The 72,089-nt window shown below is 43.3% G+C and overlaps 1 protein-coding gene across 1 annotated transcript; it reads right to left on the reverse strand.

Moving 5' to 3' along the window:
• Positions 1-4,862: 4,862 nt before the first annotated feature.
• Positions 4,863-32,635, reverse strand: GDAP1 (ganglioside induced differentiation associated protein 1). Its single transcript, XM_089661024.1, has 6 exons — positions 32,448-32,635; positions 19,450-19,642; positions 14,229-14,402; positions 11,595-11,689; positions 6,432-6,546; positions 4,863-5,439 (listed from the first exon to the last, which is right to left on the reverse strand). The coding sequence occupies exons 1-6, from the start codon at positions 32,526-32,528 to the stop codon at positions 5,054-5,056; spliced, it is 1,044 nt and encodes a 347-aa protein (XP_089517150.1). The 5' UTR covers positions 32,529-32,635; the 3' UTR covers positions 4,863-5,053.
• Between the last annotated feature and the right edge of the window lie 39,454 nt (positions 32,636-72,089).

Below are 72,089 nucleotides of genomic sequence, written 5' to 3' on the forward strand. Positions count from 1 at the left end.
GTAAGCAGAGAGTGTCTATTACACTCTCTCTCACTGTCCAGAACCAGCACTGACAGTCCCCCCCACTCCCCCACATCATGAATGGGAGAGGAGAAAGAGGAGTGAAAACAAACAAGAAGCGCCCAAACCTTGCGCATTACCTCAGTAAGCCAAAATTTATTAGATACAGAATAATACTCACAAACAACATAGAATATCAAGCATGTAAGTTCTCACAGGGACTAAGGATTGAAGCAGTCTGCATGAGTCCCATCATAGAAGTAGACACTCGGGGTACGTGTTTTGAAGGGCATCCCATCTTCATTGAAGCTCTAATGAAGAAGGGATGCTTTGGCTTACTGAGGTAATGCGCAAGGTTGGTGCGCTTCTTGTTTGTTTTCACTTTGCAGTATTGGTCGGGCTTCCCCAGCCTTGTTTGGAGCTGCACAACCCCATATGCACTGGTGGTAGAAACTTTCAAGTCCTGGTTCCATCTATCTACCCCTGGTTGGGTGATAGAGTGCAAGAGAGTTTGTTTTCTTCCTAGAAGAGAAAGAGAGCAGGATCTGTTCCTCCTCCTTCTGCCCCTCTTGTCCTGTTTGAGCCCGTGGCCCCACCCACACTCCAATCCCCAGCAGCACTGCGCTCAAAAAGCGGTTGATTTAGCGGGAATGTCCAGCAGCAGGCAACTAGATTGTAGAGGAAGTATGCAGCCTGCCTGAGCCTCCTTCCTGGTGTGAGTGAGCTCACCATCCATGGTGAGTGAAGTGTCCCCCCTCTCTCCCTTTTCTCTCCTGCCTCAGTACACTAATTTAAGGGGGAGCTCAGTGGACTGAAATGAAAAAAACGACTCAGATGTAAGGGGTGCCCTGTGGATGTAAGTGGGGGCTTTGGTGAGCAGAGACCCCCTTACATCAGGGTTTCCAGAACACCCCTTACATCAGAGCTCCCTTTTCCATTACAGTTCACAGCGTTCCCACTTAGGGCTCTTTCATATTGGCAGACTTCGCCAAGCGGATCCATTCAGAGCAGACATGGACACAACCCGCTGTTCTCTATGAGATGGTCGAATGTAAACGGATCACCTGTCCATTTACATCCGTCTGACATCGGATCTGAACCGCTAGATGGATGGAGAATGGGTTCTCTTCCATCTGTTTTCAGCTGGTTGAATCTGATCAAATCGGATACAGGCACATGTCTGGGGAACTCTGTGGATTCAGATGTAAAGGGGAACTCTGCAAGTTCAGATGTAAATGAGAATTCTGCGGATTCAGATGTAAATGGGAAACTACATATTTAGATGTAAAGCAGAACTATGGATTCACATGTAAAGAGGAAACTCTGTGGATTCAGATGTAAATGGGAAACTACATATTTAGAAGTAAAGCAGAACTATGGATTCACATGTAAAGAGGAAACTCTGTGGATTCAGATGTAAGTGGGAAACTACATCTTTAGATGTAAAGCAGAACTATGGATTCAAATGTAAAGAGGAAACTCTGTGAATTCAGATGTAAAGCGGAACTCTGTGGATTCAGATGTAAAGAGGGAACTCTGAGGATTCTGATGTAAGAGGGGACTTTTATCCAATATAATTAGAATTATTTAATCACAAATATACATGAATAGTACAAAAAAAAATTGCTGTGCGCAACTACAGTCTTCGGGTTTGGCTTGAAGTAAAGGTGGCAACCCTACCCAAGATGGCAGGAAGGGGTCCCGCTGCAGGACCATAATAAAGGCCACTGCAATGAGAATAAAGGACTCCTGGATCAGTGGGAAGGGCCCCGAGGCTAGAGGTCAAGGGGACCCTTCATTGTTTCTTGCACCAGGGCCCTGAAGGTTCTAGTTACACCTTTAGTGTATAGCTTATTCCTCCTTCCCTAGACTTGATGAGCATTTAACCCTTTCAGCGCGGAGGGTGGGGATGCACTGCAATGGTATTTATAACAAAAACCCCAGAGCTCAGCTTTAACAGATGTGCAGTGTGTTGCATTCATTTTTGATGTGCTGCCAATGCACCAAAATCAATGCATAGTTTTGAAATGCACTGCACTACAATATACAGACTCTTTTTCCAATCTGCACATTTTGGTGTGCTGCATCATACGTGTTGGGAGTCAGTTGGAAGGTGCATTGAAGTGGCATCCCAACACACCTTCTAGTGTTATAATCATGAAAAGTAAAACGCACAATTTATGATCACAACACAGAGATGTGCAGCCAGCCTCAAGGTCTCAAGTACAAGGGTTCGGCATTTCAAATGTATTTCAGATAATTCCAAAGCCACAGAAGATACATACTTTTATGCTGCAATGCATTTATGAGCCCTACAATACACATTGGTTTTTTAAAAACAAGTGTCTTCAATAACACATTTTTTATAAAATGCTTTTGGTTTTTAAAGGTTGAAACCACAAATATATTGAGAAACTCCTGTATTTTCTCATTGTGTAACATTACCAAGTGTATGACACAATACCAGCTTGTCTGGGTGCTGAAAATATATAATGTTGATGTATGAGTAAATCCCTGGGAATCATGGTAGGACCAATGGACTGGAGCAGGGTTCTCCAAACATTCTAAGCAAAGGTTCAGTTTACATACAGTTTGTATTTCAGCCTTTAGGAGGGCCAGACATTAGTGTCAGTGGGAGAAATAGTATCCCCATTGTTGGTGTCAGTGGGAAGAATAGTGCCCCATCATGGGTGTCAGTGGGAGGAATAGTGCCCTATCATTGTTGTCAGTGGGAGGAATAGTGCCCCATTATTGATATCAGTGGGAGGAAAACTATACCCTCATTGGTAGTGGGAGGAATAGTACTCCATAGCTGGTTTCAGTGGAAGGAATAATGCCCAATCGTTGATGTCAGTGGGAGGAATAGTACCCCATTGTTGGTGTCAATGGGAGGCATAGTGCCACATTGTTGGTGTCAGTGAGGGGAATAGTGTTGTATCAGTAAGGTACAGTGCCCTAAGAGCTGGATAAAGGCAAGCAAAGGGCCACATCCGGCCCCAGAACCGCAGTTTGGAGACCACTGGACTAGAGGGTAGAGTGCAAAGACTCAAGAAGCAGTTCAGGGAAGGGGAACTCCAAACAGAACTCACATAGTGGGCCTATTGTCTCTGTTTGAAGAAGATGCTATATTGGCTCTAAAAACAGTGCTCTCTGATTCCTCCTGCATTGAATTGTATTGTACCTATACTGTCTGCCCTGACATTGTAAAGTGCTGTGCAAACTGTTGGTGCTATATCAATCCTGTATAATAATAATAACTATTATTATTATTATATTGGAGTGTTTATTGTAGTGTTTGCACCAACAACTAATCATATCTAGAGGGATCATGTTGAAAAGAAGTTCTGTTCCATGGCCCAATTCTGTTATAGGTATAATAAAGTTTGAAGAAAGAGCAGTGGTGTGTCTCTTGTGTCCAGTGGCACTTTAAAAAAAAAAAAGCTTATGTGCAAGGGGATGAAGTAAGTGCTGCACAGAGAAATTAAGCTGTGCAATACAATCACCTAACACAGCTGGGCTGGATGACTACCCAGAAGAGGTAAGAGGAAGGACTGACTGTGTTCCACAGAGTACCAAGTTCAGGTGCACTACAGTGACTGATACTTTTCACTCTACCTTATAGCTGAAGTTTAGTAACATTTCTTTTAGGTATAGTGCTCCAGGAACATTACTTCCTCTAATGAAGCGTGCCCTACAACCTGCTTTCTGCATGTAACCACTGCTGCTGGGAAAGCCCCCCGACACTCCGACACGTTCCCTTCCTCCAACCTCCTCAAGTAAGAAAACTCCATGTATTGTTTTCACAGAATGCAACACATTTTCTTAATGTGGGAAAGGTGGATGAATGACAGAATCCCCCCCCCTCCCCACCCCCCACTCATGAAACATATTGCACTTGGTGAAAATACACAGAGTTTTCTTCATTGAGGAGGAGGAAGAATGAGAAAGCAGGTGTCAAGAGAGTTCCACAGCCTCATCGGCTCCTCCTAACTCATGTAGTGCCAGAAGTTCAGAGCTGTGAGGAGGATCTAACATCAGTGAAGGATTTCTATAATAAGAAAAAGCCAGAAGGAGGTTGGCCACCATTCATCAGAGATTAGTTTTGTCCCTGGTGCAGTATAGCAATAAAAAAAAAAAGAAAAGATACTAAACTTCAGCTTTAACGTCCTACCGAATTAAGGTAACCCCCCTGAGGGCCTGTCTAGAGTTTAGTAGAGTCCACCCCACAGATGAAGTAAAGGCTTGTGTCAACAGACTTTTGTTCACTTTGTTAAGATGGGTTTTGCATACTAATACAAGTCTATGAGAATGCAAAGCCTGCTTGAAGAGGGTCAAATGCAAGTAAGAAGCAGGCCAGCTGCATGTCACATGCACCTGTGAGTTATGTATCTCAGAAGCCCAAAGTCCATTGACACAATCCCTAAAAAACACTCAGAAGCAATGAGCATGGTGAGCAGATTGGAAAATGGCCAATGGGAACTGTTATGTTAAGCAAAGAACTACATTTAAATGCAGGGGAAAAACTTTTCTCCATGTAATCAGAGGGTGGACATGAAAGTTGCTAATGGTTTACACCATGAAAACCAGTCGTGATTTGGATTCCAGACTATCTTTTCCATTTTAGGACATCCATCCGTTATAAAGGTCTTCTGTTCCACATCTGTGTTTGTTAGCTGAGATTCGGGTAATTTTTTTGTCCATGGAAACTGCTATACATGTAAACATTTTTTGAGAAAAACATGTATTAGAAGATTTTGTAATTTTCATCAAACCAACTGATAAATATTTTCAGACATCCTTTCAGGTATATTCTGATAAATACAGTAGAACACATTTTTGAAATATTAATTATATACAATAAAAATGTTTTATACATTTATTATGGTGGTATATATTTAAACACAGTTTCATACTTGAGATATGTGAGTAGCTGGGCAATGCTAAACATACACTGACTATTATAGCTTTCCATTTTTGGCCCCATTCTTGTCTGTTTATTAGCAGTGGTGATGACATATTAAACTGATATCCATTTTCACATCATTAAAAAGAACTAAAAAAAGTGTTTTGCCCTAATTGAGGTGAAGACATTAAACAGTCTCTTTCTAATGCACATGAAGAAGATGTACCCCGCTCCGGCAAGTAACCCCATCATTAGAGTGGAACCAAGAATGGAGGGAGCTCGTTTTCTTGCCACACGGAATGCAGTGGGCAATACAGCAGAGATTAAAATATTGTTGACATTTCCCAGAACTTGATTGAAAGTCTTTCTCTGTAGGATCCGTTCATAATATGCCTCTAGATGAGGGCGCTTGCCATTCCCCCAGTTTCTTCTAGCAAATCCTAGGAACTTCAACCGGTGGAGAGTGACAGCTAACGATACATCTGCTAGGCTGAAGAACTGTCCACAGAGCCAGGAATCATTACTTGTGCCTTCCTCTACAGCCAAGAAAAATGAATAGCCAATTTATTAATGAACCTTTTTACCATGTAAATATAACAAACATAATAAAGAATTCATGGTGGTTGCTTTGATTGGAGAGAAGTTGATATTCATTTAAGGCTTATTCAAGTGGGTGAACCAATCCATACCCCTGCGAAAGGGCCATTTTCTGTCGTCCAGGATGCACAGGTGTTTCATGCAGGGGCATGCAGGCAGCCTGTTGAAATCAATGACAGGCAACCAGTTGCATGGATCTCTATGCCCATCCTGGAGTGTATATCCGTGTGGATCCACTGCACAAATCAGAACACAGTTTGTCTGGCATTAGACTCGCATGGATGTGCACACGGGGATGCGCATGGAGGTCAATCCAGGTCCATGCAGCCAGCCACTTGTCATTGATTTCAACAGTGTGCCTGCACACCTCTGCACTGAACACCTCTGCATCTCAGGTGTTTGAAGACATGCACATGTTTGAAAACTCCATGCAGCTTTATGGGCAGGTAGATGTAAACAGACTGGTATCTGTTTATATCTGCCTACCTCAGAGTCTGTCCAAGTCTGGAAAAAAATGGTAAAGGACAGCATCTTCTTCCACATTTCTGGACCTAAACATGACAGATTGGAGGTAGTATGGAAAAAAATGGCATCCTTTTCCCTATTTTCAGACCTAAACGTGACAGATCGCAGGTAGCCTGATGTAAAGGAACGTAAGTCTGTCCACCCATGGAGACATCACAGGTCTACCACAGTCTGCTGTCAAAATAGAAACACAAACTGAATGGCCACAAATGTCACAAAACTGGCATGCTGAACAGGGCAGAGCAGCACTGCATGAAAGGGCCCTTACTGGGCAAAGATAAGCTGTTGTCACAGGGAACAGTTGGATTATTTCTATCGTCAATATATCTATTGGAATCTGAATAGCTATGTACTGCACAGACAGTTCCTACTTTTGTAATAACACATTTGCACACTCTGCACTGACCTGGAGTTTCTTCACTTCGTCTCTGTAACTCCACTTCAACTTGATCCAGGACTTTTTCCAGCTCATCTAATATTTTTGTTAGGTATTTTATATTATCATGTTCCAACAATTTGTTCTACAAACATATATGAATAAGCAAAATAAATATAGTATTAACACATCATATGATAATACATTCTTATGAATATAAATCCTCTACCTGGCAGGAATATATAGAATCTAATTATTCACAGCAGAATTTATGCATGGATATAAATACAAATTAGAATTAATCATGTACTGATCTGACTTCATCATTTTAAATCCTGATTGCTTTCACTTAACGTGAGTCTGTCGTCAGCCTGTGAAGAAGAGATCTTTATTCTGCTGTAAAGATAAGCTTGCTATAAATTCTGACATACATCCATGTGCCAGATGCCTGGATCCCACTGTATGTTCTGGTTCCTTCCACAAGTCCCCTAGATCACTACTGTGTATTGTAGTGACGTAGGGGCTGTTGGAGTGCACAGAGGAAGACCAGGTATCCTTCACTCTCAGAGGTGTCAGATGCTTACATTGCTTTAGCAAACTTAGCTCCAGAACAGAGTGAACATGGTGCACATAGTTAGTCTGGCTGAAAAAAAGACAAAAGTCCATCCAGTTCAACCATAAAAAAAAAAGTTATAATCCTATACCCACAGTTGATCTAGAGGAAGGCAAAAATAAACCAGCAAAGCACAACCCAATTTGCTCCTGCTGGGAAAAAAAATTCCTTCCTGATCCCCCGAGAGGCAATCGGATATTCACTGGATCAACTTTACCTATAAATGTTAGATACACAGAATATAACTGAATACTAAGAAACAATCCAGGCCTTTTTTGAAGCAATCCACTGAGCTGGCCAGAACCAACTCTTGAGGGAGTGCACATGGTGGGAAAAGTACTAACCCTTTTCTATACTGGCTGGGTGTTTTAAAATATTTTATCCAGTGACAGAGTTGGTTTACTTTTTCTTTTTTATAACCTTATACATTGTAACCATAGATATGTCCCATGCAAGAGATGTTCTTGTTTTCTTTAAAAAGTGTAATACTCATAAAAGTCCAGCAAAATACGTAAAGCAAAATTGCTGGTAGGTTTGCAAGATTATCAGACTGGATGTGCTGTTCTCCCCATTATGAATTATGAGTCTGTGCTGCACTGCTTACAGCACTGCATCCAATGTAGCTCAGTGGTACTTATAGTGACCATAATGGATGGCGTTATGCAAAACCACAGTAAAGGAAATAAGGTCACTAGCACTCAGTTGAAGATCGAAAATATATACATGTATTTATTTATGTTACATGACATAGTCCAATACAGTCAACATTTTAGGCCTGCACATGGTCCCTTCCTTAAGACAACACTGTCCTCATGGGAAATCTACAAAGGCTAAAGTCACCCCTTGAAGAACTGATCTTAGGAGGAAGAATTGATCACACAAAATACAGTAGATTTTCCTGAGCTAATAACTATGGTTGTGAAACTGGAGGGGCACTGAAAATGCCTGCTTAGAACATAGACCCAAGCATTGAGATTTATGCCTTGATCAGTCTAAAGAAGGACAGAAATAACTGGGGCAGAGGGTTGGGAGGCCATGAGTGGGTCATCTTTTCAGGTAACCTTGTGAAATGTTTCTAGGGTTAGTCAGTGTGTCAGTGCATTAGGGATGTGAAAAGTGTACTAATCCACATCAACCAATCAGATTTCACCTCTTAACAAGAAATGAAGTTCAGATTTGACCCAAACCTGGTTTTGGAGCAAAGCCTTTTAGGTTGAAATTCATGGTCCCAGAACATTTTTGTCAAAGTTCACCTTGGTAAAAAATGTTTTGAACCCAAACTGCTTTGAAATTCCTTTGAACCATGGCCAGCTGCTTAGTGCGGCCAATATTGAGGGCTTTTTTGAGAAGCCAGCCCACTTACTATAAAGTAGGGCTCAAAGCAGCCATAGCGTCAATATACTGGTGCTTATGTAGTAAGAAGAAAGGGAGAGAAGGCAAACAGCATAGAGGGAGATTAGGGTCAGTTAGCAAACAGCTTTACTTTTGTGGAACATGTAACATGTTTCAGCTCCTGCCTCCTCTCCCTCCCATTCCTTCCCTACCTGTGACTGCAGCCAACAACTTGTAGCTCTCAGTTGACTATAAGGGTGTAGGTGAGCGCTCTCATAATCCATTGATTCTTCCTGCAATTTAGTAACTGCCTGTGGGAACAGGAGGTGCAGGCAGACAGTGTACTGAGGGTCTGCAGGATCCTGGTATTGTACCCATGATCTACTGACCAAATGTGGGTCATTTATCATGCAGTGTTAGGGGCTCATTGTTGTGTAATTTGGGGGGAAAATTGTGCAATGTTTAGGGTTAATTTTTGTGCAATGTTGGTGGGGTTTAATTACTGTGCCATGCTGAGGGTTATGTATTGAACTCTGTTTAAATACTTTGCTGTGCTAGAGGTTAATTTCTGTGTCCTACTGTGGATTCATTATTATGAAGTGCTGGGAGTTAATTATTTTGCTGTGTTAGGGGATATTGCTGAATTTGACACAAGCTGGGGGTTTTCATTTCTGGCCTCAGCTGCGCTTATTTTAATCACAAAGTCTCCTCAGTTCACCCTCAGATCTTATTTGGTATATACAAAGAGGGAAAAGTGTTATACTACAAGCCATAGACCATGAAGAAAAATCCACTTGCTAGTCATGCCCACTTTTTGGCCATGTCCACATGTGTGCGGTAGGTGGTGCATTAGCACCTCCCATTCATACTTTAAGCACCAGCATAGCACCCCAAAAAAATTAGTCTGGAGCTGCCCCTGTACCAGTCACTGATGAGTGTATAATAAATTATGTAAAGTCAATGTATTTTAAAGAATAAATAGTTACATAGTTAGTCTGGCTGAAAAAAGACTAAAGTCCATCCAGTTCAACCATAAAAAAAAAAAGTTATAATCCTACACCCACAGTTGATCCAGAGGAAGGCAAAAAACCCAGTCATTAAAGAGTCCCTAAAAATAAGAAACAATGGCTTTGAAATGACAGAGCTCAATTCTTTAAGGACCCGTGGGTGTATGCCATCCAGTCCAGGTGCTTTATTCACCTTTATTCTGTCTAAATATTTCTAGTCATATGAATTGTGAGCCAATGTGGATCATCTGGAGCTGTGTCAATACCATGCCCATTATGGACAAGAGCTCCCCCATGCTCCTTTGTATACACAGAGCTGAAGAAGGTATTTAATAAATTTGCCTTCTCTTTGTCCCCAGTCACCCACTCTAGATTATTTTGTAAAGGGCCTACATGCTCGGTCCGGACCTTTTTACTATTAATATATTTGAAGAATTTTTGGGGGGTTTATCCTGCTTTTGCAATCTGTCGCTTGTTTTCAATTTTTGCGGCATTTCCTGTTTGCATATTCTGTTACTGTATATTCTTTGTAATGTTTAAACAATAATGTTCCTTCATTTTTATATTTAATAAAAGCTATTCTATTATTATCTATAGCTTTTTTAACTTTGGCCATAAGCCTCATAAGTTTGATTTTTAGCCTTTTATACTTGTTGCCAATGGAAACATATTTTGCAGTGTGTTCACACACAGTCTTTTTGAAGAACTCCCATTTCTGTGTTGTGTTTATCGATACCAATATTCCCTCCCAGTCTAAGTCTTGGAGAGCAGCTCTCAGCCTTGGAAAATTAGCTCTCTTAAAGTTGAGTATTTTTCTTTTTCCTATATGTGCTTGTTGTTTACAGCTAACAATAAATGAAATCGCACCCCCATGTGCAGTTCCACCCATAATGCTTCAGCGTCATCACACTCTCCATCAACTAGGTCCTCTTTCACACTTGCTCTGAGATCACTTCTCACATAGAGACAGACACCACCACTTTTCCTTTTTTACCCTATCTCTCCGAAAGAGAACATAGCCTTGAATATTAATGGCCAGTCTTGTGAAGAATGAAGCCAAGATTCAGCAATACCAATTAAATAATAGTTCTGTTCATGCACCAAAGCTTCCAACTCACCTATTTTGCTTGGCAGACTTCTGGCATTGGTGAACAAACACGTTAATTCATTGACACCTTGTGCACACGTATTTTGCATATTTTTTTCTACTTTCATACAAATGGTACCAATTCCACTGGATTTTTGTAACATGGGAACCTTCTTATCATCTGCCATAGCCATCCGCCCATCTTTCCCCATTCCACCCACCAACAAGGACTGACCCCTGTCTGATCTGTCTACCCCATTATAATCTAATTCTCCCTCCCCCCTTGATCCTAGTTTAAATACTCCTCCAGCCTCTCCATAAACCTCTCCCCCAGCACAGCAGACCCCCTTCAATTTAGGTGCAAACCATCTCTAGCATATAGGTTGCACCCGAATTAAAAGTCAGCCCAGTGCTCTAGAAACCCAAATCCTTCCCTCTTACACCAGGTCTTTAGCCATGCATTTAGTTCTCTAATCTCCCCCTGTCTTTCCAGGTAATATTTCAGAGAATATCACCTTGGAGGTCCTTCTCTTCAACTTGCAGCCTAGTTTTTTTTTAATAGATTCTTAAGGAATCTCCACCTTCTATGTATTCTGTCATTGGTTCCAACATGGACTAAGACAGCTGGGTCATGCCTAGCTCCTCCCAGTAATTTATCAACTGGGTCCACCACATGCTGAACCCTGGCACCAGGGAGACAGCAAACCATTCGGTTGAGGCGATCCTGGCGACAAATTATTGTATCAGTCCTTCTGATTATAGAATCCCCTACTATCACCAACTGTCTAGGCCTTCCTACCCTCACCACCCCTCCCAGATGGTCTGCCCTCCCGACTGTTAGGGATAGCAGTGATATCCAGGGCTGCCACCCCTGAGCTTGCCGCCCCCACATCTTCACCCAACTTGGCAAATCTGTTTGGGTGCACAAACCTGTTGTTGCTATAATTACTATTAACATTTCGGCTTTATTTTAAAAAAGTGGTTACTGTGACTAGCGACGTTGGTTGGATGCATATTGCTTAGCAGGCCCTCAAACAGTGATGTCCCTACTGACGACAGGTACACTGCAAGGATTAAGTTTCCACAGGTAATACCAATTTTATGTAAAATATATACAAGGAATAGCCATTTTAAGTCCTTTCAATGGAGCTTACTTTTAGGCGTTTCTGCTTTGCAATGTAAGCATCTTCAAGATCTGGATTTTCTTGAGCAAGTTTCTTGAGTTCAGACTCAGTGCTGCCAATTTGAGCTAGACAAAAATGGATTTAGGCAGAAATAATATTTAGAAAACTCCATGTTTTGTTATAGCATAACAGCATGAGAAAGGAAACTAAACTGTTGTGTATATATATATATATATATATATATATATATATGTATATATATATATACACGCACACTATATTGCCAAAAGTATTGAAATGCCTACCTTTACATGAGCATGAACCTTTAATGGCATCCCAGTCTTAGTCTGTAGGCTTCATTACTGGGTTGGCCCACCCTTTGCAGCTATAACAGCTTCAACTCTTCTGGGAAGATTGTCCACAAGGTTTAGAAGTGTTTCTATGGGAATGTTTGACCATTCTTCCAGAAGCGCATTTGTGAGGTCAGGTACTGATGTTGGACGAGAAGGTCTGGCTCACATTCTCTGCTCTAATTCATCCCAAAAGGTGTTCTATCAAGTTGAGGTCAGGACTCTGTGCAGGCCAGTAAAGTTCCTCCACCACACACTCGCTCATCCATGTCTTTACAGACCTTGCTTTGTGCACTGCTGCGCAGTCAAGCCCAACCCCTGAAACAACCCCACACCATAATCCCCCCTCCAGCAAACATTACACTTGGCACAATGCAGTCAGGCAAGTATCGCTCTCCTGGCAACCGCAAAAAGCAGACACATCCATTGAATTGCCAGACAGAGAAGTGTGATTCATCACTCCAGAGAACACGTCTCCCCTGCTCTAGAGTCCAACAGCGGCGTGCTTTACACCACTGCATCTGACGCTTTGCACTGCACTTAGTGATGTAAGACTTGGATACAGCTGCTCGGCCCCGGCAACACATTCCATGGAGCTCCCTATGTACTGTTGTTGTGCTAATCTGAAGGCCATAAGAAGTTTGGAGGTCTTTAGCTATTGAATTCTAACTTCTGCGCACTGTGCACTTCAGCATGCACTGACCCCGCTCTGTCATTTTACATGGCCTACCACTTCATGGCTGAGTTGCTGTTGTTCCCAGTTGCATCTACTTTGTTATAATACTACTAACAGTTGACTGTGGAATATTTAGTAGCAAGGAAATTTCACGGATGAACTTATTGCACAGGTGGCAACCTATCACGGTACCATGCTTGAATTCACTGAGCTCCTGAGAGCGACCCATTCTTTCACAAATGTTTGTAGAAGCAGTCTGCATGCCTAGGTGATTGATTTTATACACCTGTGGCCATGGAGGTAATTGGAACACATGAATCCAATGATTCGATGATTTGGAGGGGTGTCCCAATATTTTTGACAATATAATGTATATATAACATATATATAAAATACACAATACAGTGTCTAGGTAAGAAGACCTTTCTGTAATGAATGCATTTTCTATTAAATACTAAATCACCTCTAATGTTGGGTGTCCTACGTGTGTGGATGATGCTGCAATATGTAAAACTATTAGTTTAGTTTTTTACATTTTAGAATGAGATGTCTCCACACTGTGCATAATTTTAAAGGGTGCCTTGACTGAAAAAAAGAGATACACTGGTCCACAGTACATTCACGCAATATACACACCCTGTGGGTTACTGAGAGATTCTTGCCTACTGGCAACACCGAATAATAGTTAGCAGCAAAGAGGTCCTCGATGAGCAGCTGGGACAAATACCTATAGTAAGAGTGAGGCAGATTATGCCATTTGCAACCAATACATACACTATATGCTGATAAGATGCCAACTTGCACATAAGGATGCTGAAAAAAATGTATTTAATCTGCATTAAAGAGTTTGAATTTTATTTTTGTTACCCCATTAAGAAGATTTTCCTTTAATTTGTTTTTCTGTAATACCCCTACAAGAAATTAAATGGGTGGGGGAGTTGGCATTGGTACAAAGGGCACAGACCGCATGTCAGAAGTTCTAACCTTTTTCAAGTCTATTAAATCTGGATGGTATTGGTCTGTAAAGCAGACATCCAGTCAAGAATACCAAGATAAAAAAGATAAAAATTAATAGTCCATTAAAAGATAAATAATAAAAAGATATATTCAACTTTGATCCAAAGATTTCCCTTCCAGTACTTTTATCTGCCAACCAAAGTCCTCAGTCTGGTTGCCAGCATCATTCAACCCACTTCTACTGAGCCCAGTTTGTCCTGGACCTGCCCCACCCTGTGAGTGGACGGTGAAAGGAGAACTCTGCTCTGTCTTTCTATCAACGGGCTTCTTGTCAGCATATAAACTGATCGGTTCCTTCTTCCTCTTACACTATAGCCCAGCTGTACAGGGACTGCAAGATGCTGACAGCAGGTCAAATTTAGGTATGTACATTGCTTGCATTCTTAAATAAATACAGCCTTTTATTTCTAAATGATTACAGAGCTGTATTTAAATCTACCCTGAGTTTAGCTTTATGCCAAAGATGACTGGCTTGAACAACCCATAGGAGATCTAACCACATCTGTCCTTCTGACACATGCCATATTTGTCAGTTTCCAATTTGGGATAAAAATATCTTAATTAAAAAAAAATAGAATTACTCATTAAGGAACAAGTACACTTTAAATATGCTATACATACTACGAATCCTGGATGTGGCATATGCTGGTATCATAGATTCTGCTGTTAGCTCTGGATGTAGGATACAGCCATGAGTATAGGCGTCCATGGGCAAGGAATCCAATAGTTCTCTGTAGTGTTGTACCCTCAGGTAATACACACTTCCTTCTTCTGGAACAAGTCTTGCTGTTTTATCTACAGAAAAAAACAAAAAAATTTAATCAGATGCATACATATATTACAGCTTACCAACTATTAGATGAGGTGGCTGCATTTGTTTTTCTCTTTTCAGGCTAAGAACATTTTCAGCGAGTACAGAAAATATTTGTTGATCTTGACAGAAATGCAGTGTCCTTGTCACTTCCTATGAGCTGAACTGGAAGCAATGAATGATATATGTTTCTTTTGTAAACTACTAATCCTATTAACAACCATGCAATGGAAAAGAACAAAGACAGAAATGTTTAAACTCTACAGATACCATGGAGAAGTCAGTATAGCTATGAAGGAATAGGAAGGGTGTTATTTGTGGGATTACCAGGTGAAAATAAAATGAAAACAATATTACTAGTAAGCTGCAGTATACTAAAGTTTTACTTTGAGAAAAATTTAACCCCCAAACCCTCTCATTCCTCTCTTCCTCTAATCCATCCGGCAGCATTTTCATCTTTCCATACCTTGTGAAGCAAGTTATACTGACCTAAGTCTCCCACCTAGGTTCCTTGCCAGTGCCATTTCTGAGTTTAGTGGACCACTAATCCAGCGTTGCAGATGGTCCCCTACTGTCCACTCGCAACGATATCTCTCCTCTTCTGGATCCTGAGAGAACCCCACCTCTCCGCAGCCATTAGGTAGTATTCATTTCACACAGGCATTCACATGGATACCCACAGAAGCACCCCACTTCATGTAAACAAAGGAATGCAGATTTTGATATGTAAAATGGGCATTTAGAATTTAAGTACACTTCTTTTTTTTTACTGCCAGCAATCAGAGAAGGTTAGGAGGGGGATATTTTTATCCCAAATATAGAGATTAAATTTTGTTTTTAGTTACAGTAACAGGAACAAATATTCTTAATAAACCCCAAAATACTATGCTATCTATGATCCCTGGTCGCATTAAATGTGTAAAATAAATATGTATTCTCTGCCATTGTTTACCGCAAGCATGGATGTCATTTCTCCTTGCTCAGATCTCTAATTTAGCAGAATGGGCCTTTGGATTCCATCATGAAACTAGAACACCTTCTAGCAGCAGAATATGACTATAACAGACTGGATAAATATACCATTACCTGGACATCTTGCACTGTATTTTGCAGTTCCAAAATATGATTTCTTCTTAAAAACAAATTCATATCATTTTGGTCATGGTGAGGATAGGAGGGGTATCTTCCCAACCCCCTCCCCCTTTCCTGAACACTTCATCAGTTCTTTCTTCCTCCCCTGGCATCCCATCCCAATCCTCTATACTGTATGTTCTATACATCTACGTACCTATATTTGTTCTTCATGACAGTAATCCTGATAACCCTTAACTAAGGTAAAATAGATAACTAAGGTAGAATAGATACAATGCTAATGATTCTGATACAAGTATGAGGTGGGGAGAACCTATGCCATATTCACATTAAATGAGTGAGATGACTTTTCTAGCTAATGAGTATGAATCTCCATTTGTCACAATTATATTCATATATGAGAGCCTATCGGACATCACTCCATAGTGTTTATTACTTTGTGCCTATATAGAATGTTTTAATTGCTCTTTTCTATTCTCACTGTAAAAAAAGAATAAACTGAGACTGGACTAACGTATCTGAATGTCAAATAACAAATCAATATGTAGGAAAACATACAACTCACAACTGATATGATCCAGAAATATTTAGACAGAATAAAGGTGAATAAAGCACCTGGACCGGATGGCATACACCCACGGGTCCTTAAAGAATTGAGCTCTGTCATTTTTAGGGGCTCTTTAATGACTGGCATAGTACCACTGGATTGGCGTAAGGCCAATGTGGTACCTATATTTAAAGAGGAATCAAAATCTTTACCAAGTATTTATAGACCTGTTAGTTTAACATCTATATTTGGGAAGATACTGGAGAGTTTAATAAAAGACCACATAGATGAGTTCTTGCTGGAAAAAAATATTTTAAGCAACAGACAGCATGGATTCATGAAAGACAGAAGTTATCAAACAAATCTGATTTCTTTTTATGAGGAGGTCAGCAAAATCTTGCACAGAGGGGTGGCAGTGGACGTGGTATACTTGGATTTTGCAAAAGCGTTTGACACAGTTCCCCACACACGGCTAATGTGTAAGGTAAAGTCTACAGGCTTGGAAAAATCAATATGTAAACGGATAGAAAACTGGCTAAAAGATCGTATTCAAAGAGTGTTGGTTAATGATTCATACTCTGAATGGTCTAGGGTTGTCAGTGGTGTACCCCAAGGTTCAGTGTTGGGACCCTTACTTTTTAATATATTTATAAATAATATAGGGTCTGGGATTAAAAAAAAAAATTTCAGTCTTTGCAGATGACACCAAGAAGTGCAGTGGAATAACGTCCTTACAGGATGTCTTCAACTTACAAGCTGACCTCAATGCACTGTTTAATTGGGCAACTATGTGGCAAATGAGGTTTAATGTTGATAAATTTAAGGTTATGCACTTGGGGGATAAGAATATGCATGCATCATACATACTGGGGGGGTACAACTGGGGGAATCAATGGTGGTGAAGGATCTTGGCAATGCCAAGCTGCGATTTCTAAAGCAAGCAAAATCCCCTCTTGTATTAAAAGAGGTATAGACTCCAGAGAGAGAGATATCATATTACCCCTGTACAAATCATTAGTAATACCTCATCTGGAATATGCAGTTCAATTTTGGGCACCAACTCACAAAAGAACATTGGGGAACTGGAGAAAATGCAGAGAAGAGCAACCAAACTGATAAGAAGCATGGAGGAGCTCAGCTATGAGGAAATATTAGAGGAACTGAATTTATTCTCTCTTGAGAAGAGGAGATTAACCTCCCTGGCGGTATGATTATTTCAGATTTTTGGTGCTGAAAGCGGTACCATTTTTTTGTATGGAAATATGTATTTTTTTTATTGTAGGCTGTAATTTTTAGGAAAAACTCACTGAAATCTGTCCGAACAAGAGTCTAGTAAACATCCCGGGTATGATAAAATTTGAAACACAAAATCATAAATTATAATTTAATAAATAATCATAAAAATAATATAAAAATATTAAAAAAAAATATAAAATTTAATTCAATAATATAATCAAACCAAAAACACTGAAATGTGAAATAGAGCGCCAAGTTCGCACATTGCTGAGCTCAGTCGCAAAATCGTTTTCAGTTTCTGATGACGAATTTCCCCCACGAATCATTATCACTCAATTCTGCAAGTGGTTCTGATTTACTATCGCTGTTCTCTAGCTGATCTAAACCGCTTTTGACCTAAAGGGACACTTTTTGGACGCCATGACATTTCTCAGTTTCCAGGCAGAAAGAACAGACAAAATGCAGGCAGGGCGCAGGACAAAGCACTAGGGACAATATGTATGTGAAATAGGTTGAAACAGCAATGTTTTACTGTGTAAAATGTAAAAAAAAAAAAATGACATTTTTTAAAATTTTTAAATTTCCCGCCGCCGGCGGCGCCCGTACGTCCCGACGTCACAGGGACAGGACACAGAAGCCGGATGCCGGCATCGGCCGGAGGAGATGGCCGGGGACGCTGCAGGGGACACATCGTGGGAACGCAGGGTAAGGTAAGTGAAGAACACATGCCGGAGCAGCGCCGCATGGTATTCCCGAGTGTAGCTCGGGGTTACCGCTTTTGGTACTGAAATGTTACCCCGAGCTACACTCGGGAATACCGCCAGGGAGGTTAAGGGGGGATATGATCAACATGTACAAATACATCAGTGGTTCATATAGTGAACTCGGGGTAGAGCTATTCACCCTGAGGTCATCATACAGGATAAGGGGGCAAGAAGAAAAGAGATTTAATCTCCAAATATGAAAAAGTTTCTTTACAGTGAGAGCTGTGAAAATGTGGAATAGACTCCCTCAAGAGTTGGTTCTGGCCAGCTCACTGGATTTCTTTAAAAAAGGCCTGGATTCTTTCTTGGATACACAGATTTTAACAGGATACTAACATTTATAGGTAAAGTTGATTCAGAGAATATCCGATTGCCTCTCGGGGGATCAAGAAGGATTTTTTTTCTCCTGCAGCAGGAAATTGGATTATGCTTTGCCTTCCTCTGGACCAACTGTGGGTATAGGATTATAACTTTTTTTTTTTTTGGTTGAACTGAGTGAACTTTGGTCTTTTTTCAGCCAGACTATGTAACTATGTAAAACAGCAAAATTGATACTATGAGCATTTGCTACTAACATTTAAGGAACTGCTATATTGTTTTCAGACAAGATACACATAGCTTTCACCCATGATTCACACTTTCTTCTAGTTTGATTTAAATGAAAATGTGTGATTCCAGGGTACAAGTTGTGTGAATTATGTGTGAAAAAACATATAAAAATACCCATATATGTTTTTTGCAAATATTAAACCAACCATAGATGGAGTGATTTTCTTTCCTGCACCCACGGGTTGCAACCACAGGTCCTGCCTAGCCATTGTGTTCTCCCAGCAGGGAAGCAAGGGAAGCCGGACCCACCGGGAGAACACAGTGATTACTGCTAGCAGCTGTAATAGCTGCCAGCAATATTCACATGTAAAATCCGGAAAGCTCTTTGTACCCAAGTTGATCAATCGATTTACGTGACTTTGAAGGAGGCATGGTTGTTGGTGCCAGACAGGATGGTCTGAGTATTTCAAAAACTGCTGATCTACTGGGATTTTCACGCACAACTATCTCTAGGGTTTACAGAGAATGATCCAAAAAAGAGAACATTTCCAGTGAGAAACAGTTGTGTGGAAAAAATGCCTTGTTGATGTCAGAGGAGAATGGGCAGGCTGGCTGCTGCAAAATTCAGATGGTAAGGTCACAATTTGGCGCAAACAATATGAAAGCATGGATCCATCCTGCCTTGTATCTACGGTTCAGGCTGGTGGTGGTGGTGGTGTAATGGTATGGGGAATATTTTCTTGGCACTAGCAAGGTGTACCTAATAAAGTGGCCGGTGTATGTGACCTCCAATTTACAATAAATAAAATTGCCCTACATAGTGAGCATTAGACAAGGACTTACCATCAGTAAATGTCTGTTCCAGGTAGTCAATAATTTGTGTAGCTTCACAGATGATATTTTCTCCATGAATAAGGACTGGAACTTCTCCTGATGGGTTAAGGCGCATAAACCATGGCTCATTGTGCTCACTCAAGGGTAGGCTGACATCATGCTCTTCACATTTCAGACCCTTCTCTGCAATAACCAGCCGCACCTGAAATTAATCAGCAAGAGGAATGTCAGACATGTCACCAGAATAAAACAGTTACAGATCCTAATCAACTAGTGTTAACACCAATTCTACAGCTAAGTTTTGCCCTCCTGCCATTTCTGTACAGGCTAATTCCTCATTATACTGTACTAGCAAAAGTGTTTTGGGAATTTTACAAACGATGCTAAAGCAGTATATAAAGGTGATTCAGTGAGCGCTAAGATGATGAGAACATAAGCTGCTGATACACTACAAGGAAACCATATAACCTCTTGAATATATACAATATGAAAAAGTGCAGCGCTAATAAACAAATTAAATGTGCTATATCAGAGACTGGCCACACGCTCAAATAGACAGTATGAAGTCCATAGGAACAATGTCCGGTAAATGACAAATGGATGAAATGGTGACTTTGTTACTCCCAGTGAGGCACTCGTCAAAACCATGTAGGAAATATAAGAAATGCGCACTCACCAGATGCGCATTAGGTAAGCGCAATATTAATAGCCAGAGGTCCCCTCTTATCCTGTGGAAGGTGCAGTTCAAGGCCAAGGCATCACCCCTTCTGAGGATGCACTTTGTGAGCGAAACATGTTAAGGAGGAGCCATACACGCCTGAGACGTCATGCCACCGGATCAAGGAGGTCCGGTGGCCCCCATAACTATCCAGCTGGTCAGTTTTTCTAAATGGTTTATGAACGGTTTTGCTGCATGCTTTGTCTACATTTCATTGGCGATAGCCTCCATTTGCTTTTATGTATGTTCATCACTTTTAACCATTAATAAAAAAATTTATATTTTGACCTACTACACTATGGCCACTATTCTCTGCTCCACATCGAGCATTTAACCCCCCAGGACCATATGGTGAACACCCTGAGGCCCAGAGGAGAGTGACTCATATAAGCTGACCCCCATCGCAGCTTCCACCAGTAGAGAAGATCTCTCGAGGCGCCAGTATTGTGGGACAGCCTGTCCAGTGTGAACTGCACCTTCCACAGGATAAGAAGGGACCTCTGGCTATTAATATTGCGCTTACCTAATGCGCATCTGGTGAGTGCGCATTTCTTATATTTCCTACACGGTTTTGACGAGTGCCTCACTGGGAGTAACAAAGTCACCATTTCATCCATATGTCATTTACTGGACATTGTTCCTATGGACTTCATATTGTCTATTTGAGGGTGTGGCCAGTCACTGATATAGCACATTTAATTTGTTTATTAGCGCTGCACTTTTTCATATTGCTGCTAAAGCAGTATCTTAGCAGGCATTATGTGGTGTGCTTGACAGGAATGCATAGGGTATGACAATGGGCACCCCTTCCTACCCATCCTAAGTGCAGCCTCTAAGTAACATACTTACCTTCACCCCCAATTCACTGTGCAGCACTGTGCAATAGCTCTGGCCAGCACCTCTTCACACTGCTCACCGTAGTGCTAACTTTTCTTAGGTGATGGTCGTGCCTCCAGCAGTCCTGCAGAGTATGACCATCCAGTTGGGGGGAGATGAAGCTGTCTTCTAAAGCACATACTTTGGTAACTGGCTACATGAGGTACACGAGCTAGGTATTGGGCACTGAGGGTTTTGCACACATGACTGGTGCCTAGGTGTATAGGGGAAAGACATATGCAATGAGGAATGGGCTCTGTGGGGTTAATACATATGAGGTAGGAATCGCACCGCGCATTTCTGTTCAAATCACATGCAATTCTTTGCAGTGCAATTTGAGGCCATTCATTTTGTATGTGCTCAAATCGCACTACATGGCACGAAAAAGGTATCGGTTTTAGGAATTGGAGCTTTTGTACAAGTACTATCGGCACCGGTATCGGTGCAACATTGGTTGTAAACTCCACTGTTTAACTTCTACCTACAAGTAATAAAAAATATAAATATACAATGAAATATAGAGGCGGGGTAACCTAATAATGAGCTTTGTTTTATAGTAAGTATGCCATAATGTGCTGGTATGCAGTGCACACTATGGCTTAAACCACCCGGGCCCACATTTATTTTTTTCTTCAAGATTACAATTGTTTAACACACACACTACAGACTCGTCACTGAGGGGTTAATGCACATAAACTGGGGATAAATTATTATTGTTATTATACAGGATTTATATAGCGCCAACAGTTTGCGCAGTGATTTACAATATAAAGGAGACAGTACAATTACAATAGATTTCAGTACAGAAGGAATATGAGGGCCCTGCTCGTAAATGACTGAGGGGTTAATGTTCATTCTGTGGGGGCAGATAACTGTAGGGTCAATGCACATTCACTGCTCCTCTTCCCTTCCAACATAGATAGTGAATATTTGATTTTGTGGGGCAGGGAGTGCAGAGACTTCTATGTGTCTGTTTGCAGTAAGCAATGTCTGTGGGGTGGGACATGGATGATGTTCAATATGCAATAGGTGTAGCAGGACCAGGGGCGGACTGACCATTTGGAAACTCAGGCACTGCCCGAGGGCCCAGGGTCAGTAGGGGGCCCATGAGATGTCCCTGGTACCTTTTTGATAGGAATTTTTGAGTTTGGGCAAGGACACAGGGGCCCCATGATCCCCTATTGCCCGGGGGGCCCATGAGTTGTCAGTCCGCCCCTGAGCAGGACTGTATTGAGCAGAGAGGAGTATCTAGAGGGGAGACTGGAGACTGTGGGGTTGATTTACTAAAGACAAACAGGCAGTTCACTTTGCAAGCAAACTTACACTTTGCAAGGGAATTTGCCACATAGCTTTGTGAATGTCATGATGTTTCACTTGGCAAAGAATGCCCAATCATAAGCAATTGTTGCAAGACTGGAAAATGGATGTCAGCAAAGCTTGCCTAAGCTTTGGGGCAATTCCTTTGCAAAGTGCTCAGTCTATTTGTCTTTAGTAAATCAAGTCCGTGTGTGCAACTTTTCTGGGGACAATTGAAAATTTGGGGTTACTTTTACTTTCACTTGAAGATAATGGTAAACAGGACAAATAGAGAGGGTGAATCTCCCTAACAGGGGCACAGACAGCAGAAAAAACCTGACAGGGGGACTGATCCCTCTCCACTCTATCCAAAACTAAAAAAAATGTTTAGCCTTTAGTTATACATTAAAGTGGAGCAACACCCAAAAGGGGAAGTTCCGGTTTAAGCCTTTGTCCCCTGCTCCCCATTAGGGATTGGCACCTTTGGGGAGCGGGTACCCGAATTTGACAGGTAACCGCTCCCACTTCCACTGCGATCGCCTAGGCGATCGGAAGCGGAAGTTGTCCTCCTTCTCTCCCTCCCCGTAGTCTTCTGGGATATGTGACAGGTCCCAGAAGACTACAGGACCATTCACAATGTGCAGCGCTTCTTGCGCATGCACAGTGGGCACCCGGCTGTGAGGCCGCAAGTTGTCACAGCCAGGAGCCCACACTGAAGAAGCTGACACCAGGGAGAGAAGACGGCCGGTGAAACCAGCTGTGGTGAGGACACCACTGGACCAAGGGACAGGTAAGTGGCTGTATTTTAAAAGTCAGCAGCTACAGTTTTTGTAGCTGCTGACTTTTTTTTTCACATGGAACTCCGTTTAAGTGTTGATACACTTTGGGAAAATGTGCTTCAAAGCACTCAGGTGTGAACTGGACCTAAGAGGTTTCCATGAAGTAATAGTTGTGGCGTACTGACCTGCAGAGACAAGCAGTGCCATGAGTTGCACTGCCAAAAATGCATACCGTCTGCAAGTTTAGGCAGCACACACCACTGTACATGTATGGTGTCAACAGTCCATAGAAAAGAATTGATTTCTAAGTGCCGTTGTGTTCAAGATGAATTCCAGGCATGGTATATTTTTACATAGTTAAGTTGGTCCAGCTTGGATCAACATAACTATGTACTGTATTTACCATGCCTGGTAATAGGTAGTAGACAGTGATCCAGTGACCTCCACTTGCTTCTGGGTCCTGTGCAGAGTGCTTGACCTGCTGTACTGTGAACACAGTAGGTTGACTGCTTAGTACGGGCACCATTCAGAGAATGCTTTGCATTTTGTGAATGAATGTAAAGTGTTCTCTGATTAGATGAAGTGGGGCAGTGATGTCACTCTTGCTACCTCATCCAATCAGAGAATGATTTGCGTTCATCTAGAAAATGCAAAACATTCACTGAATAGTGCCTGGATTGTGCCTGGTACCATGCCTGGAATTTTTCTTTGAGGCTAGGTTCACATCTATGCGGCTGTGTAAATTTGAATGAGGTGACAGCAGGGGGACAGGGCTTTTTAAATATTTCCTTTAGAATTGCTTTAATGGCACCCCCAAGAGTTTTCTGTGCAGCTGCATGCAGGAGCATAAATGCATGCGACCTCGCATAGATGTGAACCTAGCCTAAGCCTGCAATGATCTATGCTCTATGATCTATGCATTAATATTCCTGGCTATGTTCTCTTTCGGGGAGACAAGGTAAATAGGAAAGGTGGTGGTGTCTGTCTCTATGTGAGAAGTGATCTCACAGTGAGTGTCAAAGAGGACCTAGTTGATGGAGAGTGTGATGAGGCTGAAGCATTATGGGTGGAACTGCACATGGGGGTGTGTACTACAAAATCATTGGAGTTTGTTATAGGCCTCCCAGTGTTAATGAGGAGGTGGAGACTCAGCTCCTTGCACAGATCGAAAGGGCTGCAAGGGCTGGCACAGTGATAATAATGGGGGATTTTAACTACCCGGAAATTGACTGGAGTAATGGCACTGCAAGAACACTAAAAAGGGCAAAAATGTATAAACCTACTACAGGACAATTTTATGGTACAGTTCATAGAGGCCCCAACTAGGAATGATGCTCTGCTGGACCTGGTAATCTCAAAACTATGCAGAGTTTATTATGAATGTCCATATAAAAGAACATCTGGGTAGCAGTGACCATAACATGATTTCATTTATTGTTAGCTGTAAACAGCAAGCACATGCAGGAAAAATACAAACGCTCAATTTTAAGAGAGCTAATTTTCCAAGGCTGAGAGCTGCTCTTCAAGACTTAGACTGGGAGGGAATATTGGCATCAATGAACACAACACAGAAGTGGGAGTTCTTCAAAAAGACTGTATGTAAACACATTGCAAAATATATTCCCATGGGCAACAAGTTTATAGCGCTAAAAATCAAACCTATGTGGTTTACAGCCAAAGTTAAAAAAAGCTATAGATAATAAGAAAAGAGCTTTTATTAAATATATAATATATAATGAAGGAATGCTATCATCGTTTAAACATTTCAAAGAATATAACAGAATATGCAAAAAGGAAATAAAGGCCACAAAAACTGCAAACGAATGACAGATTGCAAAAGATAGCAGGACCAACCCCCAAAAATTCTTCAAATATATTAGTAAAAAGGTCCGGTCCGAGCATGTAGGCCCTTTACAAAATAATCTAGAGTGGGTGACTGGGTACAAAGAGAAGGCAAATTTATTAAATACCTTCTTCAGCTCTGTGTATACAAAGGAGCATGGGGAAGCTCTTGTCCATAATGGGCATGGTATTGACACAGCCCCAGATGATCTACATTGGCTCACAATTGATATGATCCAAAAATATTTAGACAGAAAAAAGATGATTAAGCACCTGGACCGGATGGCATACACCCATGGGTCCTTAAAAAATTGAGCTCTGTCATTTCAAAGCCATTGTTTCTAATTTTTAGGGACTGTTTAATGGCTGGCATAGTACCACTGGATTGGTGTAAGGCCAATGTGGTGCCAATATTTAAAAAGGGGTCAAAATCTTTACCAAGGAATTATAGTTCTGTTAGTTTAACTTCTATAGTTGGGAAGATACTGGAGAGTTTAATAAAAGACCACATAGATGAGTTCTTGCTGGAAAAAAATATTTTAAGCAACAGACAGCATGTTGTCAAACAAATCTGATTTCTTTTTATGAGGGGGTGAGCAAAACCTTGGACAGAGGGGTGGCGGTGGACGTGGTATACTTGGATTTTGCAAAAGCGTTTGACACAGTTCCCCACACAAGGTTAATGTGTAAGGTAAAGTCTACAGGCTTGGAAAAATCTGTATATAAATGGAGAGAAAACTGACTAAAAGATCATATTTGAGAGCAGTGGTTAATGATTCATACTCTGAATGGTCTAGGGTTGTCAGTGGTGTACCCCAAGGTTCAGTGTTGGGACCCTTACTTTTTAATATATTTATAAACAATATAGGGTCTGGGATTAAAAATCCCATTTCAGTCTTTGCAGATGACACCAAGCTGTGCTGTGGAATAACGTCCTTATAGGATGTCTTCAATTTACAAGCCGACCTCAATGCACTGTTTAATTGGGCAACTATGTGGCAAATGAGGTTTAATGTTGATAAATGTAATGTTATGCACTTGGGGGCTAAGAATATGCATGCATCATACATACTAGGGGGAGTACAACTGGGGGGAATCAATGGTGAAGAAGGATCTGGGAGTTCTGGTAGATCACAAGCTTAATAATGGCATGCAATGTCAAGCTACGGTTTCTAAAGTGAGCAAAATGCTCTCTTGTATTTCAGTTTTGGGCACCAATTCATAAAAAGAACATTGGGGAACTGGAGAAAGTACAGAGAAGGGCAACCAAACTGATAAGAGGCATGGAGGAGATCAGCTATAAGGAAAGATTAGAGGAACTGAATGTATTCTCTCTTGAGAAGAGGAGATTAAGGGGGGATATGATCAACATGTATAAATACATCAGTGGTTCATATAGTGAACTCGGGGTAGAGCTGTTCACCCTGAGGTCATCACAGAGGACAAGGGGGCACTCTTTACGTCTGGAGGAAAAGAAATGTAAGCTCCAAACACGGAAAGGTTTCTTCACAGTAAGGACTGTGAAAATGTGGAATAGACTCCCTCAAGAGTTGGTTCTGGCCAGCTCAGTGGATTGCTTTAAAAAAGGCCTGGATTCTTTCTTGGATACACAAAATATAACTGGTTACTATTTATAGGTAAATTTGATCCAGGGAATATCCGATTTCCTCTTGGGGGATCAGGAAGGAATCTTTTTCCCGTGCAGGAGCGAATTGGATCGTGCTTTGCTGGGTTTTTTGCCTTCCTCTGGATCAACTGTGGGTGTAGGATTATAATTTTTTTTGTATGGTTGAACCGGATGGACATTTGTCTTTTTTCAGCCAGACTAACTATGTAACTATGTTCTGGGCCAGCAAAGTAGGGACACAAGCACGATCTAGCCATCACCTGCCTGCAGGTAGAACATGATTGATGGGTTGCGGACCCCTGATTTATGCAGATCAGCACAGATCAATGGATGTAATGTGAATGAAAGGAGGGAGCACAGTAATTGTGATTGTAAAGGCCAGGTGTAATGGCCAGGAAGGAAAATGAAATGACAAGAGAGAGCTAAGAAGAAAAACCCAAATGGCAGGGCTAGGAGAGCATCTACAGATCATCTATATGGAGCTCAGAAAAGCCTCCTCCATCCATGTCCTGCAGCATAATGTCCTGTCACTCACCTCACACAGGAGGATGGCCGGACACAGAGCCCATATAGTGATATGTGAAGGTGGATGGCCGGACACTGAGCCCATACAGTGATAGGCGGAGGAGGACGGCCAGACACAGAGCCCATATAGTGATAGGTGGAGGAGGACAGCCAGACACAGAGCCCATATAGTGATAGGTGGAGGAGGACAGCCAGGCACAGAGAACATACAGCGATAGGTGGAAGAGGAGGGCCAGGAGCGGAGCCCATACTATGATAGGGGAGGAAAATGGCCGCGTACTGAGCCCATACAGTGATAGGTGGAGGAGGACGGCCGGGCACGGAGCCCATACAGTAATAGGTGGAGGAAGACGGCCAGGCACAGAGAACATACAGCGATAGGTGGAAGAGGAGGGCCGGGCACGGAGCCCATACAGTGATAGGTGGAGGAGGACGGCCGGGCACGGAGCCCATACAGTAATAGGTGGAGGAGGATGGCCAGGCACTGAGCCCATACAACAATAGGTGGAGGAAGGCGGTTGAGCACGGAGCCATACAATGATAGGTGTAGGAGGATGGCTGAGCGCGGAGCCCATACAGTGATAGGTGGAGGAGAACGGCCAAGCGCGGAGCTTATACAATGATAGGCGAAGGAGGACGGCCAGGCACGGAGCCCATACAGGGATAGGCGGTGGAGGACGGCCAGGCACGGAGCCCATACAGTGATAGGTGGAGGAGGACGGCCGGGCACTGAGCCCATGCAGCGATAGGTGGAGGAAGATGGCCGGGCACAGAGCACATACAGGGATAGGTGGAAGAGGAGGGCCAGGAGCGGAGCCCATACAGAGATATGTGGAGGGAGAGGGACGGGCGCGGAGCCCATACAGAGATATGTGGAGGGGGAGGGACAGGCGCGGAGCCCATACAGAGATGTGGAGGCAGGGCGCGGAGCCCATACAGAGATATGTGGAGGGGAAGGGATGGGCGCGGAGCCCATACAGAAATATGTGGAGGGGGAGGGACGGGTGCGGAGCCCATAGAGGAATATGTGGAGGGGGAGGGACGGGCGCGGAGCCCATACAGGAATATGTGGAGGCACGGCACGGCGCGGAGCCCATACAGAAATATGTGGAGACAGGGCGCGGAGCCCATACAGGAATATGTGGAGGCAGGGCGCGGAGCCCATACAGGAATATGTGGAGGCAGGGCGCAGAGCCCATACAGAGATATGTGGAGGGGCAAGGACGGTTGCGGAGCCCATAGAGGAATATGTGGAGGGGAAGGGACGGGCGCGGAGCCCATACAGAAATATGTGGAGACAGGGCGCGGAGCCCATACAGGAATATGTGGAGGCAGGGCGCGGAGCCCATACAGAGATATGTGGAGGGGCAAGGACGGGCGCGGAGCCCATACAGAGATATGTGGAGGGGCAGGGACGGGCGCAGAGCCCATACAGGAATATGTGGAGGGGGAGGGATGGGCGCGGAGCCCATACAGAGATATGTGGAGGGACAGGCGCGGAGCCCATACAGGAATATATATGGAGGCAGGGCGCGGAGCCCATACAGGAATATGTGGAGGCAGGGCGCGGAGCCCATACAGAAATATATGGAGGCAGGGCGCGGAGCCCATACAGAAATATATGGAGGCAGGGCGCGGAGCCCATACAGAAATATGTGGAGGCAGGGCGCGGAGCCCATACAGGAATATGTGGAGGCAGGGCGCGGAGCCCATACAGAGATATGTGGAGGGGCAGGGACGGGCGCGGAGCCCATACAGGGGTATGTGGAGGGGCAGGGACGGGCGCAGAGCCCATACAGAGATATGTGGAGGGGCAGGGACGGGCGCAGAGCCCATACAGGAATATGTGGAGGGGGAGGGATGGGCACGGAGCCCATACAGGAATATGTGGAGGCAGGGCGCGGAGCCCATACAGAGATATGTGGAGGGGCAAGGACGGGCGCGGAGCCCATACAGGGGTATGTGGAGGGGGAGGGATGGGCGCGGAGCCCATACAGAGATATGTGGAGGGGCAGGGACGGGCGCAGAGCCCATACAGGAATATGTGGAGGGGGAGGGATGGGCGCGGAGCCCATACAGGAATATGTGGAGGCACGGCACGGCGCGGAGCCCATACAGAAATATGTGGAGACAGGGCGCGGAGCCCATACAGGAATATGTGGAGGCAGGGCGCGGAGCCCATACAGGAATATGTGGAGGCAGGGCGCGGAGCCCATACAGAAATATATGGAGGCAGGGCGCGGAGCCCATACAGAAATATATGGAGGCAGGGCGCGGAGCCCATACAGAAATATGTGGAGGCAGGGCGCGGAGCCCATACAGGAATATGTGGAGGCAGGGCGCGGAGCCCATACAGGAATATGTGGAGGCAGGGCGCGGAGCCCATACAGAGATATGTGGAGGGGCAGGGACGGGCGCGGAGCCCATACAGGGGTATGTGGAGGGGCAGGGACGGGCGCAGAGCCCATACAGAGATATGTGGAGGGGCAGGGACGGGCGCAGAGCCCATACAGGAATATGTGGAGGGGGAGGGATGGGCACGGAGCCCATACAGGAATATGTGGAGGCAGGGCGCGGAGCCCATACAGAGATATGTGGAGGGGCAAGGACGGGCGCGGAGCCCATACAGGGGTATGTGGAGGGGGAGGGATGGGCGCGGAGCCCATACAGAGATATGTGGAGGGGCAGGGACGGGCGCAGAGCCCATACAGGAATATGTGGAGGGGGAGGGATGGGCGCGGAGCCCATACAGGAATATGTGGAGGCACGGCACGGCGCGGAGCCCATACAGAAATATGTGGAGACAGGGCGCGGAGCCCATACAGGAATATGTGGAGGCAGGGCGCGGAGCCCATACAGGAATATGTGGAGGCAGGGCGCGGAGCCCATACAGAGATATGTGGAGGGGCAAGGACGGTTGCGGAGCCCATAGAGGAATATGTGGAGGGGGAGGGACGGGCGCGGAGCCCATACAGAAATATGTGGAGACAGGGCGCGGAGCCCATACAGGAATATGTGGAGGCAGGGCGCGGAGCCCATACAGAGATATGTGGAGGGGCAAGGACGGGCGCGGAGCCCATACAGAGATATGTGGAGGGGCAGGGACGGGCGCAGAGCCCATACAGGAATATGTGGAGGGGGAGGGATGGGCGCGGAGCCCATACAGAGATATGTGGAGGGGCAGGGACAGGCGCGGAGCCCATACAGGAATATATATGGAGGCAGGGCGCGGAGCCCATACAGGAATATGTGGAGGCAGGGCGCGGAGCCCATACAGAAATATATGGAGGCAGGGCGCGGAGCCCATACAGAAATATATGGAGGCAGGGCGCGGAGCCCATACAGAAATATGTGGAGGCAGGGCGCGGAGCCCATACAGGAATATGTGGAGGCAGGGTGCGGAGCCCATACAGGAATATGTGGAGGCAGGGCGCGGAGCCCATACAGAGATATGTGGAGGGGCAAGGACGGGCGCGGAGCCCATACAGAGATATGTGGAGGGGCAGGGACGGGCGCAGAGCCCATACAGGAATATGTGGAGGGGGAGGGATGGGCGCGGAGCCCATACAGAGATATGTGGAGGGGCAGGGACAGGCGCGGAGCCCATACAGGAATATATATGGAGGCAGGGCGCGGAGCCCATACAGGAATATGTGGAGGCAGGGCGCGGAGCCCATACAGAAATATATGGAGGCAGGGCGCGGAGCCCATACAGAAATATATGGAGGCAGGGCGCGGAGCCCATACAGAAATATGTGGAGGCAGGGCGCGGAGCCCATACAGGAATATGTGGAGGCAGGGTGCGGAGCCCATACAGGAATATGTGGAGGCAGGGCGCGGAGCCCATACAGAGATATGTGGAGGGGCAGGGACGGGCGCGGAGCCCATACAGGGGTATGTGGAGGGGCAGGGACGGGCGCAGAGCCCATACAGAGATATGTGGAGGGGCAGGGACGGGCGCAGAGCCCATACAGGAATATGTGGAGGGGAGGGATGGGCGCGGAGCCCATACAGGAATATGTGGAGGCAGGGCGCGGAGCCCATACAGAGATATGTGGAGGGGCAAGGACGGGCGCGGAGCCCATACAGGGGTATGTGGAGGGGCAGGGACGGGCGCAGAGCCCATACAGGAATATGTGGAGGGGGAGGGATGGGCGCGGAGCCCATACAGAGATATGTGGAGGGGCAGGGACGGGCGCAGAGCCCATACAGGAATATGTGGAGGGGGAGGGATGGGCGCGGAGCCCATACAGGAATATGTGGAGGCAGGGCGCGGAGCCCATACAGAGATATGTGGAGGGGCAAGGATGGGCGCGGAGCCCATACAGGGGTATGTGGAGGGGCAGGGACGGGCGCAGAGCCCATACAGGAATATGTGGAGGGGGAGGGACGGGCGCGGAGCCCATACAGAGATATGTGGAGGGGCAGGGACAGGCGCGGAGCCCATACAGGAATATGTGGAGGCAGGGCGCGGAGCCCATACAGAAATATATGGAGGCAGGGCGCGGAGCCCATACAGAAATATATGGAGGCAGGGCGCGGAGCCCATACAGAAATATGTGGAGGCAGGGCGCGGAGCCCATACAGAAATATGTGGAGGCAGGGCGCGGAGCCCATACAGAGATATGTGGAGGGGCAAGGATGGGCGCGGAGCCCATACAGGGGTATGTGGAGGGGCAGGGACGGGCGCAGAGCCCATACAGGAATATGTGGAGGGGGAGGGACGGGCGCGGAGCCCATACAGAGATATGTGGAGGGGCAGGGACAGGCGCGGAGCCCATACAGGAATATGTGGAGGCAGGGCGCGGAGCCCATACAGAAATATATGGAGGCAGGGCGCGGAGCCCATACAGAAATATATGGAGGCAGGGCGCGGAGCCCATACAGAAATATATGGAGGCAGGGCGCGGAGCCCATACAGAAATATGTGGAGGCAGGGCGCGGAGCCCATACAGAGATATGTGGAGGGGCAGGGACGGGCGCGGAGCCCATACAGGGGTATGTGGAGGGGCAGGGACGGGCGCGGAGCCCATACAGAGATATGTGGAGGGGCAGGGACGGGCGCGGAGCCCATACAGAGATATGTGGAGGGGCAGGGACGGGCGCGGAGCCCATACAGAGATATGTGGAGGGGCAGGGACGGGCGCGGAGCCCATACAGGAATATTTGGAGGGGGAGGGACGGGCGCGGAGCCCATACAGGAATATGTGGAGGCAGGGCGCGGAGCCCATACAGAGATATGTGGAGGGGGAGGGACGGGCGCGGAGCCCATACAGGAATATATGGAGGCAGGGCGCGGAGCTGTCCTCCGTCTCAGGTGCTGAACCTGCGGCGCTGCGCTCACCTTCTGGGAGGTGAAGGAATGAGTCCAGTGATAGAGGATCAGCTTCTCCTCCGTCACCCGATCCGCCGCTCTGTCCTCCATATCAGCCGGGGAGATGCGGGCTCTTCTCTGTCACCGGAGCCGTTACCTGCCGCACAGCATTGTGGGAGAGCCGATCAGCATCTTGCTCCTTGTGCTGCTTCCTTCTGTGAAATGCTGGGACGGGATTGGCTGGTTTGGTAGTCATTGCTCCATGACTACAGTGGTTAAAGGGTGACTCCACGTCCATCATCTCAGTGTTGGCTGTGGCTGTGGATGTAATGTCATGCATGTACCTGCACCATGATTATTGTACACAGGGATACATTTCTGTGTCATATTCACACAACCCACCACATATATTACAATCTGACTGTACGATGTCACTTAGATCTACCAATATACTGTGTAGTGCATGAGACCATCTGATCGGGTACAGATTGAATAGCCAGGTCCTCATATTATACAGTCTTGGTTGATTTAAAGTGGATGTAAATGCTGAAGGTTTGTGTACCTGCAGCCATTCTATGCATGAAAATTGAAAAAAAACTTCAGGCATGCAGCCCCCCCCCCCCTTTATACTTACCTGAGTCCAATCTAGATCCAGCAACGTGCATGAGAGCCAAGGCTCTCTCCCTCCTCATTGGCTCAGACTCAGAGGCAGCAGTGGAAGTCATTGGCTCTCGCTGCTCTCGATCACAGCCAGTGAGGAGGGAGCAGGGGACGGGGCCAAGCTGCACTCTGTGTGTCAATGGACACACAGAGCACGGCTCATGATCAAGCCTTCACAAGTACCCCCATAGTAAGCAGCTTGCAATGGGGGGCACTCAACAGGGGGGAGGAGCTGAGAGCATTGGTGAGGGACCACAGAAGATGAGGATCAGGGCTGCTCTGTGCAAAACCAATCTACAGAGAAGGTAAGTATAACATGTTTTTTGTTTTTGTTTTTAAATAAAATAATCCTATACAACTACTTTAAAGTCAGATTGTAACATGTATCATGACCCATAGGGCCAGTTAACATGGGAAGAAAAGGATACCTGATGGCCTATTCATATAAATGGATTGCCAAACATACCAGAACATGGAGAGTAGTGCAAGCATTGCTTATTCAGATTGTGCTGCACAAGACAGCTTGGTGCTGCAGCTTGCGGTGCCATTATCAATTAATTGGCACCCATGCACATCTCACAAGGGCAGCACGTTCATGTACAGCATGGTCTGTGCCTTTCCCAAACCACATGGCCAAAGCTTTTTTGGCCATACTTCTCTACTGTGATACAGGAATGCACTTACTTGTGCTCTCCTGTGAACCAGAATCAGCCAACAGTAGGATAAGACCGCTGTCAGCTGATGTCACAGAGCTGCTCCAGACTCGGGAAGGATAATCCAATAATGTCAGAATCCACCCAGATGCCTGATCAGCAGCTGACTCAGCCACTGCTACTGCCTCCCCCAAAGGGAGCACTGGTGGGGGAGAGCAGAGAGACGGTGATTGTCACCCCTCTCTGCTCACAGCTGACTGAGAACTGATAAAAGGTAATTTGATTACTTAGGATTAGAGACAGTGGGGGGTGGGGGTGCCGCTGCAGCAGGGGACTGATGTTGCAGCATGGAGGTGAGTATGGGTGGTTGTTGTTTAATGAACCTCGAACTTCTCCTTTAAAGTAATGCTAAACTCAGGTTAAAAATAATTGGACAGAGTAAAGCCAGCCATACGTTGATCAAAATTTGGTCCGTTCAGCAGGGACCAGCCAAAGTTTGATACATGAATGAGCAGGCTGGTTGTACAGAAGTTAATTTACATTACCAATTGATTTCTGTACAGCCAGCCTGCTGGATTTTCCCCGTTTGATCAGCACCCCCAGCTAAAGTCGACAACACTGATCAGACTATTCTGATGGCGGGGAAGTCTCTCTGTTGTTAGACTTACAATAGCTCAGTGGGGGGGATTTCCCCATCCACATCAAGTGTGTGAATGGAAGAATTGAGTCGTTTATGTTCAACTGGAAAAAAATGACTAATCTATGAGCTGCCTAAAGTATAACTAAAGACAAAACTTTTTTTTTTAGTTTTGGATGGAGTGGAGAGGGTTTAGAATACCGGTCGGGGTTTTATTGCCTTCTGTGCCCCCATTCTGGTGACTTGGGTCCCACTGGGGTTTCCCTTAATTTGCAGCCAGTCATTCAGTATTTTCCACACAAGCTTGCATTCGGAGACAGAAATCTGTCCTTGAGCGATGATTTTGTTGTTTATTGGGGGGATTAGAATGTGGATAGGGCAAGTGGGGTATAGGATGCCCAAGGGAACTGAAATCTGAGGACAATTTCCTGAAGTATTCACAAGCTTCCCCTTTTACAGTCTCTGTTGGAGTGCTAGCCAGCAGCTCCTAGTTGTACCACCCCAGACCCTAGATGTACGCCTCTTCACCCAGCAGGGTGAAAATGGGTAACAGTTACTAGTAGGGGGCTAATCTGGTTTCCCAGATTAGAGTGCTCTTTCCCCTATCCATCTCGGGGTTGCAGGTGTACTCACTCAGATCCTCCCCTGTATCGCTTGCGGGATGGCTGCTACTACCAGGCTTATCAGCTAGGCTGCTCCTTCCCTGACACACAGGTGGTCTTTTCTCAGGGGAACAGTGAGTCCCGAGCCTTCCTCCTCTCTGACTCCAGGCTCACAGGCAGGCCCCATCCAACTGGGCCTCCTGGCAGCCTTCCTCCTCCAGCACCACATCTTCCTGCTCCACACACCTTCTATAGATAGCAATAGCTGACTAAACATTTTACACAATAAAATGAAACTCTGTGACTGTACAAACATTTTACATTTTATCGAAGTTAAGGACAGTCAGTTTTATCAGCTTCCAGCTATATGCATCATACTACAATATCTATAAAAAGTTTATCTTTTTGCATTTGAAATCTGCAAAATCTTTAATGAGCTCCTCAAACTACTGTATCATTTTTGCTCTCTACACATAGTAGGCACAGAGAACTTCATGGGTCATCGTGGTTCTTTATCAGTGTCAAATTGCTGATTGATCTCTCTCTCCTGAAAAACTAGTGACATGTGTAAATATTTTTAGAGCTACATTAGTTCTTGGAAAGGTATCAGCGAGTCCTTAATTATAGTGTAAAAGTGCCCGTTGAGATGATGAGATGTGACCTGAGCTTAGTAAAGGCTGCAAACTGGACAGTTTTGTCTATGGACACCTTACGTCATTATGAGGTCCTACACACACAATTGTAGGCTACTTTCCGTAAGGATTATGCATGTGTTCTATGCATGTGTAGCACTACCCCCTTGAGAGCTGCTGGTTTTGGGTCCCGTAACTAGTCCATGGGTTAGTTTTTGTTGTTTTATTTGGGGATAAACAATTTGAATAGGGTCTAGGGGTATATGGGATGCCTAACTTGATGTAAAACTAATAACTCAACAAATTTTTCTAAATTCTGCACAAAAATGTTGGATCCTGAACTTTCTATTCCCTCCAGAGTAGCATCAGTCTCTTGACACATCAGTAACACAGTCTCTGTAAGGAGCTTGGTCCTCTCTAAGTGAACCCCTTCAGATTCCAGCTAGAAACTACCAATCCATCTGGCTGTCTTTTGAAGGAGTATCCCGGAGCAAGAGATTCTAGTACAGGCTTGCAGCACTATTCCAGGGAGAACTGGTTGAGTATAGCACCTAGTAGTTCTCTCTCTTGTAGGCCCCAGAGGTGTAGAGGTACTCACACTCTCCTCGTGTCCTGTAGCTTTGAAAAAACTGCTTTCAGGCTTTTGCTGGGCTGGTTTCCTTCCAGGCTACCAGGCTTTCCTTCCTCATTGGACTATAAGGCAGCGGAGTTCCCTCTGTCAGCTCCCTTTCTTTCTTTCTCTTTCTTTCTTTCTTTCTCTTTCTTTCTCTTTCTTTCTTTCTTTCTTTCTTTCTTTCTTTCTTTCTTTCTTTCTTTCTTTCTTTCTTTCTTTCTTTCTTTCTTTCCTTCCTTCCTTCCTTCCTTCCTTCCTTCCTTCCTTCCTTCCTTCCTTCCTCCAGCCTGGAGGCAGAACCCTCTTCTCTGGGGTCCCCTCCCAGGCTACACAGCAGCACACCTCAATACTCCATCTTCCACCCAACTCCCAAGCCTCCTGCCTGAGTTTGCTCAGACCCCCATGAATATGCAGATCAGCTCCTTCTGGCCTCCACCCACTGGCTTCTAGAACCTTCTCCAAACTTTTAAGAACCAGAGGTACCAGAAGCCTGACCTGTAGAGCCCTCAAGCCTGACTAAACTCATTGATTCACACCCAGGCTTCTAACAAGCTTCTAACAACACTTACAAACTATGTACACCAGAGGGCACTACACATGGATCCCTTGAGCTGGCAAAATTTGTTTAAGGCTGCTACATTATATCATAGTACAGTGGTCTCCAAACTGCAGCCCAGGGGCCAGATGCGGCCTTTTGCTTGCTTTTATTCAGCCCCTGGGGCACTAGATCATCCACTGATACTAACAATGGGGCATAATTCCCCCCACTGAAACCAATGAAATGGCAGAATTCATCCCAATTACACTGACAATGGGGCACAATCCTCCCAATGACACCAATGATGGGGCACAATTTCTAACAATGACACCAAGAATGGAGCCCAATGACATCAATGATGAGGCACAATTACTCCCAATGACACCAACAGTTGGGCATTGTTTTTTTCCAACTGACGTCAGGCCATTTTCTACTCCCAATAGCCACAGTCCTGACCCCCTAAATTCTGAAGGACAGTAAACTGGCCCTTTGTTTAGAAAGTTTGGAAGTCCATGCCATAAGAGAACATTTACAGATGATAGCAGGCAAAATATTGCTTCTCTGCGCAATGGCTAGGTGGTTAGCCCAATCTGGTTATAGTAAGTGCCACATCCACATTTGTTTTTTTTAATGTTCTAATTGTTTTACCTGTTTCCTCAGACAAACAGGACTAATCAGTTTATTTAGAACACATCTTCTCTGGTATCTTTTTCTTTAAAGCATCACTTTAAAGATAACCTGTCAGTAGTTTTAAAAGGTGAAGTCCTGACTAAGGCCTGATGCACACTGGAAGTTTTTAATGCTGTCGTTTTTTTTTGTTCTGCCTCTAAACACCCCTGTATGTTAGCCTATGCACACATAGCTGTTTAGAGGAGTTTAGAAGCAGGGTGTTCAGAAGCAGCAGGATTTTGGCAGAAAAAACACTTGATGCATCTAGTCGCATCTAAATGTGCATTAACACTAGGCACATTTAGCACTTGAGAATAAATTCATTTCAATGGTCAGAATAAATTATTATTCTTGCCAATGAAATTAACACCCAAACATTTCACACACCTTAAGGCACCTAAATGATAATGATATGCATTTATAATCGCCCTGCCAAAAGGAAAGGCACCTAGGAGAAATGGCCATAAGTCCAGCGTGCATGAGGCCTAAGAGTACACTAGATACCAGAAGATACCTTATTTTACTTTTTTTTTACTAGGACCTAATTTCTCTTTCAATTTCCATATCAACATCCAATGAGAGTGCCCAAGTGGCAAGCAATGGCACTTCCTTTGGATTAATAGGCCTAGAAGTCAGGTGCAGTAACAAAGTGAAACTAGAATCCAGAAAAAAAATATCCCATAGCAGCAGTTAAACATTTAAAAAACTTCAGCTGCAATGCACACCTGGCATGGTCCAGTTCACCTGCTCAGCAATCCAGGTTTGGTCTTCTTCTGGATTGAATGACAGACAGTGTCAAGCAGCCCACTTCCCGTGAACATGGGTGTCAAGAACCTACCCTCCACACCAGGGGCGGACTGACAACTCATGGGGCCCCCGGGCAATAGGGGATCATGGGGCCCCTGTGTCCATGCCCAAACTCAAAAAAGCCTATGAAAGAGGTACCAGGGGCATCTCATGGGGCCCCCTACTGACCCCGGGCCCTCGGGCAGTGCCCAAGTTTCCAAATGGTCAGTCCGTCCCTGCTCTGAAGCCTATATGCATCTTGTCATGTCAGGGTATGATATGCACCCAAAGGTTCACCAAGCTTTCACTGTCTTTTTGGGCAATACAACCTACAGTGGGAAGCGAGGGGTGACCAGAAGACCATGACATGACATCCCGGTTGCCCTTTTGATACCAGTGCATACCAGCCCCTTTCCTGGTTTTGCAGAAAAGTATTACATTTGAATGAAGTAGTGAACACTATAACACTTTATAGGCATGAGGATTAGTGAAGATAGGACAGGCTAATTTATTAAAAGCTGAAATTGTGTTTTTTTTGTTTAGCTACATTGTCCAGATTGGACCATTGTATATATGTATATCTTATACCTGACTGATGCCTGTGTAAGCAGCCCCTGGTACCTTTTTCATAGGCTTTTTTCAGTTTGAGCAAAGACACAGAGGCCCCATGATCCCTTATTGCCTGGGGGCCCCATGAGTTGTCAGTCCACCCCTGCTTCAGAGTCTACACCTGAGACTGCAATCCAGTTCATTTTAACCACTTGCCCTCCAGAGGATTTACCCCCCTTCCTGACAAGCCATTTTTTGCATTATGGCACTGCGTTACTTTAACAACTGCGTGGTCATACAACGCTTCACCTAAAATACATTTATGTACTTTTTTCCCACAAATAGAGCTTTCTTTCAGTGGTATTTAACCACCTGTGCATTTTTTCTTTTTTTGCATTGTAAACAAAAAAAAAGACTGACAATTTTGAAAAAAATAAACAATATTTTTGTCTTTTTGCTATTAAACATGTCCATTAAACAAATTTTAAAAATCTAATTTTTGTCATAAATTTAGGCTGAATTGTATTCTGCTACATGTCTTTGCTAAAAAAAATCCCAATACATGTAAATTAATTAGTTTACATGAAAGTTATAGTGTGTACAAAAGGGTGTATATACTGGCATTTTTATTTTTTTTTTTTATACGAGTAATGGCAGCAGTCAGAAACTTATAGCGGGACTGTGGCAGGCATTCTGACACTGTGGGAGAACTTACTAACTGCCACTGACATCCCCAGTGACACTAATACAGCGATTAGTGCTAATAAAAAGCACTGACAGTGTACCAATGACACTGGGCAGGAAGGGGTTAACTTTTGGGCGATCAAAGGGTTAACTGTGTGCTGTGTGTGTTTTACTATGTGTGCTGCGTGCTGTTTTACTAGGAAGGCGTGCTGTTTTGTGTTTATCTGCTGTGCAGAGAAATACAAAGCAGCATGTCCTTGATGGCAGGAGAGAGACCTGTGTTGTTTACACACAGGTCTCTCCCCTGTCAGCTCTGCACGGCGATCACCAGGGTGCCAGAATCTCCGGCCAGGACCCAGTGACTGACATGCCTATCTGCCAATGGCAGCGTAGGTAGGGTGACGCGCACACGCTTCCTACCCAGAAATTCAAATCACGTATATATACGTGATTTTGCGCAGCACTGCCACCCTGTAGCAGTATTTCTGCTATAGGGCAGCAGGCAAGCGGTGTTTCTGTGTGAAAACCCATCACACAAAAGAGTACTGGAAACCAGGAAGCATAAAAGTCATAAAAGTGATGAATAATCTTTTAGCCCTTGTGGATATGAGCTCTACATGGCAACTAAAATAAAACATGCCACAAGATGTCTCCCTTTTTACACATATAGAAGTACTTGAAGACATACAAATATCTAGTGTGAACCTATGATGATAGATAGCTAATGTGTAAATTACGGTCTGTTGGTTTAGAACATTCAGTTCGTAATTGAAGAGAAAACTTGTTTAAATAGCACAAAGAGCTGTGATTGGTGATTCTAGGTCCTAATGCACACGGGACATTTTTACAGCTGATGTTTTTGGCTTTTGGCTTTTTTTCTACAGCCAGTAAACTCCTGAGCATGTTACTCTATGTGTTCATGCATACATAGGCTTTAATCAGAATTTTTTGGCAGGGGAGTTTTTTGGCTGGGAGAAAAAAAAACAGAATTAGTGGGTTTCTAGAGGAGTTTTGTAGTTGTAAAAACGCTCTAAAGCTGAAAAACACGATAAACCGGTGTTTTTGGCCGTTTTTGGAGCAGAATTTTATCCGTTTTTTTTTTTTTAATGCGGACAAATGCCGCTAAATGCTAATGCAAACACGCTACTTAACACAGCTAACACTGCCAGTGTTATTAAGCCACTCAGTGTGCTTGGAGCCTTACGGTTTAAGGTTATAAGTGATGGGCAGCACAGTGGCTAAATGGTTAGCACTTCCACCTGGTAGTACTAGGGTCATTGGTTCAAATCCCAGCCACGGTACAACCTGCTTGGAGTTTGCATGTTCTCCCTGTGCGGGTTTCTTCCGGGTACTCCGGTTTCCTGCCACACTCCAAAGACATGCTGGTAGGTTAATTGGCCCTAATATATGTATGAATGTAAGTTAGGGACCTTAGATTGTACACCCCTTGAGGGTTAGGGACTGATGTGAATGTACAATATATATGTAAAGCACTGCATAAATTGACGGTGCTATATAAGTACCTGAAATAAATAAATAAATGTACCCAAAGATTCAGTTTTGGGACCAGAATACTACTTTTTTTATAGCTTAAATAGAGTTGAAGATTGCTCAAGTATTTGTTCACAGATGACACTGATCTGCCTTTTTCAACCTTTTTAACATGGAGGCACCCTTGAAATAACTTTTCAGACTCAGAGAACCCCTACTAAAAATTACTATTTCAAAAGCTCACAATACATTAGTGTGATGGTCACTGGGAAGAATGTTCATTATATTTGCGGTCAATAATAATCTCTTACAGATAGCTAAAAAGGTTATTGGTGTCAGTGATTACTTATCTGAGAGGCACATTGCTCAAGAAACCCTCAGCACCCTCAGGAGGAACCTCAGGGATTCACAGGACCCTGGTTGAGAAAGTCCATTGTAGAACATAGACTTGACAACAGCATGGAATGTCAAGCTGACCCTTCAAAAACTTTAAAGAACATAAGCAGAAAAAAAGAGATTATTTTGCCCCCCACACAAAGCAATACTATAGCCATATTGTGATTATGAATTTCTAACTGTGGGCACTAGTTAACCTAATGTAACCTTGTAGTGTAACTACAAAGAGTGCAGAAAAGGACAGCGAAATGAATGACGGAACAGCTTTGAAGAAAGATTAATTGAATTAAATGTATTAAGTCTTAAAGTGTTACTAAACCCACAACAGTAAAATCAGTCCGTATATGCAGTAAAGCATGTTTGGTATACTCACTGTGGAACCTAAGGGGTTAATCCTCTGCATTGTGTGTAAAAAGGCTGTTTGCTCCTGTATTCTCTGATCCTCCCCTTCTTCCAGTGTCCCTCACTTATCTCCTGATAAGACATATCATGTGGAGTCACTCTTCTGCACATGCTCAGTTTGGTGTGTATTGCTAGAGAGGTTTTTTTTTTCTTGGGAGAGTGCATGTGATCAGCACAGGGCCAATCAGCACTGTTCAGACAGGTCAGGGGTTCTGCATCTTACCTAGAGAAAAATAAAAACTCCTACAAGCTTTACATGTGCTCTGCTGGACACTGATAGAAGTAACAAGACTGCTCAAACTGCTGATGATAACAGGTATTTAGCTGTTTATATTTAACAAAATAATTTCACTTCCATGTTCAGTGTACTGTGGGAGACTAGATATTGTGAATGCAGGGTTACAGGCTTAGTAACACTTTAAAAATAATGTAAGAAAGGGAATATGATGATATTATGTAAATATATGATTGGCCATAAAGTGCACGCTTGTTCACTATATAGTAAGGTTTATAAGATATATAATGTGAATCTCCCAATCACAAATTCTTCTGTAAATGTCAGCATCCCCAGTAAATCACCTTCAAATAAATATACCAATATATATGGGACTTAGTTCTAGCTTCCACAAAGTAAGTTTAACAACACACATAAGGTTTAAAGCTACAAATATTGTATTTATATAAAAATGTATTTAAAATCCCACCAACATAGCCTATAGATAAAGACAGGGGTGTATTTACCACAAGGCAAACAAGGCATTTGCCTAGGGAGGCATTTTTCATGGTGGCAGCAGCATTTTTCAAGGGGGCAGCGCCGCCCCTCAAAAGAAGGGATGGAAGAAGGGACACACGCAGCATGGAGACCTGAGAGAGGCTGTGGGATGCTTTATGGTGTATGCAGAGCCTGACTCTTGTTCCTGGGGATGTCCTGAGCTGTGAAGGTGAATGTCTTAGTGGAAGGCTCTCTCGGGTGGGGGGGCTGGGGTGTTGCTGGTCAATATCAGGCTCTCTTTGTGGGGGAGGGGGGTGTTGGTCAATGTCAGGGTCTCTCCATGGGGGGGGAGCTGAATTTTTTTGTTGCCTAGGGCAGCATGAAACCTGAATACACCACTGGATAAAGATAGGACATGATCTTTATTGCTGTTCATGCTCCTGGCTTCTGGCCCCCAAAACGCACAGACTGTCTTTTAGTGCAAACCAATAAATCAACTTGGACTCTGTTATCATTTGGTCTGGTGCTCCGTCTATTGGCACATGTTTTTTCCAGATCTATGCTCAAACCTTTCCAAGCTAAACTCACCCACTTGCAATCTCCTTCTACCCCTGGCATCAAGGTTACCTGCACAACCCCCTACATCTAAAGGCTTTCAGCCACCCATGCCACAGAATGTACAGAATGTAGGCACCCTCCAGAATAAGACCCACCTTTAGTCCTTCCAGAATGTAGAAACCCACCAAAATTGCACCCATCCTGGAGACCAAAGCCACTTGCTGATAGAACCCTGAAGCCCAAAGACATCCTCAAACCATTCACCCTATAGACAACCTTTCTTTACACCATCCCTGGTAAAGGAAAACACTAGTCAAACATAACCAGGTTCCATTTTAATTGGCAACCAGCCTAACGGCTGAGTTAAGCAGAAGTCAGTAAAGTGGTCCGGAATCTGAGATTGTGAAACCAAAGACCCCTGTGTACCTATACCGTTCTCTCTCTCTCTTCACTAATTGAAGCTTTGTCCCGAAAGCATGAAGGGTAGTTACTCAGGAAAGTATTATGTGACAAAAGGCTGCAGATCCACTCAGTATCTGTGGGCTGTAAAGGATTATATAAATTCAGCTGAAAGGTAAATTGAGAAGACGCTCTGATTCTAATGGAGCCTCCATGCTCCCAGGATAGCATTGCTGGTCCACTGATTAGTTTTACTGGAATTACTCTTAGTCCATGCTTTGGAGTGACAGCTGAAAAAAGAATAGTCTCTCAAGAAACTTCTCAGTAGCCTTATATAATAATCTCAAGGTTATCTTCAAAGACATTTATAGATACTTATGCAAGGAAAAGGTACCTCTCATGACTACTCTTGAACCTTGTTCTTTTTTACTGTTGTCCCGAAAGAAATCTCATAAATAACTCCCTTTCTGTGGCTCAAAATGGCAAGAATGCAGCTCCCAGATCATCCATTTTCTAAAATAAATAGAAGATAAGGTTTTTGAGAGTTGGCCGCACTTTATCCCCTTTCTGGTGAAGACGCACCTGTTAGGATGTCATTCTTACATACCAGAGCAGACACCTGTGTCTTTGTAAAAACACTTTGCTTTAAACCCTCTACCTATGTGTCCACAGCCAGCTCCAGCAAGCAAGTGCGTTCACAAGGAATGTCCCAGATTTATAAGCTTACTCATTTATTGGAGGTGCACAAAGTGGCAGTATAATGTTTTATTGTAATATAAAACATCATTTGCAGTTAAGTAAGCATCTGAGAATAATGAAGTGTGGACTGGAATGTTCATAAGCATTATTACAGGTAAAATGAGGTTTAGTTATGTATCAGCATCAGCTTGATAAACAATGTCAAACATGGAAAAGGAATAAAGGCTCATAAATCTACTATAGCAGAATGTATTGTGTAATACATTTTTTTTTAACTTTCTTTATTTAAACAGCTATTTTTAGAGTACAAACGTATACAAAAATAAGATGCATGAGTGGATGCCAGCGGATAAGACAACAAACCAGGTGCGGTCCAATTACATAGAGATTCAAATTATCAGTTTCAAAAACAGCAAAGTATAGCACACTGGTCCAAAAGTTTGTACAAACAGATCAGTCTATTGTCATAAACAAACAGCAGTAGCATCCAAGACAGGGAAAAAGAAAAGGTAAGGAGAGAGAGAAAAAAAAGGGGTGGGGGGGATGAAGAGAAGGAAGAAGTGAGGTGTAAAAGGAGAACAATGAAGGGACTTTAAGGCACTGATCGCAGCAAGGCAGCATAATCACTGGAGCAAGTAAAGAGAGACCAATAAATCCATTCGGTCGAAACTGGGCCTCCTGACCCCGGACCGCCGCCATGATACTTTCCTTTCAGTGAATTTCCTCTATGCTGGATAACCACATAGAAATAGAAGGGGGAGCCTCCTGTTTCCAGAGACCCAGAATACAGGCCCAAGCAGCATTGAGCAGGTGCACCAACAAAGAGCGCTTGAAACGTTTGCTAGAGAGATCAGAGAGGAGCAACAGATAACCAGCAGGGTCATCCCCCAGGTCAAACCCAGTCAAGCGCCGAATCAGAGCCCTCATCTGTGCCCAAAATTTCCTACAAGACCAAAAAATATGTAAGAGCGAGCCATCCTCCTTACAGCGCCAACAAACCTTCAGGGCCTCAGGGAAGATTTTATGCAGGATCAACAGAACCCTATACCACCGGGTAAGCAGTTTATACCCCAATTCCTGATATTTACTGGAGACGGAGGAACGGAGGGCAAAATACAAGATGTAGTCTCTCTGTTCAGACGAAAATGTCCTGTGCAACTCCTCCTCCCATTTGAGAAGAAATGGTGGGACAAACGTGTCATCTGGATGGCTGAACAACTTGTAATCCAACAAGATAGCTGTGTAATAAATTTAACAGTATAAAGTGCAGATCGAACTCTCCTTTATAACAATACATCAGAAAGCTAGTAATGGAACTTATGGGCAGCACAGTGGCTAATTGGTTAGCACTTCCGCCTGGCAGTACTTGGGTCGTTGGTTTGAATCCCAACCACGGCACCACCTGCCTGGAGTTTGCATGTTCTCCCTGTACCTGCGTGGGTTTCCTCCAGGTACTCCAGTTTCCTCCCACACTCCAAAGACATGCTGGTAGGTGAGTTGGCTCCTGTCTAAATTGGCCCTAGTATGTGTATGTATGAATGTGAGTTAGGGACCTTAGATTGTACGTACCTTGAGGGTTAGGGACTGAGGTGAATGTACAATATATATTTATTTATTACAGATACTTAAATAGTGCCATCAATTTACGCAGCGCTTTACATATATATTGTACATTCACATCAGTCCCTAACCCTCCAGGGGTGTACAATCTAGGGTCCCTAACTCACATTTATACATACACATACTAGGGCCAATTTAGACAGGATCCAATTAACCTATATATATGTAAAGCACTGCGTAAATTGACAGTGCTATATAAGTACCTGAAATAAATAAATAATAACTGGTACTTCTAGACCTCTCTAGTCTAATATATTTTTACCAAATACTGCATATAATTCTCCTGTTCTAGATGACTGAGGCCTAAAGAGTAACTCCCCATTTGTAAAAAGAACACATTACCCTCTATGTGATCTTTGTACAGTGCAGGGATTTTAACAAGCTTTGTTGCAGATTCCTACCTTTTGTTATTCTGAAAAAAATCACTGTTTGTTTGTCTGTCTCCATGTGCACAGTGAATCTGTATGGGAGTGTCTTTATAATTATCAGCTGCTGCATCTGAAGGGCTCTGAGGAAAGTGGCAGGGTCTGCATCCCTTTAGATGTTTTTTCCTTTGGGAGTATCTCACCAAAAATAAAACTTTTGTTGAAGGGAATGCTCAAAATTTTTTTTGCATCTTAGTGCAGACTTCTGGGAAAATCAGTAAGCCAATAACACAAGCAGGAAATTACATTTCTAGAGGATGTCAAGTGACGAAACGCGTAGGTTGGGGCCTGGAGGTGTCGTCACCACGCACGGCTGTGTTTAGGCTCACGGCTTGGATTGTGGCATGAAATTGGCGATTTACCTGTGTCAGTGACGACACCAATGACTGATGTTTTTCATAACATAAAAACGTTTTTATGGTTTTACGCTATGGAAACTCCCCTCTTCTTTCCTAATGGTAATGAGTGACTGGTGTTTGCAAGCACGCTGTTCCTAGGAGCCCCATGATACAGGAATGTGAGACTGCAGAACCTTACTCACAGAGCAACATTTTTGCTGGTTTATGATTTGACCAGCATAGGGCTCTGGCGAGTTCATTCAATTAATTTTGGTGGTGGATGAGCACTTATGTGGTGACAATAAGAAGTTTTGGTTGATATATGAAAAAAGGTCATTATCACTGGTGGACTTTTGCATGCACTTTAGATGGACATTATTGCACATTTTACGTGAAGGATATTTGAACTAGTTATATTTTTTTTTTTACATATATATTTTGCACATTGAGTCTTGCACTTTATGAGGATAGTACTGTATGTTATATAATTGTTTTTATTTATTTTGCACATTGCATTTTAACATAAGTGGGATATATGAGAAAGAAGGTTAGATTGGGTTGGTGTGCAGGCAGCACTGTTCTGTGTCTTTTTCTACGTTGTCTTTAGCTATACGTTAACATGTTAAGAATACCTGCTTCTATTGACAAAATGGAAAAAAAAAATAGGCTTCATCAGGCTCCATTTATTTTTTCTTTGTTTTGTTTTTTATTTATTGTTTTTCAACATGCAGGGTGGCAGATCTCTAATGCAACCGAGATACAGTTCAAGTCACGGTATACAGAGAGAGTCACGCCAAAACAAATTTGCATATGTAGGATTGTCTTTCACAACTTATTGTATAGATATTGTTACAGAATTACAGTCAATTGGTCTTGCAATCCCCTATATGTGTGAGGAATAAGGTGTTCCCTTTTAAGCTTGTTTGCTATCTTGTTTCCTGGGATTTGTAGCACACCAATATGTTTGAATGTGTAAACATGGAATGCAAACCTAAGGGTCATGTCACACCAGCAACAATGAGCACTCTTTTCTTCTCATGGCGTTGCTTCCTAGCTCACCGAAACTGTGCAGAATCTCATTTACCAGCTGGTTTGGCCAGCAAGAGAACCAGCTAAAAGAGCAGATGAATGTTCTCTTAGTGGCCTTTTTCTGTTTCAAATCAGTTGCATTCAGAAATGTAGCAATGTAAAAACATATCTACATACGACAATCATATCAAGTTGGACAGTATATCACCAGCAAATGAGCCTAAAAATCTTTATAAAGTATGTGAATTCTGCTAGGGCATAAATGCGTAACTTCAATCAATTCCAACTGAACTTGGATAGCAAAGGTCCTCTTTGGTGTTTGAGAAGAAGGAACTTGTGTGGGGAAGCGTTCACATTGTAGGGAGTGGGACTGGGTGTCATTGAATGTGAGCCTGTAAAAAAAAAGGTTATGAAGAAGAGGGTGACGTATGGCAATATAGACAGGACAACAGGTTGAAAAGATGGTCATAAAATTAAGGGAGAGTTATGGACCTTTTTTAAAGTGAAAATAAACTCTGTCAATCAGCATTGAAGCGGAACCACACTGCATCTGAACACCACAAACCAAAAGCGCTATTTTATTCATTTTTAATATTCAACGCAAACTCAAAATTGCTTAGAAAAACACCCTCTAGCATGTTTGGCTGTAGCCATTTTGAATAATGGCAGGTGATTCATGTAGCATTTACTTCCTGGAATCCATCTGTCCTTAGCTCAGGCATGCACACCTGAGGTTGTGCTTAGCTGAGAAAACCCCTCCTCCCCTCTTAAAGACTCCTGGGGTGTATGACATTATTTTCATAGGCATGTAAACTAGGAATAACTAGAAAAATGTAAAAGACCAGTTTAACCCTATCTCTGCCAGGCCCTGCTCTCCACTTTTAAACTCAGGTGGCCAGACCATTTTTGCTAATTTTCTATTGCTTTTTTATTTTTCCTTTACAGCTTTCGAAGTTTGTAAAAGACCCCCCAAAGCATACATTTTCTGAAAGCACATAACCAGTAGAATAAAAAGAAAATGCTACTGATTTTTAAGGCCCTGTGATATTTGTCCAATTGATTATTAAATCAATATTGTCGTTAAAAATACACTAAAATAATTACTGGCAAATAAAAACACAGCAAATATGACATAGCTCCTGGCAAATTCCAACTAAATATAAAAGCTTAACATGTATTGAGTTAATAAATAACAAATATTTGTACATTTTAAATTGCGCCTTTTTGTGAAATGTTGAAAATTGAATGTACGCAAAACTGTAAACAACCAAATTTCCAAAAAATCAGGAGGTTTTCATTTTTCATATTTAGCTTTCTAGTTTATAAATGACCCCACAAACCATATATTTTCTGAAAGCACATGACCAGTAGAATATAAAGAAGGTGTTACTGATTGTTAGAGAGACATCAAGGGGTCTAAACAGACAGTCCCATTCTCTGCATCCTGAGCTGCACTGTAATGAATGAGATAGGAGTCTGTATAGTTTACTATAGTTTACTAACACAATTTACTATCTGTCAGTAATGAATGAACAGAGTGATCACTACATTCATTCACTCAAGAAAGAAAAGGACGCGGTAAACACATGTTTAACAGCCCCACCAACTGCCCCCCCCCCCCCCCCCATCCCTCCACCCGCTCTCCATCCTGATCTGTCATTGACAGATCATACGGGCAGCAGCTGCAGGTAGAGAATGGGAAAGCAGAACTGCTTGGGGGGGGCGCTTGGGATCGATGAAAGGGAAGGACACTGAAGGGGGGGTCCCAGTGGAGGGGGGGAGTATCTATGCAGTTTATCTCTGCAATTGCCGATGGGAGTGGCAACAGTGGGAAGCCGGTAATTGCATGGGATCCATGCGGATCCTTGCTGGTGGGAGACTGATGCTGGAGAGGAGGGTGAGAATCAGTGCTGGGGGGGGATTACTGGTGGCGTGAGGGAGGGGGGCAGTATCTAGTACTATGCAATTGCTTGCAGAAGGGGTGAAAATTGGTGCTGGAGGGAGCTCTGGTGGAGGCAGGGGACCATAGGGAGCAGTGCAGGCACTTCAGACTGCAGGAGGGGAAGAAACAAAGGGTGAGAGGTAGATATGCAGTGGGGCGGTATCGGGGGGGGCATTTAAGACTTCATCTACACAAGCCTATCCTGCAAAACAGCAGCAAAATGTGGCAACTGCGGTACTGCGTTTTTTCTGCATTTTGTGTTTTCCCCGCAGTCTGCAGTAAATTATTCCTATCCTGAACGCAATTCTTCCACATTCAGGAGAGGGAGATTTAACCTCACCTAAACACAGCAGCTCCTAAACTCTGCTAAAAGTTTATGTGTACATGGACACATAGGCTTTCATGGAGTTGAGTTTAGGAGCTTTGGCAAAAAAATACCAAAAGCTCCTAAACTAGAATTTAGGAGCTGCTTGTGGTCATGAAGCCTTAGGTTAATTGCTCTGATCAGCAGCTTGTTAGCAGGATTAAGTGGTCTGATCCAGAACTACAGAATCTGAAAAAAGCCAAAAACACAGCTTTCTCTGTCCAGAAACAGTAGTCTGGAATGTCGCATTTACCCTAAATGTGAATCCTGCACATTTCCCTATATTCTCACAGTGACAGAGCCTTGTCCTATCACTCTAATAAATGTGTCCTTTCTTTTTTAAATCAATGGTGTGGCTGTAATAAGGCCATACAGCTGCTTTTTAAATATGCCTTTAATTATCCAAGTTGCTAGCATAAATAAGATTGCTAGTGTGGTATGTCCCTTATTATTACTTAAAATGGACCAACACTGTATCCGAGCACCACAAAGCAAAAATGCTATTTAATTCATTTTTAATATTCAAAGCAAACTCCCCCATCCATCCATGACTCCATGCTTTATTTTGCTGAGAAACCACTTTGAAAAAACACCCCCCTAGCATTTCTGGCCATGGCCATCTTGAGGCCAGATGTAGCATTGACTTCCTGGAATCCATCTGCCCTTAGTTCAGGCATATACACAGGAGTACGTGTTTAGCTAAGAAAACCCCTCCTCCCCTCAAGAAGACTCCTAGGATTTATGACATCATTTGCCTAGGCAAGAAACCAGCAAGTAACGAAAAAATTATAAAAAATTGTTTAAAGCAAGTAAATATGATATACGTTCCTATTTATTTACTGATGCTAGAAGCATAAGGATTAAAAATAGTCAATGCTGATTTAGAGAGTGAAGTTCCACTTTAAGTTCTTTTATTCTTTTCTGACTTTGTGCCACTCTATTATGCTATCTCCCAAAGACTGTAAGGCTTAAATTGAAATGATAGTGGTTTGGGGCCATTTTTGCCATTTTTAGGTTTATAGGTTTCTGAGCTGATGTTTTATATCTGTTTTAATATTTATATCAAATATGTGACTTATAAATAAACATATAATACAAGGTACACCTATGACACTAGGGTTACAAAGCCATAGTTTTCTAATGAGTGAATTCGAAGTTGTACTCCTGCTTTAACATGGATGATATTCAAAGTTCCCATTCTTCCTGATGCATCTATATAATCTATATCATGGATAATGTAAAATAAAATAAATTCCCATCATGGAGAGCAGTGTCTCATTGAGGTTGAATTACTAAAACCTGAGTGTGCAAAATCTGGTGTAGCTGTGCATTGCAACCATTCAGCTTTTAATTGCAAAATAAAATGTGAATAAATTCAAGCACTTACTATGGTGAATATAAAATATATATATATAGTATATATATATATATATATATATGAATACTGTAGCCACTAGTGCATACAACCCATGTCTCAGTGGGCTAAATAATGAATACTAACAATGAAAAATTGATGCGCATTTTTATATGTGGTGCAGCAATTTTTCATTGTTATTATTCAGCTTTTAAATTCAGCTTGTTCAATTAAGCTTTGGCAATAAAACCTGGAAGCTGATTGGTTTCTATGCACAGCTGCTCCGGATTTTGCACTCTCTAGTTTTAGTAAATTGACCCTTTTGTGACTGTAGTGGCAAATCTGTAGACTTGTACACTGCAAGAGAGACATTTCGCCACCGAGAAACAAGAAACCATTTAACTTTCAAACCCCTGCAAAAAATCAAAATAGACTGCAATGGAAAGATCCTTTAAATAAAAGATGCTTTCTTGGCCTTCTTCTCTCTTCTTAGCCATCTCAGTAATATCTAACTGGAGGCTGAGCTGGTATGAGGCTCCCTCAGTCTGTATTTAGAGCCATACTCATACATGGTATGCCTGTGTGTGGCATCTCTTTGCGTAACAAACACGTAATCCATGTAGAAAGATATTCTCCAGAATAACATAAGATTACTGATTGTATAAATATTTAATGAAAGACTCTGGGTGTCTCTCAGTGAGATGCAGTGTTTGAGCGATACAGAGTGAATGTGATATGTGCAGTAAGAACATGGGCATATTCACCAGTCTATTCTTGGGATGTGCCTAGCACAGAGAATTCTCTTTCCAGCTCCGTCACACAGCCCCCTCCACTCACTGACATTCCTCAACTTGATCATGTTCCCCTCTGTCCCAGACAAGGTTCATCTCCTGGTTTATGTTTTATCAGAACACTCACCTGAACAGGCTAATACATTTTTTTATACATGTACATAAAAATGAACATTAAAATCAATAAACATCTATAAAAATAAATAATAAATTATTATAAAAATAAATTTCCCTTATACAGTTGTGTTCAAAATAATAGCAATGTGTTGAAAAAAGTGAATAAAGCTTAAAATCCTTCTAATAGCTTTTATTTCCATACACAAAAATGCATTGGGAACACTACACATTCTATTCCAAATCAAAATATAAAGAAAAATATATCAAATTTGTGTTGTTCATCTAAAAAAATTGAAGAAAAGTGAATATTAGACTGTTCATAAAAATAGCAGTGTTTGTATTCTTCTTTACAAACTCAAACATTCACTATAGAAACTGAAAAATGTTTGAAGATTTTGCTTTCCTTTGAATCACTTAATTAATATTTAGTTGTATAAGCACTGTTTCTGAGAACTGCTGTACATCTGTGTTGCATGGAGTCAACCAACTTCTGGCACCTGTGAACAGGTATTCCAGCCCAGGATGATTGGACTACATTCCAGAGTTCTTCTCTATTTCTTGGTTTTGCCTCAGAAGCTGCATTTTTGATGTCACCCCACAAGTTTTCTATTGGATTAAAATCCAGGGATTGGGCTGGCCACTCCATAACATCAATCTTGTTGGTCTGGAACCAAGATGTTGCATGTTTACTGGTGTGTTTGGGGTCGTTGTCTTGTTGGAACACCCATTTCAAGGGCATTTCCTCTTCAGCATAAGGCAGCATGACCTCTTTAAGTATTCTGATGTATTCAAACTGATCCATGATCCCTGGTATGCAATAAATAGGCCCAACACCGTAGTATGAGAAACATCCCCATAGCATGATGCTTGCACAACCATGCTTCACTGCGGGGGCTTCTTGCAGATAGCTTGGCTTCACATAGGCGTCTTCTAATTGTAACAGTACTCACAGGTAACATTAGACCTTCTTTGATCTTCCTGGAGCTGATTGCTGGCTGAGTCCTTGCCATTTTGGCTATTTTCCTATCCATTTGAATGGTAGTTTTTCGCTTTCTTCCACATCTTTCAGGTTTTGGTTGCCATTTTAAAGCATTTGTGATCATTTTAGCTGAGCAGCCTATCATTTTCTGCACTTCTTTATATGTTTTCCCCTCTCCAATCAACTTTTTAATCAAAGTACGCTGTTCTTCTGAACAATGTCTGGAACAACCCATTTTCCTCAGAATTTCAGAGAGAAATGCACTGTAACCAGCATGTACAACATTTGCTTCCTTCCTTCCTTAAATAAGGGCAATAATTGCCACCTGTTTTTCAAAGAATGAATGACCTCACTAATAGAACTCCACACTGCTATTATTTTTAACATTCCCCTTTCAATTAGTGATTCAATTACACAGAATCAGCAGCATGCATGTCATGACAGTTGGGTCTGTTGGATTTCTATTACTCTACTACACCTGCTAGTAAATTATTTGCCATGTAGAAAAATCATTTCTACCAAAAACAGTGATTGATCAGTTTAGTGATGTCTGACTGCTATTATTTTGAACACAACTGTATGTCTTTATTGGGCAAAACCAAAACTTTATGGTAAAATATAGTGCATATTACACTGTGGTGCTTCCATGAAAATTTCAGCTGATTTGTCATTTGCTGTTTATTATCCAACTGGAATAGATCATTTGTTCATCTCTAAATTCAACAGCTGGAAAACAACTTTCTTTAATGAGATGATCCAAGGAATTACTGTATATGAGATTAGATTAGATATATTCATGGCAGGCAGGTCACTTGCACCCATGTAGAGTTCAATGTAGAATGCAAGGACTACTCAGAGGAGAAAAGGGGAGCTATAGTGTAATTCGTCCAGTTTAGCAGGGAGCTGACGAATTTTACTGCATCTATGGGCAGGCTGGTTGTACAGAAGTCAGTCTCACAATCAACTTCTGTACAACCAGCCTGTTGGAACATTTCTGCACGTTCAGCGTTGCCGGCAGTGTTGATGAGTGTATTCTGATAGCGGGGAAGTCTCCTCATTGTCAGAATACAATAGTTCCTCACGAGGGATTCGACTTCGTCCATGTGGATGGGGAATCAATTAATTTTCTTCTGTTCAACTGACTGTTTGAACAAAATAAAATGAATTATGTATGGCTTGCCTAAAGACAAAAGTTTTGGATAAAGGGAGGGTTATAACTCCCATCAGTTTTTTTTTGCCATCTGGATGCCATTGGGGAGATTACCCTCCACTTCCTGTCCCCATTGGTGTATTTTGTTTTTGTACTGCCCTAGGCAACATAAAAATTGACTGTCCTCCACTGCTAACCCCCCCACCAGGCCACCCTACACAACTAACCCCCCCCCTCCCCATTGGACAATCAGACATCTAGCAGCCTCCAGCATGTCGTGGATAACTCACCTTCTCTATACCATCCTTCTCTGTTCTAACACTCACTGACACTGCTTGCAGAATGAAATCCCCCGGGCACTGTTGAAGCTGTGATGAGGACCGAGAAGGAGAGTCTGACATCCAGCCGCCTCTCGTGGATCCCAGCTCCTGCTGTTCCTCTGCCTTCACTGCTTTTTTGCCTGGAGGCAAATACGCCTCTGCCTGTCTCATAGCTAAAACAAGAAGTGAGAAAAAAATACCTCCAAAGTGAGAGAATACCTGGTTGTCAACAAGGCCACCAGAACTAGTGTCCCCACTGGAAGATTTCTCTTCTATTAGTGTTCTGATGTCAACATAAAATGTGGGATTTTCTTTTGCTTTCATTTTCCATGATAACGGTAAACAGGACAAATAGAGAGGGTCAATTTCCCTAATGGGGGCACAGACAGCAATAAAAACTGACAGGTGTTCTAATTCCTCTTCACACTGTCCAAAACCAAGAAAAGGTTTTGCTTTTTATTAAAACAGCTCCTCTGGAGGAGAGTTGACCTAAAAGGTATTCTTCCCATGGCCAGATTTCCATCACAAGAGCCTGTAGGCACACAAAGTAACACTCTTCTGCTAAGATCTCTTTTTTTACAGAAGACTATATCTTGTTTTCCCGGCCCATGCCTGGCTTGTGATAATCTGTAGATAACTATTCCTACTCCATGTAGGCATATGCGTAGTGTGCAGAATGGTAAATCTGTCCCTGCCTCTACCTTAGGATTTAGTGAAGCCAAGAATTAATCAGTGCTCAATTATCGCTCACTGCCACAAAAAATTTGTGAATGAAGTAACCTGCTACGTTTGTTAGCTGCTTATAGTTGATCTGTTTACAGAAGGAAAAGTGCCACCTTGCCTCAATCTACTTAGAGATTGTCCTTCAACCCACAGCAAACCTTGTGAAGACTGGGTCTGCAAAGGCTGCTTTAAACATGTATTTTATGCCTCGCTAAGAGTGCCTATAGCTAGAGGTGGGCTTTGCTTTGCTCTATTCCATTTTAAGGTGTTCAGTAGAGTACAAGTGTATCCCACCTTCTCTAACCTATCAGAACACCAGGCTCCCTCCACACAGGCAAGACACATGCTCTTTGTCCCATTGTAATGTTCAATCAGAGTCACTACACATGTCCCATTGCCACAGTTGAAAGACTCCCACTCAAAGGATAGAACAGGTTCTTTATCTGCCTGTCTTTAGGCAGGGATTAGGGCTCTTTTTTAGGAGCTTTTCAGCAAGGAAAAAATATGTTGTGAGACAGGCTAGAAATGTTCACATTAATTTCAATCAGTTTTTATAATGTGGTATATGATTTTTTTTATTCAATACTTTCATTCACCATTTACAATCCAATGTATAGTGAGTTGAATAGGATTTTTTGCAAAAGTGATCTTTTTTGTTCCTTGATTGCTCAAAAAGCCATCAAAATCAGGACTCCATGCGACAGCCCAATGATGCAATTCTGAAACTACACTGAAGGCACTATCGAGAGTTAATTTAGGATTTAGATCCAACCACTGAAGTACTGTTTGAGTTCTTCAAATGCAATGAAGTAGCTGCCCTCTAAAAAAATAAAAAGTAATACAGATAGACAATAATTATTTAAAAGGTTTTTATCTATTTTAAGTACATTGTAAAACACCAGAGTATAATCTGGCATGACCAAACTTGTATATTATTATGAGTTATTGTCACTATTTATCTCTAATAAAAAAAAATTCCAACAGTAACGCATTCATTTCCCTGAAGTGACACACTATGACAAGTGACTTCAAGCGCTTTTTTGCAACCACGTTTAATCTCAGTTACATTCACACCCCCTTTCCTTTCCGTCACTCAGCTCTTATTTATATCTGATTATCAAATATCTGGTGAATGAGTAGCTGGCAGAAGCTACAGTCATCCAAAGGCCAGTGTGTTGAGGGCATTAAAGTGTACTAAACCCAGAACCCTGCATTCACTATATGTGGTCTCCCACAGTACACACAGCTTGGAAATGCAAATATTTTAGTGAATATAAACTGCTAAATACCTTTTTTCATCAGCAGTTAGAGCAGTCTGGTGACTTCTATCAGTGTTCAGCAGAGCACTGGTTAAAGCTTGTAGGAGGAGTTTTTATTCTCCCCTGATTGTCCTATGAGGCTTCACAACCCCTGACCCTCTGTCTGGACAGAGCTGATTGGCCCTGTGCTGATCACATGCACTCTCCCAAGAAAAAAACACTAACACAAATTTAGCATGTACAGAGTGACTCCTAGAGCTCTGTACTATCAGTGTGTCACAGCGTGAGGAAAGTACTGCTGATAACTGGAAAATGTGACAGGGGAAATCTGCACTAGTAATAAGGACACTGATTATCAGTGCCGCCCAGCAGTGCCCAGCAATGCCCAGCAGTGTTGCCCATCAGTGCCCAGCAGTGTCACCCATCAGTTCCCAGCAGTATCGTCCATCAGTGCTGCCCAGCAGTGCCACCCGTCAGTGCCTCCAGTTGGTGCTATCAGTCAGTGCCACCTATCAGTGCCCATCAGTGCTGCCTATCAGTACCCATCATTGCTGCCTATCTGTGCATCATCAGTGCCTCCTCATCAATGCCCACCAGCAGTGCCACCTCATAGGCACTACCTCATTAGTGCTACCTATCAGTGACGCCTCATCAGTGCTGCCTATCATTACTGCCTATCAGTACAGCCTCATCAATGCACATCAGTGAAGGAAAAAAATTACCTGTCTGCAAAATTTGATAATAGAAACAAAGAAAACTTTTTTTTTGCTCTTTTTTCGATTACAATGCAAAAAATAAAAACCACTCTGGTGATTAAATACCACCAAAGAAAGAATTTCATATGGTTACAATGTTGCATGACCACGCAATTGTTATTCAAAGTGCAACAGCACTGAAAGCTGAAAATTGGCCTGGGCAGGAAGGGGGTAAACGTGCTGGTAGACAAGCGGTTAATTGAAATAATGCAAAGCTATATCTGAATAACGCTGGTGCTGAGTGGGCAACCTCCTGTGTTCACAATGCAGAAAGGTAGCTGTCCTGCACGAGAGCCGGAAGCTATTGGAGATCACTGTAGTAACAGTGATTTCCAGCTTCAGATGGATCCAACAGGTTTGGCATATGCACAGTTACTTTGGTCCAAGCTAAACCAACATAACTATGTAAAAATATCCATAACTGAAATTCTTTTGCACATAACATATTCTTTGATTTGGTAGGTTTTTTTTTACAGAAATTAGACACATAGAATAAACAGAAAACATGACATTAAATAAACAAGGCTAATAGTCAAGTTATTGTCAAAAAGGGCACAGAGAACTGTGCACTGTCATTGGGGACATTTAAAAAGCAAAAAGAACATTTTTAAAGATACCTTTCAGAGGGTCTTTTTAATGCAACTGAGGGCAATGAGCAAAACACCAATACTTAAAATGATATGTTTAGCAGATGCCTTTAAGCTGTATGGGATGTTACAGAAGAATGTTATTTTTCCGGACAGTGTTAGTAACTGGCATTGAATGTTTTTTGGATTTGTAAATGATTCTTCAACTTTTACATTTAGATTGGCTTAAATATTATAGGTTATAGGTATACAGAGGTTGCACAGGCAGTCCAACTCCTCCAGGATGACACATCAATACGTGTCATTGCCAGAAGGTTTGCTGCGTCTCCCAGCACAGTTTCAAGAGCATGGAGGCGATTCCAGGAGACAGGTAGTTACTCTAGGAGAGCTGGACAGGCCGTAGAAGGTCATTAACCCATCAGCAGGACCGGTATCTGCTACTTTGTGCAAGGAGGAATTGGATGAGCACTGCCAGAGCCCTACAAAATGACCTCCAACGGGCCACTGGTGTGAATGTCTCTGACCCAACAATCAGGAACAGACTTCATGAGGGTTGCCTGAGTGCCTGACATCCTCTAGTGGGCCCTGTGCTCACTGCCCGGCACAATAGAGCTTGATTGGCATTTTCCATTGAACACCACAATTGGCACGTCCGCCACTGACATCCTGTGCTTTTTACAGATGAGAGCAGGTTCACCCTGAGCACATGTGACCAGGGGCGGACTGACAACTCATGGGGCCCCCGGGAAAAAGGGGATCATGGGACCCCTGTGTCCTTGCCCAAACTCAAAAAAGCCTATGAAAAAGGTGCCAGGGGCATCTCATGTCGCCCCCTACTGACTCCGGGCCCTCGGGCAGTGCCTGAGTTTCCAAATGGTCAGTCCGCCTCTGCATGTGACAGATGTGAAAGGATCTGGAGAAGCTGTGGAGAGTGTTATACTGCCTTTAACATCATGCAGCATGACCGTTTTGGTGGTGGGTCAGTGATGGTCTGGGGAGGAATATCCATGGAGGGTCGCACAGACCTCTACAGGCTAGACAATGGCACCCTGACTGCCATTAGGTATTGGGATGAAATCCTTGGACCCATTGTCAGACCCTACGCTGGTGCAGTGGGTCCTGGATTCCTCCTGGTTCACAACAATGCCCAGCCTCATGTGGTGAGAGTATGCAGGCAGTTCCCGGAGGATGAAGGAATTGATACCATTGAATGTCCCCCATGCTAGCCTGACCTAAATCCAATAGAACACTTCTGGGATATCATGTTTTGGTCCATCTGACGCTGCCAGATTGCACCTCAGACTGTCCAGGAGCTCAGTGATGCCCTGCTCCAGATCTGGGAGGAAATACCCCAGGACACCATCCGTCATCTCATTAGGAGCATGCTCTGACATTGTCAGGCATGCATACAAGCATGTGGGTGCCATTCAAACTACTGAGGACCATTTTGAGTTGCTGCAATGAAATTTCAGCAAAATGGACTAGCCTGCTGCATCATGTTTTCACTTTGATTTTCGGGGTGTCTTTGAATTCAGTCCTCTGTAGGTTGATCATTTTCATTTCCATCAAATGATGGGGCATCCTTACGTTCCTAACACATTACCCCGCCCATATCAGTATAGATATCCAGCATGATATTTTTCCCCATTGAGATCTGATGTGTTTTCAAAGTGTTCCTTCAATTTTTTTGAGCAGTGTATATACAGTATATGCAGTTCAATGCTTTTGAATGTAAAATAATGCACATAGGGAAAAAGAATCCCTTGAGAGAGTACAACATTGGTGGTACAGTGTTGGCCAGCACTACAGAGGAAAAGGGGGTACTTATTTCAGATGACTGCAAAATGAGCAAACAGTGTGACCAGGCAGCGGAGAAAGAGAATAGAATTCTAAGATGCATCACTAGAGGAATCACCAGCAGGAGGAAGGAGGTCCTGGTTCCCTATAGACATCTGTAGTGAGACCTCATTTAGAATACTGTGTGTAGTTCTGGAGATCTCACTTACAAAAATATACAGATAAGATAGAATGGGTCTAGAGACAGGTAACAAAAATGGTAAAAGCTCTGGTAGATAAAAAAATATCAAAAACAACTTTTTAAAATGGTAAGTTCACCTTTGGGAACATGTTACATGTTCCACCCATTTTTAGGGTGGAACATGTAACATGTTCCCGATCCTGCAGCTGCTGCCCACTGCACCCCCCCCCCCTTTGATAGAAGTACATCTTTCTATATCACACTGCATTGACATAAACATTTAACCACTTCAATACTGAACACTTTCATCCCCTTCCTGCCCAGGCCAATTTTCAGCTTTCAGCACTATCACACTTTGAATGACAATTGCGCAGTCATGCCACACTGTACCCATATTTTTTTTTCTTTTACATAAGTAGAGCTTTCTTTTGGTGTTATTTAATCACCAATATGACTTTTATTTTTGCTAAAAAAGAGAAAAAATACTGAAAATATTTGGGGAAAAGTGCGTTTTTCTTTGTTTCTGTTATAAAATTTTGCAAATAAATAATCTTTCTTCATAAATTTAGGCCATATGTATTTTTCTACATTTCTTTCGTGAACATAACCCAAATCAGTGTATAATATTTAGTCTGTAGGAAAGTTATAGAGTCCACAAACTATGGGATATATATTTGAAAATTGATCAATCCTGATGTACTGATGGCCTAAAACGATGGGCCGAAAATGCCAGGACAGTACAGTTATCCCCCAAATTAGGTATTTAGTAAGAAGCATGGCGAGTTTTTTGAAGCTGTCATTTTTTGTCACCAGTGCAGTACAGCACCATCATATAACTGGTCAGACTGTACCGGGAAGACTGTACAGCTCTGGACCGAGGAACAGGTAAGGTCCTGCAGCAGAGAAGAGCTGGGCGGCCGGCCCGGTATTCTGACACGGTGGCGGCGGCGGAAATACCAGACCAGCTGCTCCATATTCGCTCCATAAGATGCACTGAAATTCTTCTCCCTTTTTTGGGGGGAAAAAGTGCGTCTTATAGAGCGAAAAATACGGTACTTATATTGCGCCGTCAATTTACACAGTGCTTTACATATATATTGTGCATTCACATTGGTTCCTAACCCTCAGGGGGTGTACAATCTAAGGTCCCTAACTCACATTCATACATACACAAACTAGGGCCAATTTAGACAGGAGTCAATTAACCTACCAACACGTCTTTGGCATGTGGGAGGAAACTGCAGTACCTTGAGGAGACCCACGCAGGCACAGGGAGAACATACAAACTCCAGGCAGGTGGTGCTGTGGTTGGGATTCAAACCAACGACCCGAGTACTGCCAGGAGGAAGTGCTAACTATTTAGCCACTGTGCTGCCCATACAAAATACAAAATATCTTTATAACTGTCAAATATTGAATTAAAATAGTATCAAAAATCAGACACATACTATACAGTATATAAATACCCTTCTTCCACAAATAAAAAAGACATTGACATTTATAAAGATATTTTGTATTTACTCAAAGTATAACTAAAGGAAACACTTTTTTTTGTTGAAATAGTGTGGAGAGTATTAGAACACCTATTAGGTTTTTAATACTGTCTGTCCCCATTAGGGAGATTTACACTGTTTGTCCTGTTTACCATTATCATTGAATGTGAAATTAAAGAAAATCCCAAAATTTGGTAAAGTAATAGATTGGAACATCTTCCAATGGGACACTAGTTCTGCTGACTTGGGGGACCCCAAGGGATTCCCTTAATTTGCAGGGCTTTCCTCTTACTTGTTTTGGCAATGGGACAGGAAGCTAAGGGAAATCTTCTAACCAGGACACAGATGGACAAAAAAACTGACAGGGGTTCTAATCCTCCATTACTCTATCCAAAATAAAAAAAGAAAGTTTGCCTTACACTTTCAAGTAGCTTTCTCAACCTTTCCAACACAGAGGAACCCTTGAAATAACTTTCCGGTCTCAGGAAAAAATGATTATATATACAATTCATGATACATTAGAGAGACGATCAGTGTGAAGAATGCTCCTTACACTTGTCATTAGGAAGAATTACCCCCTTATAGTTAAAAAGATCAACAATGTCAGTGGGAAGATATCTCTAAAAATAATTGTGAAAAAGTAAAATACCCTTACTACATATGACATGTGTTCTAACAAGGGATTAGACCATTGGGATTTGGAGTGAGTGGGAGGTTTTTTGCAGCAAATGACATATATGCTTGTATATACACAAAAATTCTCAGAAAATCTGGTGCAATGGCAGGAGAAAATAGATTTTAGTACATGTAATGGGGTAGATTTACTAAAAGTAATGGAGTGGATTTACTAAAGGCACATAGACTGAGCAGTTTGCAAGTGAAGGTGCTCCAGAGCTTGGTAATTGGGGGGGGGGGACTGGCTTTTCTGACTTTCATCATACAATCATATGCAAGCAAAAATGCGGATTTGTTTTCCTTGCATGTGATTGGGTATTCTTGGTAAAGTGAAACTTTACCTCATTTACTAAGCTCTGGAGTAATTTGCAAAGTGCACAGTCTATTTGCCTAAAGGTAGAACTATAGGCAAAGTTATTTTTTTATTTTGGATAGATTAAGGGAGGGTTATAATTGCTATACGTTTTTATTATTATTAGTTTTTGGCATTTGTGTCACATTGGAGAGATTTACCTTCACTTTCTGTCCTACAGCAAAAAACATGAAGTAAGAGGAAATCCATACAAATTAAAGGAATCCATTGGCGCCAACCAAGGTTACCAGAAGCATTGTCCCCATTGAAAAATGTCCCCTCTATCACTGTTTTGGGGACAACCCAAAATCTGTGATTTTCTTTTATTTTAACTTTCAATGATAATGGTAAACAGGACGAATAGAGAGGGTGAATCTCCCTAAGGGGGGCACAGACAGCAATAAAAACCTGACAGGTGTTCTAATCCACCTCCACTCTATCCAAAACTCTAAAAAAAAAGCCCTTCAGTTCTACTTTAAGTAACCCAGTGCCAATGATTCTGTGTTTTTTCATATTTTGGTTTCTATGCATTACTGTTGAAGGAAATAATTCCAAAAAGGTAGAGACTACTCCAAATTGGCTAATAAAATTTTACATTCCTTAAACCAGAACTTCGCCCAAAAGGGGAAGTTCCACTTGCTTGCATCCTTCCCCCTCCACTGCCAAATTTGGAACTTTTTGGAGGGGAGTGGGTACCTGGTTTTGACAGGTACCTGCTCCCACTTCTGGATAAAATCGCTGTGTCAATCTTTGAGCCCCTCCTCCTTCCCCCACAGCCTTCTGGGACACATATAGGTCCCAAAAGACTGTGAGACCAGTCACACAGTGCAGCGTGGCTTGCACATATGCAGTAGAAAACCGGCTGAGAAGCTGGAAGACTTCACTGTCAGTTTCCCTTACCCAAGATGCCAGCTCCTGCACCCGAAGCTGATTGAAGAATCAGCTTGGGTGAGGACATCGCTGGATCCCGACAGGTAAGTGTCCTTATATAAAAAGTCAGCAACTACAATATTTTCAGCTACTGACTTTTAATTTTTTGGGGGGGAGACTGGAGCTCCACTTTAATACCACATGCTTGGACCACTACTTAAATACCGCATGCATTTAATTATTTATTTCCTTTTGTGAATTGACTTTGTCATGCGGTATTTACCGAGCATTTTGCGGTAAATACCGCAAAACGTCATAGTAAATTGACAATTTCAATTACGATTTATAGGGAAAATGTGTCCAGACACCTAAATACCACATGTGATCTGCTTTAGAGAATGGAGCCCAATATGTTTTGTGAATACTGCTTCTCCCTGCAGAAGTCAAGGAAGTTTTGATGCAGACTGATGGATATGGGCCTTTGCACTGCCTAGCAAGCTTCCAAGGCTGTGAGGCAGCTTATAGGGGTTAAATAAAAGGAGAGGCTGATAAAGCAGGTGCCCTGGATGATTGTCAGAGGGAGTCTACTACAAATATGCCTACATTATATGTTATAATTTTATTAAATGGTACAATTATATGAAACAAAGGGAGTGCCCCACAGTTAAGGCCAACCATGACTGCATTGTATCTATAGCCATAAGGCACACCCATTCCCTATCCATTACACCCATCTACTTAACTCTAATCAGAGCCAAAGTAATACAGGCAATTGTAGTTTTCAATACAAAAAGTACATAAAATGTTGGTTTTATCATAAGGGAAGCACAACCACATATTGTAATCACATCTACATATTCAATTAAATGAAAATAAAATCAATAACGTAGTCCAATAGTGAAAACCATTCCTTCCTATATAGAGAGCAGAAGCTGAAAAGAGTCCACTGAATCACTGAGAATAAGGAGTTCTGGCAGTAATTGTGCACTGTTCTTTGTGGTGGTCCTGCACGTACACAAACAGCGATCGTCCCACACAGGTGAGGTATCACCGTGAAGATCAGATAATGGGCAGTAATTCTAGCAGCAGACCTCTTCTGTAAATCTAAAGTAGTAACCTCTAAAGTTTTTTAAAACTTTGCCTATGGATAGTAAAATTTATGTTGTTTGTGTGCAATTTAAAAATGTGACATGTTTGGTATCTATTTACTTGATGTAACATCATCTTTTATATTTTACCAAAAAATTGAGTTATGTATTGTGTTTTTGCATTAAAATTCAAAAGTGTTTATTGTTTTCCAAAAAATTGCACTTGAAAAAGCACTTCACAAATACCGTGTGACATAAAAAACCCTACCAATTTATTCTCTAGGGGCTCTGCTTTAAAAATATATATATAATGTTTGGGGGTTCTAAGAAATTTTCTAGCAAAACAATGATTGTTACATGTGAACAAAAAGTACCAGAAAAAGCCTGGTCCTTAAGTGAATAGAGAGAGAGAGAGAGAGAGAATATACACTATATTGCTGTAAGTATTGGGACCCCTGCGTTTACACACACATGAACTTTAATGCCATCCCAGTCTTAGTCCGTAGGGTTCAGTATTGAGTTGGCCCTCCCTTTACAGCTATAACAGCTTAAACTCTTCTGGGAAGGCTGTCCACAAGGTTTAGGAGTGTGTCTATGGAAATGTTTGACCATTCTTCCAGAAGCATATTTGTGAGGTCAGGCACTGATGTCGGATGAGAAGGCCTGGATCGTAGTCTCCGCTCTAATTTATCCCAAAGGTGTTCTATGAGGTTGAGGTCAGGACTCTGTGCAGGTCAGTCAAGTTCCTCCACCCCAAACTCGCTCATCCATGTCCTTATGGACCTTGCTTTGTGCACTGGTGCGCAGTCATGTTGGAACAAGAAGGGGCCATCCCCATCTTACAACGTTGGGAGCATGAAATTGTCCAAAATGTCTTGGTATGCTGATGCCTTAAGAGTTCCCTTCACTGGAACTAAGGGGCCAAGCCCAACCCCTGAAAAACAACCTCACACCATAATCCCCCCATCCACCAAATGTTACACTTGGCACAATGCAGTCAGGCAAGTACAATTGTGCTGGAAACCACCAAACCCAGACACATCTATTGGATTGCCTGACAGAGAAGTGTGATTCATCACTCCAGAGAACACATCTCCACTGCTCTAGAGTCAAGTGGCAGCGTGCTTTACACCACTGCATTGCACTAGGTGATGTAAGGCTTGGATGCAGCTGCTTGGAGGTCTTTAGCTTTTGTCTCTGCAGACGGTTGGCCACTTTGGCACACAGTGTTCTTCAGCATGCGCTGACCCCGTTCTGTCATTTTTCGTGGCTGAGTTGCTGTTGTTCCCAGTTGCATCTACTTTGTTATAATACCACTAACAGTTGACTGTGGAATATTTAGTAGCAAGGAAATTTCACAGATGCACTGATTGCTCAGGTGGCAACCTATCACGGTACCACTCTTGAATTCACTGAGTTCCTGAGAGTGACCCATTCTTTCACAAATGTTTGTAGAAGCAGTCTGCATGCCTAGGTGCTTGATTTTTATACACCTGTGGCCATGGGGGTGATTGGAACATCTTAATCCAATGATTTGGAGGGCTGGCCCAATACTTTTGGCAATACAGTTTATATATACAGTTGTGTTCAAAATAATAGCAGTGTGTTGAAAAAAGTGAATAAAGCTTAAAATCCTTCTAATAGCTTTTATTTCCATACACACAAATGCATTGGGAACACTACACATTCTATTCCAAATTAAAACATGAAGAAAAATATATCAAATTTGTGTTGTTCATCTAAAAAAAATGAAGAAAAGTGAATTTTAGACTGTTCAAAAAAATAGCAGTGTTTGTATTCTTCTTTACAAACTCAAACATTCACTATATAAACTGAAAAATGTTTGAAGATTTTGCTTTCCTTTGAATCACTTAATGAATATTTAGTTGTATAAGCACTGTTTCTGAGAACTGCTGTACATCTGTGTTGCATGGAGTCAACCAACTTCTGGCACCTGTGTACAGGTATTCCAGCCCAGGATGATTGGACTACAGTCCACAGTTCTTCTCTATTTCTTGGTTTTGCCTCAGAAACTGCATTTTTGATGTCACCTGTGGGAACTCGCTTCAAGTGGTAGAGCTTCTTCAAAGCACACGGCAACTCGCTTATTTTTTTAAGGGCCTGTTTGCCCACTTTTATTTAAATGACAGTTCAATAACATAAGGGTTTCCCACGCAGGGGTATCCACCATCACACGAATTCAAATGAACAGTATTCAGCCTCCTGGCTTGTATGCAGTTTTAAGTCTGCCTCCTGCAGACTCTTCCCAAAGTATGGCACTAGCACACAGCTAGTCTGACTTCCACCTCTCCTAGGTGTAGCCCACCTGACTCCACGGCAGAGACCTCCTGCCTGCTGGGGTGGAATCCTCCTGACTCCGTTTGCCGGGGTGGAGCCCAGAATCATGGCCTGGCCTCCACTAAAAGGCCTGCACACACCTGTGCAATCAGCACGCTGGCTGCTCCCAAAATATGGGCCCAGGATTGGAGATTTCATCCCTCCCAAATCTCTAAGAAATCTCCAGGCTACAGGTCCCAAAACAGGCTTTACAAACCAAAGAGGAAACTTATAAATCAGTTTCCTCTGCATTGTGAGAACTGCCTGGAGCCCCTCAACCTGTTTAGTTGAGAATCCTGTGTCTCCATCATGATTTCCACCATGGCAGGATACCGCACTGCCACATATCCCCCCCCTTTGTTTTGATCCCGTAGGGGGCAGAACACACAAGCCCAAACTCTTTACTTTGGCACCTCTGTGCCAGCTTTCACCTATATGAGCCCATTCCTGACTGACCTTGCTTTCTAAGGGAAACTTTCCTTCCTGTCTTATGAGACGACTTTCCCTGTGTTCTATTACATGGACTTGGGCCCTATAAAGACACTGTGCCTTTTTACGGGTACGCTTCCAAAAGCGTTGCCGCTCTATTTTCCTTGGGGCCACCCAAGTCACCTTCCCATTAAGGAACTTCCAAAACTTGGTACCTTTCTGAGGATGAGGTTGACGCCTGAGTTTTAAGTGTCTGATAACATTGCAGCTACACTGCACTCTCAACCGCCGGTTTCCCTTTACCTTTGAAGGGGTCACGCTTTTACACACAAAAAGTGCGGGCTCTTTTATTGGGGTTACCTTAGACCCTCTCTGCATTCTATGTACAGGCATCTTCTTGCTGACAAAACCTAGCTCGGTTGGTTTCCCCCCGTACACTGCACACTTCCTTTTGTCACTGACATTCTCAGATGACAATGTCCTACTCTCCTTCTGAAGGACAGACCGATTGTCTTGCTCTTCAGATGTTTTTATGTCAGGGGACCTCTTTAAATTATCCACTTCCTTAAAGTTTTCCCTCTGGGCAGATAAGCTATTTAAAGTTTCCCTTCCCAGACTACCCTCCTGAACCTGTAGGGGGCTTAATTCAACTGCAGCTTTTTCCTCAGCTGTGTCTACCACATCATTATATTTACAATTTACCAGTGCATCGCACTTTTCCTCATCATCAACATTTACACGGGTCTTGCATTTTTCCTCCTGGCCAGAAACATCCACACCTTTGTCAGAATTAATTTCAAAGTTTGGCAGGGCAGTGTCTGGAGACCAAGTGCACAGCGTGGAGTGGTTGTCTCCCATGGCAACGTCGCTATCCACCAGCTCCACTGGCACATGTACCTCTTCCAGCAACTGTCCTGACACCTGACGGTCATAACACAATTCCACATTTGGTTTACTGACCCCAATCACTTGATTTGTGCCATCTGACACTTCCACCAACACTGGCTCATTTGGTATCACACTATTCGATCCTACACCATTGGATCCTTTGTGGGTTGTGGGCACGATCTCTGCTATGTGCTCAATCTCACTTGGCCCGTCCATATTGGGAGGGAGACCATCTGCAGCAACAGCAAGTGTGCCCTTGTCTATAAGCTGATCTGCCGTCCCTCCATTTAGCACAGCAGAAGTCATGTCCACTCCACTGTTGGAAGCAGAGGTCCCTTTTAACAAAGCCAACAGGTTTTCAGCCCATCTGTCCCAGTCTACTTTCTCTGCGCTCCAATCAGAGGTACTACGCAGTACCGCACCAACTGTCGGAGGAGACACAGGACAGAGTGGCTCAGCAGACACATCACATATATCACTTTTGTTCAACCAAAACTGTGGCACTAAATTTTTAACCTCAACAGGTTGCAATACCACACCCTCACCACCGTACTCTGGTGGCGCTTCATTCACCTCATGAACACTTCCATACCTATTGTCATTACTGACAGACTCCATTAACCCATTATCACCAGGAGCATTTTCAAAAATTCCAGTTTTAGCATTTAAATTATCAAGTACTCTCTTGTCCAGAGCAGCACCATAGTTGTCCAAGGCAACCTCTGGCTCCAACACACAGAGCTCCCAGGAGGTTTCCATGGACACCTTTGCAGCCTTGGATACTGTTGCCAAGGGCAACAACATATCTTCAATCATATTCATATAAACACTATTATCTTTAGTGAGCTGTGCTAGCTCATCACCAACCATAACATTATATTTACCAACAGTAACACTTTTGTCGGCATGACCATCAGCATTCTCATTGCATATAGACATCACTGTGGTTTTTGCAGGTAATCCCTGGCTATTACCCAGCTGAGCAGCCTGTGAGCCATGCTTCACAGCACTCTCTCTCTTTAAAGGGACACTATATTCAGTTTTAGCAGCTCCATAGCTGACCTGGGAAATCCTCTGCTCCGTCACTGCGGGCTCCTGGGAGGTTTCCCTGGGCATCTCTGCAGCACCTGGCACTAGGGAACACGGTGCCATGACAGTTTTGGTCACCCCTAGTTTACCTTCCCCAGCCATCTGCTGGATTATAGCAGGCACATGCAGAGTCCCCATGTCCTTTTCCATATTTAGTCCTAATCGTTGGGCTTCTCCCTGTGCCTCCCCACTACTCAGGGTAGCACACAGCAGCCAGTCCATGTCCATCTGTATTGTGGAACTCCCTGAAGGACACACTCTCACTTCCTTGGAATCAGTCCCACAAACTGAAACAGTCTTACCATTTCCTGCAGCAGGTGTCATAGCCTTCACTTGAGTGCGTTGTCTCTCCTCTGTGGTTTCTCCACAGGCTGACTTCCCCAAGTGGTCACGGTGCAACACTGCAGCCATTCCGGACCAACTTATACCCCCTGCAGGTAACACAAGATCCCTGTTGCTAGGGGTAGCTGCCAACATTTTTAAAAATGAATCTGGGCTTGCAGATGAAGCCTTTTGCTCAGTAGCACCCTCATCAGTGGTATTCCATAATCTGGGGCAGGTAAAGATACCATGCCCAAACTGACCACATTCCAGGCAGGGTATGGTTCCACCGATAACCTTCTTGGGATACGGAACAACATCTCCCTTGTAGCCCCTTCTCCTGGTTGCCAGGCTTTCTCCTGTTGCTATGGGAGATGGCACTCTCCCAGCTGAACTTTGTGGGTTCCTCCAGATGCGCTGAACTCTCATTTCTGCGTTGTCACAATCCTCTGCAGACGACACTCCTCTTACAGGGTCCGCAGGCCTGAAGTCACATGTGTTGCTATGGGCAACCACATTCTTCTCAAACTTGTGGTCAGGCTGTCGCTCCTTCCTTGCACTCAGAGCCGGCTTGCCTAACACAGATGCAGTCCTTTGCTTTGATATGCAACTTTGCAATGGAGGCTGAGACAAAGGGCATTTAGAGACAGTGTGCCCCCACTCCCTGCACCGCAAGCATCGCTCTTGCCAGCGTGTCTTGTCCAGGCTCCCCACATTGCAGTCTTTTTCCAGCTTAGAACTCTGCACAATAGCTGGTCTCCTTTCAGCAGTGTTGCTAGGGGCAACAGCATGCACTTCCCACTGTGGCAACCTTTGTTCAGCCATGTATGGGGCTTGTTCTGGTGATAACCCCTCCAGCCACAGGGCTCGGTCTCTCATTGCAGCAAATCTTTCTTCTTTTCTTTGCTTTGACCGTCCCATCTTCAGTCACTTCACAACACTTTTGCACAGTCCAGCAACAGAGAAATGAAGTACTGCCTCTTTAAGGCAGGTTCTCCTCACCTGCACACACACCAAATTGTGCTGTCCATTGCACAGAAACACAGTTCATATAACTGATGAACTTACTTTTGCAGGGATCTCCAATTATGCCCGCATCCTCCACCATATGTGGGAACTCGCTTCAAGTGGTAGAGCTTCTTCAAAGCACACGGCAACTCGCTTATTTTTTTAAGGGCCTGTTTGCCCACTTTTATTTAAATGACAGTTCAATAACATAAGGGTTTCCCACGCAGGGGTATCCACCATCACACGAATTCAAATGAACAGTATTCAGCCTCCTGGCTTGTATGCAGTTTTAAGTCTGCCTCCTGCAGACTCTTCCCAAAGTATGGCACTAGCACACAGCTAGTCTGACTTCCACCTCTCCTAGGTGTAGCCCACCTGACTCCACGGCAGAGACCTCCTGCCTGCTGGGGTGGAATCCTCCTGACTCCGTTTGCCGGGGTGGAGCCCAGAATCATGGCCTGGCCTCCACTAAAAGGCCTGCACACACCTGTGCAATCAGCACGCTGGCTGCTCCCAAAATATGGGCCCAGGATTGGAGATTTCATCCCTCCCAAATCTCTAAGAAATCTCCAGGCTACAGGTCCCAAAACAGGCTTTACAAACCAAAGAGGAAACTTATAAATCAGTTTCCTCTGCATTGTGAGAACTGCCTGGAGCCCCTCAACCTGTTTAGTTGAGAATCCTGTGTCTCCATCATGATTTCCACCATGGCAGGATACCGCACTGCCACACACCCCACAAGTTTTCTACTGGATTAAGATCCGGGGATTGGGCTGGCCACTCCATAACGTCAATCTTGTTGGTCTGGAACCAAGATGTTGCACCTTTTCTGGTGTGTTTGAGGTCGTTGTCTTGTTGGAACACCCATTTCAAGGGCATTTCCTCTTCAGCATAGGGCAGCATGACCTCTTCAAGTATTCTGATGTATTCAAACTGATCCATGATCCCTGGTATGTGATAAATAGGCCCAACACCGTAGTATGAGAAACATCCCCATATCATGATGCTTGCGCAACCATGCTTCACTGTCTTCACAGTGTACTGTGGCTTGAATTCAGTGTTTGGGGGTCGTCTGACAAACTGTCTCCGGCCACTAGACCCAAAAAGAACAATCTTACTTTCATCAGTCCACCAAATGTTGCGCCATTTCTCTTTAGGCCAGTCAATGTGCTCTTTGGCAAATTGTAACCTCTTCAGCACATGTCTTTTTTTCAACAGTGGGACTTTGCGGGAGCTTCTTGCAGATAGCTTGGCTTCACATAGGCGTCTTCTAATTGTAACAGTACTCACAGGTAACTTTAGACCTTCTTTGATCTTCCTGGAGCTGATTGTTGGCTGAGTCCTTGCCATTTTGGCTATTCTTCTATTCATTCGAATGGTAGTTTTTCGCTTTCTTCCACGTCTTTCAGGTTTTGGTTGCCATTTTAAAGCATTTGCGATCATTTTAGCTGAGCAGCCTATCATTTTCTGCACTTCTTTATATGTTTTCCCCTCTCCAATCAACTTTTTAATCAAGGTACACTGTTCTTCTGAACAATGTCTGGAACGACCCATTGCTAAGCTAATATCAGAGATACTAATACAGAGATTATATGCTCAACATCAGGCTGGTTCTGCGAGATACGGGCTCTAAAAAAAGTGTGCAAGCCCACTCACATAAAGAGTAACCTTAGGTTTACACCTAAGCATTTTCTGCAGCGTTTTGCATCTT

The sequence above is a fragment of the Staurois parvus genome, unplaced genomic scaffold (assembly GCF_062004578.1).
Source record: "Staurois parvus isolate SC_StPar_1 unplaced genomic scaffold, SC_StPar_1.0 ptg001302l, whole genome shotgun sequence".
NCBI classification, from domain to species: domain Eukaryota; kingdom Metazoa; phylum Chordata; class Amphibia; order Anura; family Ranidae; genus Staurois; species Staurois parvus.

Excerpts from the sequence above, each read along its gene's own strand:
- GDAP1 (XM_089661024.1), bottom strand. The coding sequence starts at position 32,528 with ATGGAGGACAGAGCGGCGGATCGGGTGACGGAGGAGAAGCTGATCCTC. Across the intron at positions 11,690-14,228 it reads TGCCACATCCAGGATTCGTA|CTCAAATTGGCAGCACTGAG; the intron begins GTATGTATAGCA and ends ATTTTTGTCTAG. Across the intron at positions 6,547-11,594 it reads CAAAGCAGAAACGCCTAAAA|AACAAATTGTTGGAACATGA; the intron begins GTAAGCTCCATT and ends ATATGTTTGTAG.